Source organism: Ylistrum balloti, unplaced genomic scaffold (assembly GCF_031769215.1).
Source record: "Ylistrum balloti isolate Yb309-2 unplaced genomic scaffold, AGI_CSIRO_Ybal_v1 Utg369836, whole genome shotgun sequence".
Lineage (NCBI taxonomy): Eukaryota > Metazoa > Mollusca > Bivalvia > Pectinida > Pectinidae > Ylistrum > Ylistrum balloti.
The window spans coordinates 1-72,089 of NW_026781996.1; the positions used below are offsets into that span (position 1 = coordinate 1).

General features: G+C 36.0%; 2 protein-coding genes across 2 annotated transcripts; one reads left to right on the forward strand and one right to left on the reverse strand.

Annotated features, from left to right (window-relative positions):
• Window positions 1-6,059: 6,059 nt before the first annotated feature.
• On the reverse strand, window positions 6,060-25,035 carry LOC132545261 (1-deoxyxylulose-5-phosphate synthase YajO-like). Its single transcript, XM_060208935.1, has 8 exons — window positions 24,869-25,035; window positions 18,731-18,793; window positions 15,188-15,373; window positions 13,124-13,282; window positions 11,069-11,247; window positions 9,632-9,683; window positions 8,270-8,431; window positions 6,060-7,680 (listed from the first exon to the last, which is right to left on the reverse strand). The coding sequence occupies exons 1-8, from the start codon at window positions 24,986-24,988 to the stop codon at window positions 7,585-7,587; spliced, it is 1,017 nt and encodes a 338-aa protein (XP_060064918.1). The 5' UTR covers window positions 24,989-25,035; the 3' UTR covers window positions 6,060-7,584.
• A 237-nt stretch (window positions 25,036-25,272) lies between these two features.
• LOC132545269 (tRNA endonuclease ANKZF1-like) lies at window positions 25,273-47,300 on the forward strand. The gene is made up of 16 exons (XM_060208943.1): window positions 25,273-25,581; window positions 25,887-26,081; window positions 26,960-27,054; window positions 27,941-28,037; window positions 29,639-29,901; window positions 30,284-30,399; window positions 31,276-31,423; window positions 31,684-31,906; window positions 34,219-34,464; window positions 37,380-37,577; window positions 37,998-38,598; window positions 40,178-40,289; window positions 41,297-41,395; window positions 43,148-43,228; window positions 44,029-44,099; window positions 46,494-47,300. Exons 2-16 carry the CDS (start codon window positions 25,892-25,894, stop codon window positions 46,609-46,611), a joined length of 2,658 nt encoding a protein of 885 aa, XP_060064926.1. The 5' UTR covers window positions 25,273-25,581; window positions 25,887-25,891; the 3' UTR covers window positions 46,612-47,300.
• The last annotated feature ends 24,789 nt before the right edge of the window (window positions 47,301-72,089 follow it).

Below are 72,089 nucleotides of genomic sequence, written 5' to 3' on the forward strand. Positions count from 1 at the left end.
TATATTATTTTTAGAGAATTTCCTTATCTAAATTTTTGTCATGACATGTTATCAGAGAATATGTCAAATAAAAAAGCTCGCTGTTGGGTGAACTTTTCAAAATTTAACAAATTTTTAATTCTTTTTTCAATTTTGAACTTTCTTGAAATTTTCTTCTTCAGATCGATGCAGAACATCCTTCCGATGAATTTAATGTTTTGTTTTTCGGTAGATTGTCGCCAAAGAAGTGAAAAGCCCGCAAAATTGTTAGCAACAATTTCTAGTTCTTATTATTATTCTTCTTCCAATTTTGTGGGTTCGTAATCTTTTAAATTGAAATATATAGATATAAAGTCTATTCATCTATATGTAGATACCTATATGAACTTGTCGATGCCGATTTTTTATGTAGGTCAAAAATCCAATATGGCCGCCATGACGTCATAAGTAAAAAACTTAAAAACGAGAATATCTCCAAAACTGTTGATTATACAGAGTTTGTGCAATTATATTATTTGTAGAGAATTTCCTTATGTAAAATTTTGTCAGACATGTTATCAGAAAATATGTCAAATAAAAAAGCTCGCTGTTGGGTAAAGTTTTCAAAATTTAACAAATTTTATTTTTTTTTTTCAATTTTGAACTTTTTAAAAATTTTCTTCTTCAGATCGATGCAGAATGTCCTTCAGATGAAGTTAGTGTTTTCAGTTCTTCTAAAACCTTAGCCATTTCCGCTGTACGCCATTTTGAAAATTTCCTTTGATCTTTTAAAAATGCCGATAAATAGGAAAAACTCGTTCTAGATCAATATTGATGCGCTATGTTTTATCAAATTGTTACTGAGAAGATTTCCCCAGATATCTTCTACCATTTAGTGACATATTCAATTTCATTGGAAAAACAAAATGGCCGCCATGACGTCATATCCGATTTTACCTAAAATGCCGTAACTCAAGAACTATTTGAGCTAGTGACCTCAGTTTTAAGCATGTTATGTAAATTAATAAGAAAACACTTTTCACAAGAAAAAACTGAGATCAAAGGTCAACTTCCGGTCTTCGGTAGGGGTCAAAGTTCAAAAGTGTTATTTTAAGTTACAAACTTTGACAAACTTCTTCTCAATTTCTGCAAAGCCTTGAGTCTTGATATTTCATGTGTAAGATATCTGATCAATTATCTATCAAATTTGTAAATATAAATGACCTTGACCCACATTCAAGGTCACAGGGGTCAATTATGTAAAAATCGTTAAATGGTAATTCCTCCATTGTTAAGCTGCCCAAAGTCTTCAACTTTGGACATAATTATTCTGTGGACATTTCCTGTCGAATGATATAAGAGAAACGTACCACAAATTCAACTTCCGGTTTGCGGTAGGGGGTCAAAGTTTAAAAGTTCTATTAAGGGTACCAATCTTTGAAAAACTTCTTCTCTAGTTCTGGAAGGCCTAGAGGCTTGATATTTCATAAACAAGAAGGATATGTAACTGGCAACAAAGTTTGATAATATAAATGACCTTGACCCACTTTCAAGGTCACAGATGTCAATTAACTAAAAATCGTTAAATGAAAGTTTCTCAATTTCTAGAAGGCACACAATGATGAAAATTGATTATAAACATTCTGTGGAGGCTTCCTAGTGATTTTCATAAGGAAAACTTACCTCAAAATGTCAACTTCCGGTTTCCCAAAGGGGTCAAAGTTCAAATATACAAAATAGGGTACCAGTGTTCAACAATCTTCTTGTCAAGTTTCACAAGGTCTAGAGAACTAATATTAGGGATATATTGATCATCAGATGTTACATTATAAGGCTTGCAAATATGAATAACCTTGATCAACATTCAAGGTCACAGGGGTCAAATATATTTGAACCTTTAAAAAGTGTATTTCTTCGTTATTATGTAGTTATATCACCTAAACGTTTCAAGATTCAAAGTTCATCTTTGGATATTTTGTAGAGACTAACAAACAAGGAATCTTTCTCATATATCGTTATCAGGATAAATGTCAACTTCTGGTCAACTTGTCGCCAAAGGAGTGAAAGGCCCGCCAAATTGTTCACAACAATTTCTAGTTACTGATTCTATTTGTACTGATTTGAGAAGAATTTTGTCCTGCTGTGTACAATGGTCCCAAATTACATGAACATATTCCAAGACTGGTCAGATAATTCCTACATAGATTTTAACTAATTTTCTATTGACTATAGTTTTCACATATAGGCTTTGTATATAAGTTTTGTATGTTTTTTCCATGTTGCATCTTTTGCAGAGTAAGACCTAAGTGCTGGTGTGATGCTGTATCTAACATTTGTTTGTTTTGGAAAGACATTGGTGGAAGATAGGTGTCTTGTTTTCGTGGAAAAATAACTGATTTTGTTTTGTTGGAATTTTTGTTTAAATTAATATTCTAGACAGTTTCCCATTCATCTATGTTAATTAGACCTGTGTTCAGATATTGTTATCGTCTACTACAACATATAGGGAAGTAGCATCTGCAAAGAGTTTAACATTAGTAATAATATCATTGATAGAGAGAAGAAATAGTAGTGGACCAAGTACTGATCCCTGAGGAACCTCGGCATTTACATTCTTAAACTGTGAAAAATAACCTTCTGTAACCATAGTAATATATTCCTTTTATACCATATAATTTAAGCTTATGTAAAAAAATCTTCATGCCATACTCTATTAAAAGCCTAACTGATATCACAAAATAATCTAAACTCATTCCCTTTATCCATATGCCTAACAATTTCATTGTAGATAAATAAAAACTGAATGACATTAGAGTCACTGGGAGCAAAAGCCAGATCGATGTATATAATGATATTACTTTCAAAAAGATATTAAAAGATGATTTTTTTTCCCAAACGCTTACAAAAGCATAAAGTTATAGAAATTGATCAATAATTCTATACATCATTGGATGAACCACTTCTCGTATAGATAGCATTAATATTTTCTTGTCTCCAACTTATACTTAAGGTATCTTTCCTTTTTAATGTTTTTAAAATAGCAGCATGAGAGGTAGTTGATGTGAAGCGTGATTTTTTTAAATAAAATACCACCAGGGCCAGGAGGTTTACCGGTGCTGAGAATTTTGATTTGGTCTGAAACAACTTGTTCAGTGACTTGAATATTTGTTAATGAATATGGGATATAAGGTTGAGATGTCTGAGGTAAATCAAGGTTGGGTGATGAAGTTAATATATTTTTTAATTGGTTATGTAGAAGTTCTGTGTTGTCAGCTGGGTGATGGATTAGTTGATTGTTGGATTGAACAGGAGAAATGGAAGAGGAATTATTAGTAGTGGATTTAGCTATCACCATCATTTATCTGGAGTAACATTACTAATTTAGCTTTTCTGTTTGTTCTTTTACGTTGTCTTATTTTCAGTCTAATTATATTATCCATCCATGGTTTACCATATGGATACACTACTTCTACTTCAGTAGGAATGAAGTTATTGATCAGTGATTACATTAAAGATTGTAATATTAAATCTACTTTTCCTTCATTCTTTGATGGATTTCCTTTGAATTTTGTCTGAAACATCATTAGGGACAGGCAGTTAATCCTTAAGCTCAGAAAATTGATTATATCCCTAGTGACGTAAGGGCGGTGCCCCAAAAGGGAAAGTTAATATTTTGCTTCAAAATACTGCTCCTTCTGAATGCCTGGGTAGATTCCAACCAAGGTCTGAAACATCATTTGGGTCGAGAATCGTTTCTTAAAACCCCCAAAACTCATTTGATCCCTAGGGACCTCGGGACGGGAAGTATAAAGTAAAAAAAAAAAAAAAAAAAACAGAAACAAATCAAATGCGTGATTTTTTAAAAAATATTTTAATAACATTAAGACATATCAATTTTAGCAGGTGCTGGCATCCCTTTCATGTCATACATATACCTGGGTGAACGTCCGACACACCTGGACACGTGTGTGTCCATACCCCATTTTCACGAATCTTCCTTAACCTGAGGAAATCTTAAATACCATAAAGAACAGTACATCTGTTAAAAAAACCCTGAAGTTTAAGGAAATTTCCTGTACCTAGTATGTAATGCTTTTCAATGGGCAATCTTAATCAAAGGAAAAATTCCTTGAGTTAAGGGAAATTCGTGAAACTGGGGCCATGGTCACCACCTGGTCTCAAAATGTGTTATTAACCTGTATATTACAGGCTAATCAGATTGAGAGAGTGACTATTGTATGTTATTGTAAACCCTAATGTTAACTGTGTATTAGAAGTTTGATAAGAAAAAGAAAATGACCAACAGGCGGCTATCTTAAATTTTTATTAAGAAAGTTTGTTATTGCTACTTCTTGAGAAATACTGCAAATACATTTCTCAGTTTTTATAAATGCATTCCCTTTGGTCTCAACTTGTGTCCGTTTGATTTGGGACTGATCAGAAACTAAAAATAGTTTCCAGGCGACCATATTGGATTTGGCATATAAAGATTGTCATCGCCATTTCTGCAGAGACCGGGGATGAGAAAAGAAGGGAAATGATACAACGTTCAAAGAGCAAATAAAGATCAAACAATGGAGGGCGTCATGATCCCTTAGGGAAATTTGAAAATTGACATTTATCATTCTCCGTGCTGTATTACAGTAAATCTTTTTCAGTCAGATGACCTTAACACCCATTGGCCACTTGGTAAAAAAGACTACATTAATTTTTATTTTTTTGAACAAGGTCACTAGGAAAAAAGCATGGCATAGTAGATAATTCCAGAATAACACAATTGCTGTGTCAGTTAAAAAGAAGGAAACTATCGGAGAAAGGCAGACAACTCGGATGAAGATATGTATGAACTTGAAAGGAAAAGAAGGGTAGAGACTGAAAGCAGGGATGAAAATGAGGATGAAGCTGAAGGGAAACTAAAAGAGGTGGAGTATCTAGAGAAATGCCATACCTTTGTTGAAGTAAAACCAAGCACGATATATGGCATTGTTCTCTTAGATCGAAAAGTCATTAAACAAATTTTAGCTGAAGCTACCACAAATAGCTTTGCTCAAAGTTAACATGAACAGGAACTCCCTGTCACAATTCCCAATTCCAACATAAGGTGCTGCATCAGAGCATGTTCCCATTTGTCTGTATCACCATGAAAATGACTACTTACTGCACATCCGGGGACAGCTTTCTCTATTTTTCCTTTCATGTCTGGTCCCAGACTAGCTAGGTTAGGCCACTACAATAATCATTTGGCTTTTCTTGAATTTCACCCTTTTTACTAAAAGAAATATTCATTCTTTCATACATCTTGAGAAGTCAGGATTACAGAAAGATTTAGAGGAATTTCTTAAGTTTTGCAGAAAGTAGAAACAAGGGTAAATATTATTTTATCTGCATCTAATGATCCTGTTTCTCTCCGCACCAAGAAATGTGTTTTCATATGTAAATTTGTGATCTAGTTAAACTATTTTTTGTTCTGTCAGATTTGTACACTTGACCAGAAGTTGGCCATTTTGGATTCCAGGAAATCTCGGGACAGATCTTTATAAAATTTTATTGGTGAATGTTATACTGTAATGTGTTGGGAAATGATTGGGTCCACCTAAAGACATGAAAGGGCCTGAATCTTGACCTGAATAGAATATAGGGTAAACTGATCATGAATCAGACATGATCTAGTGTCAGACATTTTCTATGAAATCTTATATGCATTTTAGTCTGAAACTTGTAATATTAACATGTAAATAAATCTTCTGAACCTAGAATAATAATTCTTTAGCAACAACCAGCCTTTCTAATCTTTATAGTGTGTGACTTTAGAAGCCCCTTTAGAGGAAAATTTGAGGAGTTTTTCCTTAATCTGTCTTAAGATACATAATATTTTAGATTTTAATTTGGGTAAAGTCAAATCATCTTGATAACAAGGTCATTGCTTATGTTCATATCAAAATACAGCAACATGGCCATACAGGATAAAGCTTTGCAGTTAAAGAATTTTTTTTTTATAATATGTTTCAATCATATGATGCATGGTATTGTTACATCTACCACAAAAAAAGTCTTAATAATTGTCTCATGAATTTTGTCCAAGAATAGAAAAGAAAACAAACTTAACAAATTCTGATAATTTTAATTGCATTATAATCAATAACAAATTATCCAAACCAAATTACCAAGACAAAATAGGAAATTATTACACATGTGTTGACTCAGATTTAATGTTAATAAAAGATATTTTTGAATTTTCCTATCAGTCCTTTTAAATCACCCTCACAATGTGAAATAAAATTATAAAATTTCAGATTAATTAACAATTCTTCTTTATCAAATTACAGTAACAATATAGCATTTATTATTAGGCAGTCATAACAGGGCTGATGAATTTTATCTCCGTAAGTAAAGAAAAACACCATAATTTGCCTGCATATGTACATGTAAACATATTCATTATTGGTTCATTCTTAATCATTCGTTAAAGCTTTGAAAGTTTTGCCATCAGCCATACAACCATTATAAAATACACAAAACAAAGAGGCCCATAGGGTCATGTTCCTCATCTTGATTTGCTTGACTGAAATTGCATATTATTCTAACCACGATGGAGTTATTTCTGGTCGACAATATACAAAATATACCACAAAGTGTTATTTTCCTTCTTGGAACCTAATTCAAAATCCCTTTGAAAATGGAGGTTATGAAATTAATGATTTTGAAAAAGCACCATGGGACTTTCAGCCGACCTTGAAAAATTGTACTAAGCACAAAAGTTAAATGTAATGCAAGTCCAGCTTCCAGCATCCATACTTTTCAGAGCTGATGAGACCATAGAACTTGGATATTTTGTACATATAAATGTACTGTATGATCCAGCTATGAATGAAGTATGATAAAAGTTTGGATTTAAACTTTTTGAGAAAGGGATCTAAACCCAAAACTTTAAAGTAAAATGTTAATCACACACTGTTGCCAGCGGATTTACACCATAATCTCGCTTCTGTAACTCTTCTTCACAGGCATGATAAAAATGATTGTTTAAAGTTATATGACTTACTAAAAACCTGGAGCATACCAGTATTTCTTAACAAAAGTATTTAATTTAATGTTTACGTGTTAATGTTTTTCTACAAATATTTCCCAGACATCTGTGTAACTTGTAGAGATGACATAACATGTATTGGTCTTAAACATAATTTTTTCCACATTGGTTTAATTTTCAAAGCTCACTTTTCCAAATTTAAATTGCAATCCACACACAGTTAATCTGCTTCTTTCATAGAAAGTGGCACAACTTGGAATGGTTTGAGACTAGAATCTTTATACATAATTGGTATGACAGTGAAATAACTTGATGGATAGCAGTAGAAATCGATTCTAATTTGACATCCGTCACAGATCAGTGGCTGTATTTCTGTACTTTAATGCATGATTCTATTCATTTCAAAATCAATTGATCGATTCAAATCACTTTTTTTCATTTATTCCGCTATAACTACACTTACATTTCATTTTTTTATTTGACTGACCAGAACAAATATCTTCATGGCATTTAAATGCAAAGATCTCTCCAAAATCTATTTCCACATTAAGAATTCCTAAGAATTCATATAGCACGATAATATTTAAGCATGAGAGTTTCTATTCACAGCGGTCAGGGTGAGCCCATTGGTCCAACACTCGGCCGATCTTCTGTTTGATAGGATCCGTTGCATCTGACATCTCCTTGACAACAGACTGGAATAAACAATTTCAACCAAATTAAGACATAGCCAGACAAAGAAATATTTACAACATTATAACCATAGATTATCCACCTGCACAATGTGAACATACTGCCAAGGAATCAATTCCTCCAAATGATTTTTCAGTACCATGTTATCCTGTCCATGTTGGTGTAATTTTTCAAGACTTATTCACAGATAATTGTTCTGGTGGTCACATTATACTCCTGCGGCACACAAATTCAACATCTTAAATTTGTACGAAATCATCTTCTGACCATCCTTACAAAGCTTAATCAATATCATTCTAACAGTATTTGAATTCAAAATAGATTCTAAAGATGACAGTAATGTTGACTAACTTGAATTTCATTTTCACTAAAATATCATGGAATTTACCCTGTTTTAATCATTTGCATGAAATTTCATCAATATCTGCCAAGAAATGGATGCCAAATGGAGCCCCTTAGCTCACATGAGCCTTAATTCATCTCTGATGAGTTAATTAGGTGCTATGAATTATACTTTAATTATAAATCTATAACTTTGGATATAGTATACCTTAATTATTATATATTGGCAAGTTTAAATGATAAACTTACATCTGGCAATGTTATGACTTGGCTATTTTCCACCATCTGTTCCGGAGTCCTAGCCCCGACAATGACCACTGGGCAGTTGTCCTGTTGTAACACCCAGGCCAGTGAGGCCTGTGCCATACTAACACCAGCGTTCTTACAAATTGCTTGTAATTTTGGCAATGCCTGCAAGAAGAACCAACAATACATGTAATTAATATACTAGATAATTTGGTGATTAAACAACATGTAGAATAGTCACAAATACCAACAAGAGGCCCAATGGGCCTGAACGGCTCACCTAATTTACAGCTTACAAAGAAATACTTTGTCTGTTCATAGTCAATTTCAAAAACACAAAATTCTATTCCTAGGACTTATTCCTTGTTGACAGAAGAAGTTCTTCACACATTTGACCCCAGTAACCTCGACAGTAGGTCAGGGTCGATTATGTGGAAGAATTTCGTAGCATTTTATATAAGGCCTAGATCTTTTGATTAATGATGTTTCAAGATTTTAACACATTTCACTTCCATGATTCTTGAAAGTGGGTCATTTCTTTTAAGAAATTTGGTAGCCATTCTTCCTTGCATGCTACAGACCCAAAATCAGCACCCTGGGCTTTTGGTTAGTGAGAAAAAATTGACCTCTGTGATATAGAATATTGTTCAAAGTAATTTCTTTTCTCAAATTTTGTTGGGCCTTAGTCAAGGATCCTGTCAGCCAAACATCATTACTTTGGCACCCATTTTATTGCTGCTGTAACATTTGGTTACTCAGCAGAAAAGTTTTCAGGTTTAAACAAATATGACATTGGAGACCTTGAATATGCAAACAGTGTTGGTCCTAATTGGCCAAGTGAGTTAAAAGCAACAAGCCTCATACTTTTAAATCCCAAAATGTTTTTCTGTCAATGCATCAAGTCTTTAAAAAAGTTAAATGTCAAAACATTGTCAAATATAGCAATATTTCAAAATTTACATGTTTTAGCTACTTTGCAATTTGAACTTGTGAAATTTCTAAAGAAGAAAAATTGTATTCAGACTAAGAGAGAAGAAAAATATAGAAAGCCAGTAATTCATAAAAACATGAAGAACAAGAAGTTAAAATGGACATCTATTACACATACTCTAATACCTGTAGCAATAAAAAGAAAGCAGTAACATATTTCTGCTTCTAATTCATTTTCTTATATGTAAAATTTCAGAATCTGATTTATTTTTTAACCATTTGACCAGCAACTAGAAATGTTCCAGTTTCTTCATTTGAGAAATTTAACAAAATGTTGGTATTAAAACCACAGATGCTTTCATCTTTTACAGGAAATTAATTTTGACAAGAATGATAAATTTGCACCATGAATTAGATAAATATGATTTAGATTACCTCGAACACTTCCTTCTCAGCTCCTGGTTGTCCATGTCTGGCAGATTTACAGCTGTAAAAAATATATAATGATCCATGTAAAGTCACCGATTATTACAGTCAACTAAAATACATTTATGTTTTTTTAAGTTGAATACAAGATGTTTGGAGAAGTGTCATTGCATCTAGTCAACCATAAACAGCCTACATAACTGACCATACACCTATAGCCTACATAACTGACCATACACTAAAAGCCTAGGTAATAGGACATACACTATATTCTTGCTAATTGTTTTCAAATGAATAAAGAAACTTCTTGAGAAATTATAAGTTTTGGATTATATGAGGTATTCAATGTGTGATACAAAATGTTTCAAAAGTGCAAAAAGTTCCTGTTTTTGATTCTATGTAAGATTTGTGATACTTCAGATCATTTGTTCATAATGCATCACATTCAATGCCACTCTTAATTGATATTATGTTACAAGAACAAGCCCTTACATAAAACAATGAAAGCTACAAAACAAAAAAACCTCATATACGTTTTACCAACAGTCAAGCTTTCTGTGATGTGGGTTTTTTTTAAAATCAAAATGAGACTTTCCAGAAACCTGGTAAAAAGATTTCATTGGTCAACAGCACACACATCCAAATCAAGATGGCTGCTCTCTGTTGTAACCACTTTGATGAAATCTTACAACAATTTCCCGTTTCTCTTGGAATCACTTCATGACCTTCTCAAACTTGATTTAACATTTACTAGTTAATGTTTATACATAATCTCTGATCTGAAACTATGCCACAGAAAATATGCAGTTAAGTTAGTAGACTTATGGCACAAATAGCGACTGAAACTGGAAGTAAAAGTTCTTTGATGGTGACAGTTTCATTGTACTGCAATTGACCAGACTCTTCAGTTAGGAAGTATTCAAGCACCTGGGTGAACAAGACTATTATATGACAATTTTAAATGGGCAGAGTTATCTTTCCTTTCCATTTATATGCAGGACTGTTTACATCCCAAATTATAACATGATGCTTTTTCAATAATCATCGTCCAATTTGATTTCTCAAATTGCATGGTAAACCAACTTAAATACAGTGCTGATTTTACACATATTTAAGCTCATAACAGATTTCTAAACCAGGTATTTTACCTATGAAGAAAGACGTAATCTGCATCAACATATGTGATACAGACTTTTTAAAAATTTGTTTTGAAATGTAATTTGAAAAGAATGTTATATGCTTACCATTAAAATAAAAATCTTTAATGGCTAAAGACCATTATTCAGCATTTCCACATTGAACATTAGAGATAACAATCCGCAGTTCGGTATGATTTTATTCATTTAAAATCTTAGGAAAACATGAGCTGGTTTTTGTTTACCAGGGTTAGAGTATTTCGTCTTTAATCATTGACTTTTGATATGTTACAGTAGATACAAATTATACCTTTCTGGGGAAAACAGCTTTCCCCTCTTTCTTCCCTCAGGAACATCTTCTGTAGAAGTAAATCTGCCACTAAGAAGGCCCTGTTGGAGGGGGGAGTAGGCGAGGATTCCAATGTTTCTCTTCTTACACTCTGGTATCACATCAAACTCGGATGACCTCCACAGCAAATTGTACCCCATCTATATATATATATATCACACTTCAGTACTCACAATTATACATCAAAACTGACAGATCTCCACAGCAAGTTCTACCCCATCTATATATAAACACCATACTTCAGTACTCACAATTTATACATCAAAACTGACATCTCCACAGCAAATTGTACCCCATCTATATATAAACACAAAACTTCAGTACTAATAGTTTATACATCAAAACTGACATCTCCACAGCAAATTGTACCCCATCTATATATAAACACAAAACTTCAGTACTAATAGTTTATACATCAAAACTGACGGATCTCCACAGCAAATTGTACCCCATCTATATATAAACACAGAACTTCAGTACTAATAGTTTATACATCAAAACTGATGGATCTCCACAGCAAATTGTACCCCATCTATATAAAAATATCCCACTTCAGTACTCACAATTTATACATCAAAACTGACGGATCTCCACAGCAAGTTCTACCCCATCTATATAAAAATATCCCACTTCAGTACTCACAATTTATACATCAAAACTGACGGATCTCCATAGCAAGTTCTACCCCATCTATATAAAAATATCCCACTTCAGTACTCACAATTTATACATCAAAACTGACGGATCTCCACAGCAAGTTCTACCCCATCTATATAAAAATATCCCACTTCAGTACTCACAATTTATACATCAAAACTGACGGATCTCCACAGCAAGTTCTACCCCATCTATATAAAAATATCCCACTTCAGTACTCACAATTTATACATCAAAACTGACGGATCTCCATAGCAAGTTCTACCCCATCTATATAAAAATATCCCACTTCAGTACTCACAATTTATACATCAAAACTGACATCTCCATAGCAAGTTCTACCCCATCTATATAAAAATATCCCACTTCAGTACTCACAATTTATACATCAAAACTGACATCTCCATAGCAAGTTCTACCCCATCTATATAAAAATATCCCACTTCAGTACTCACAATTTATACATCAAAACTGACATCTCCATAGCAAGTTCTACCCCATCTATATAAAAATATCCCACTTCAGTACTCACAATTTATACATCAAAACTGACATCTCCATAGCAAGTTCTACCCCATCTATATAAAAATATCCCACTTCAGTACTCACAATTTATACATCAAAACTGACATCTCCATAGCAAGATCTACCCCATCTATATAAAAATATCCCACTTCAGTACTCACAATTTATACATCAAAACTGACATCTCCACAGCAAGTTCTACCCCATCTATATAAAAATATCCCACTTCAGTACTCACAATTTATACATCAAAACTGACATCTCCACAGCAAGTTCTACCCCATCTATATATAAACACAGAACTTCAGTACTAATAGTTTATACATCAAAACTGACATCTCCACAGCAAGTTCTACCCCATCTATATATAAACACAGAACTTCAGTACTAATAGTTTATACATCAAAACTGACATCTCCATAGCAAGTTCTACCCCATCTATATAAAAATATCCCACTTCAGTACTCACAATTTATACATCAAAACTGACGGATCTCCACAGCAAGTTCTACCCCATCTATATAAAAATAACTTCAGTACTCACAATTTATACATCAAAACTGACGGATCTCCACAGCAAGTTCTACCCCATCTATATAAAAATAACCCACTTCAGTACTCACAATTTATACATCAAAACTGACATCTCCACAGCAAGTTCTACATCTATATATAAACACAGAACTTCAGTACTAATAGTTTATACATCAAAACTGACATCTCCATAGCAAGTTCTACCCCATCTATATATAAACACCACACTTCAGTACTCATAGTTTTTTTTTATATCAAACAAAAATTATGGCTTATCCTAATTTAGTAGAAAAAAAGTACCTGGTTGGAAACAATTTTGGCTCCAGCATCTGAGAAAGCTTTGATATTTTTAGGTCCAAAGTTTGAAACACCATAGTGACGGATTCTTCCAAGGGCTATCTGTCTATCAAGCTCTTTGATGGACTCATCAAAGTCACACAGGAAACTGGGGAAATGCACCTGTTCAAAAAAGCCAAATTTAATTATTGCAAAGACCCTGAACCATCTCCTTCACAAATATAAACAATCAGGAAAACGCAAACAATTATAAACACAAAGTAATTAACAATAAATACAAAATAGACTACACAAAACGAAAAAATAAACCCAACATGTGATAGACAGGTTATAAATAAACATGACATCTTTTATGACAGGAAATAAACCAACTAAATGTATAATGACAGGAAATAAATAAACATTATGTGGATCATGACAGGAAGTAAATAAACATTATGTGGATCATGACAGGAAGTAAATAAACATTATGTGGATCATGACAGGAAATAAATAAACATGACCTGTATTATAACAGGAAATAAACAAACATTATGAGTATTTTGACAGGAAATAAGTGAACATAACATATGAAGCTGAAGTCTGGTGTAAATATTGCTGACTGATCTGGATAACCCACATAGAGTAGACACTTCCAATTGTGACATTCTATCATTATGAAGAATCTTACATATTCTGTACAAGGTTTCCCTAGAATTAACATAGAATAGTATAATGTTATAATTAATTTCATGGTATTCAGTATGTTTTCTCTCTTGAAAGAATCAACTGTTGTATTCTTTTAGATAATGTTGCATACTTAATCACATTTTGTCAATAGTATTTCTCATTTAAATGAATGTGTAAAAAAAATGTAAATTCTAAAGATATTGATTCATTTTACGAACCTTCTCACCGTTTGAACAAGCAATTAAAAAACTCTGTTGATATGGATATAAAGAATAAATATGATTATCATCCTAATCTGATATCTTTATCTATTCTAACTGATACTAACAACTGAAAAAGGCACTCAACTGACATAAATGAATATGAACTTTTATCAAAAAGTACTGATGTCATAACAAGTACATCTTCTGTCATGTGTAGGTTATACTTAGTTACATAATGTCATAACCAGACATGTTCATCAACTGTCGTATGTGTAGGTTATAATTAGTTACACAATGTCATAACCAGACATGTTCATTCTCTGTCATATGTGTAGGTTATAATTAGTTACACAATGTCATAACCAGACATGTTCATTCTCTGTCATATGTGTAGGCTATAATTAGTTACACAATGTCATAACCAGACATGTTCATTCTCTGTCATATGTGTAGGTTATAATTAGTTACACAATGTCATAACCAGACATGTTCATTCTCTGTCATATGTGTAGGTTATAATTAGTTACACAATGTCATAACCAGACATGTTCATCAACTGTCGTATGTGTAGGTTATAATTAGTTACACAATGTCATAACCAGACATGTTCATCAACTGTCGTATGTGTAGGTTATAATTAGTTACACAATGTCATAACCAGACATGTTCATTCTCTGTCATATGTGTAGGTTATAACTAGTTACACAATGTCATAACCAGACATGTTCATTCTCTGTCATATGTGTAGGTTATAAATAGTTACACAATAACTGATAACAAATAGAGGGTGCCACAAAAAAAATATTGACGTAATCAGAGAATAAACCATTACTCTTTTTGAAATTTTAAATGAAGAATTATTGAATGATTAAAATAAGATACTAAGATATTTCTGATAATCTTAAGTGTTAAAATCTTTTACATAATTGATTATCAAACCCATAAATGAAAATTACATATTAATAGATTCCATTTATTTCACGGTATGCTTCATCAGCTAATATTTGTTTCTATCTATCTGATTTTCTTGTTTGATGTTTAAGCATTGTATTGCCCTGTATATCAAGTCAATACTATTCAAGATATAGCATACATCACAAATTATTTATGGACCAATGAGGAACCACAGAAATAGGGTGACTGAATAGCCTACCTTCTGATGTTGGTGGGTTAGAAATGTTTTTTGAGTATTTACCTGAAGAAGATCAACATAATTCATCTCCAGTTTGCGCAGACTCTTGGACACAGCTTCATCAATCTGTTGGGGACTATAAGCAGGTGTTGAAGGTCCCTCTCTGAAGCCAAACTTTGTAGCAACTACTGCCTGGTCCCTTTTCCCAGCCAAAGCCTTTCCCAAAACCTCCTCTGATCCAGCATAGCCCTGCCAAACAATTTAGATTTCTATATCATTATCATTTCTAATATCATTACCTGTGTAACAAAGTCTAGAATCAGAAATTACAATTGAAATACCTCAGATGTCTTATTTATTTCAAATTTTGACCCTTAATGAGCGAAATTTCTTTGTTAAAGGGAGGTTTACTGTGCTGTCATGTGAAACAAAATTGTGTGATTTTAGTAAATATATTAAAGGTTACCAACAAATAACATTTATGTGAAAAATCATTACATAATGATTAAAGAAACTGATCAGTATATTGCATGTACAGGTAGCACTATTTTTACCAGTAAACACCAGAGGAAGTTAAAATATCTAGAGTTATTTCCATTTTGAAAACCAAAGATTATTTAGTCGTTCCTTTGTGACGTCAATTGTCACTTTTGTGCCAATAGACACATTTTCATTTGTAGTGTTTATGAAAGCTGTGTACAATAAATTGACTATGCCTGCAACAGAAAGGTAAAGGTAACTGTAATAGTTTGAGCTAAAATATGTACAGTAATGTGTGCAAGTACTTTTGGGTGGATGAAAACAGGAAAAATGTTTCTGCTTGTATTCAATCAATTTTGATCCTTAAGAGCCAAGAACTTTATCTAAGAATATACAGCTAAGGTAAGCTATGTGTATGGTGTACAGAGATTGTCCCAGTGTCTGTATAAGGTGTAGAGAGACTGTCCCAGTTTCTGTGTAAGGTGTACAGAAACTGCCCCAGTGTATGTGTAAGGTATACAAAGACTGTCCCAATGTCTGTGTAAGGTGTACTGAGACTGTGCCAGTGTATGTGTAAGGTATACAGAGACTGCCCCAGTGTGTGTGTAAGGTGTGCAGAGACTGTCCCAGTGTGTGTGTGTGTAAGGTGTACAGAGACTGCCCCAGTGTGTGTGTAAGGTGTGCAGAGACTGCCCCAGTGTGTGTAAGGTGTACATAGATTGTCCCAGTGTGTGTGTAAGGTGTACAGAGACTGCCTCAGTGTGTGTATAAGGTGTACAGAGACTGCCCCAGTGTGTGTGCAAGGTGTACAGAGACTGCCCCAGTGTGTGTGTAAGGTGTACAGAGATTGTCCCAGTGTCTGTGTAAGGTGTAGAGAGACTGTCCCAGTTTCTGTGTAAGGTGTACAGAAACTGCCCCAGTGTATGTGTAAGGTATACAAAGACTGTCCCAGTGTCTGTGTAAGGTGTACTGAGACTGTGCCAGTGTATGTGTAAGGTATACAGAGACTGCCCCAGTGTGTGTGTAAGGTGTGCAGAGACTGTCCCAGTGTGTGTGTGTGTAAGGTGTACAGAGACTGCCCCAGTGTGTATAAGGTGTACATAGATTGTCCCAGTGTGTGTGTAAGGTGTACAGAGACTGCCCCAGTGTGTGTTTAAGGTGTACAGAGACTGCCCCAGTGTGTGTGCAAGGTGTACAGAGACTGCCCCAGTGTGTGTGTAAGGTATACAGAGATTGTCCCAGTGTCTGTGTAAGGTGTACAGAGATTGTCCCAGTGTCTGTGTAAGGTGTACAGAGATTGTCCTAGTGTCTGTAAGGTGTACAGAGACTGCCCCAGTGTGTGTGTAAGGTGTACAGAGATTGTCCCAGTGTATGTGTAAGGTGTACAGAGACTGCCCCAGTGTCTGTAAGGTGTACAGAGATTGTCCCAGTGTCTAGGTAAGGTGTACAGAGACTGTCCCAGTGTGTGTGTAAGGTGTACAGAGATTGTCCCAGTGTCTAGGTAAGGGGTACAGAGATTGTCCCGGTGTGTGTGTAAGGTGTACGGAGACTGCCCCAGTGTGTGTGTAAGGTGTACAGAGATTGTCCCAGTGTCTAGGTAAGGTGTACAGAGACTGCCTCAGTGTGTGTGTAAGATGTACAGAGACTGCCCCAGTGTGTGTGTAAGGTGTACAGAGATTGTCCCAGTGTCTGTGTAAGGTGTACAGAGACTGCCCCAGTGTCTGTGTAAGGTGTACAGAGATTGTCCCAGTGTCTAGGTAAGGGGTACAGAGACTGCCTCAGTGTGTGTGTAAGGTGTACAGAGATTGTCCCAGTGTCTAGGTAAGGTGTACAGAGACTACCTCAGTGTGTATGTAAGGTGTACAGAGATTGTCCCAGTGTCTAGGTAAGGGGTACAGAGATTGTCCCAGTGTGTGTGTAAGGTGTACAGAGATTGTCCCAGTGTCTAGGTAAGGTGTACAGAGACTGCCTCAGTGTGTGTGTGTAAGGTGTACAAAGATTGTCCCAGTGTCTAGGTAAGGTGTACAGAGACTGCCTCAGTGTGTGTGTAAGGTGTACAGAGATTGTCCCAGTGTCTAGGTAAGGTGTACAGAGATTGTCCCAGTGTCTAGGTAAGGGGTACAGAGATTGTCCCAATGTGTGTGTAAGGTGTACAGAGACTGCCCCAGTGTGTGTGTAAAGTGTACAGAGATTGTCCCAGTGTCTGTGTAAAGTGTACAGAAACTGCCCCAGTGTCTGTGTAAGGTGTACAGAGATTGTCCCAGTGTCTAGGTAAGGTGTACAGAGACTGTCTCAGTGTGTGTGTAAGGTGAACAGAGATTGTCCCAGTGTCTAGGTTAGGGGTACAGAGACTGCCTCAGTGTGTTTGTAAGGTGTACAGAGATTGTCCCAGTGTCTAGGTAAGGTGTACAGAGACTGCCTCAGTGTGTGTGTAAGGTGTACAGAGATTGTCCCAGTGTCTAGGTAAGGTGTATAGAGACTGCCTCAGTGTGTGTGTAAGATGTACAGAGATTGTCCCAGTGTCTAGGTTAGGGGTACAGAGACTGCCTCAGTGTGTTTGTAAGGTGTACAGAGATTGTCCCAGTGTCTATGTAAGGAGAGCTTGGCATGACCCTGTTTAGTGATACTAGTCACCAGAACTGCCAATTATTAATGAATTATGAGATTCAGGCCCCAAATAAAGGACAAAATAGACAGTGGAAAATGAGCTAGGATGTTCCATTTATCTAAAATGTGTTCATTTATTTGTTTAAAAAAAAATACTAACTCTTGGTAAATAATTATCAAATCTACAACATAGACAAGAAATAAACCAAACGAAAAACATTGTGTAAGTGAGATTTTTAGGGGTAGAACAAAATTTCAAAAATTATCGCTCCGATAATGTATTTTCACTTTATAAATTTTGATTACCCAGCCACTTATAGTGTGTTATACAAGAACACTTAAAAAGGAAATTATTGCCAGTTCAAAGACAAGACTGTGTGTTACATACAGCAATATGTAAATCTTATCACTGATAAGCTTCGTGTAATAATAATAACGAGAGAAAATGGCACAAATACAATATGTTGTCTAATTTGTTTGGGGAAAATAATTAAGATCGCCAACAAAAAATCAACGTACCTCTGCTGTATCAAAGAAATTCACTCCAATCTCCAAGCATTTGTCTACAATGGCACAGGATTGCTGTAAGAAAAAGTTTATATTTTAAAAAAAAAATCAACTTAAGATTTGAACAATGAGTATAAAGTATGATAATGGTGATTTCCAGATGTCAGTGGTTGGGGAAATAATTATCATAGAATTGGGGTTTATCATTTGGCATTGGCACATCCAATCAATTCTAACCTATTTCCACAACAAATGGTTAAACTCTTAACCATGACAGTTATGACATGGATGATAAGTAAATGTCATTTTTCATTGCATCAAAATTTGGTTTTTAGCCTTTTTGTTGGCCAGGGAAAATTGTGTAAAGGTTTCAACCAAATTGAATTGTGACCTTGAAAATGAGTCAAGGTCATCCTAAGAACATGTAAGCCAAATACCATACTTTTGTGTCTTTATGTTAGTCAAGAAAAGTCATGTAAAGGTGTAAACAAAATTGACCCCTATGACCTGGAACATGGGTCAAAGTCATATTTTTTTGCAAACCTTTTCAGGTGTCATTTGTGAAATTTATCAGCCAAATACCATGCTTCTGTACCTTTTGGTAAGTCAAAGGAAGTTGTTTAAATGTTTTAACACATTCAACCCCTCAAGGTCATTTCTGTTACAAAAGTTTCCAGGCTTTCTCCTTGGAACCTGTAAGTCAAATACCATGTATTTACTTTTTGGTTAGTCAGATAAAGTTGTGTAAAGGTTTAAACAAATATGATCCTGTGATCTTGAATATGGGTCAATGTCATTTCTTTTCGCAACTTTGTCCAGCTTCTTCCTAATTATCTATCAGCCAAATAACATGCTTCTGCCCCTTATGGTTAGTCAGAAGAAGTCGTCTAAGGTTTTAACAAATTTGACCCCTGTACCTTGCATATGGGTCAAGGTAATTTTTTTCTATAATTTTGTCATGATTCATCCCAGCAACCCACCAACAAAATATCATGACCTTTGGCCTGTTGGTTATTGAGAAGAAGTAGTTTAAATGGACAAGTTGATGCTGGACAGATGATGGTACAAGGTGGGCTAATAATGGATAAGTTGATGCCGGACAGATGATGGTACAAGGTGGGCTAAAAATAGATACCTTGATGCTGGACAGATGATGGTACAAGGTGGGCTAATAATGGATAAGTTGATGCCGGACAGATGATGGTACAAGGTGGGCTAAAAATAGATACCTTGATGCTGGACAGATGATAGTACAAGGTGGGCTAATAATGGATAAGTTGATGCTGGACAGATGATGGTACAAGGTGGGCTAATAATGGAAAAGTATGAAAGGCGGACCAGAAGTAGAACTTGATTTAACATGATAAATTCAAACATGAAATCTAAGATTGTTGTATATTATCTTACTGTGTTTTCTATATGACTATGACATTTTGTAGAATTTTTTTGTGAACTACGTTTTTGACAATGTAATCGACAACATTATTTAGTAAATAGCATCAACAGTTCTCTTGAATATATACATATACATATCTTTGGAAGATTTCAACTAATTCTACATTAATTATCACAACAAAACTTAGAATGCAAATTCTGAAAAAGAATCTAGACACGATTAACATTACAGAAGAAAAAGGGGAATAACTTTTCCAAATACCACTATCCCGGAAAACACCAATTTATGTCATGGGAGAAAAGAGGAGATATCTATAACAATAACAGTTTACAATGGATAGATGGAAAGACAATGCCATACCATAATACATCCTGTCAAAATATTTGACAGGTGAAGAAAACCAACACATGATGGATGTTGCTCTATTGCTTAATCTTAGAAGCCTTCGGGCCTGAGTCAGGTGAGCATATATAAGAACTAGCATTCCTTCAGCACATGACTTCATGTACATGTAGGTCAATGTTGAAGGTCACAACCATATTTGTATTTCATAACCTTATCTACTGTTTAATCTACTGACAACAAAGCTGATAAACCCGAGATAAAAACCGATACCTGGTTACAAACGTTTTGGGATGTCAAAGTGAACAGGATGAGACCCTGACCTGACAACATTGTACCTAAACAATTCACATAAATTCAACTTGATGCATAAATTAGATCCAAATTATAAGTTGGGCAGCTTCAAAAGTGGGCTGTTCTTAACTAAACAATATACATTCAGCTGATACGGCCGACACGTTCAATCTTATCCAGTGACTACATGTCTATGTGTTATGGTATCAGCTAGGCTAGGTTAATGTCATCCCTTTAAGTATCAGATTCACACAGTAAAGAGCACGATCTGCATTTACCACAAAATTTGATGACAATACAAGTGTCAAATTATACTGTATTTGGGTATATTTTTAAGCTGTACAATTTCTTCGAAAATCCTCAAAATCCATCATCTGCAATTTTTGCATATTTCATTTTCTGCCATTTTATTGTCTCAGAAATTTGAAAGGTCTCTTTTGAAGACCTTGAATACTTCAGATTCAAGCTACCTTACATATATACCAGTATAAATTCCAACACCAACTTAAGATCTAAATGACCAGTCAAACTAGTTTAGAGTATTACATACGATCTAGTATTTATTTGTGACAGAAATATTGACAACTGAAATTGTTCAGGTGCATGTAGGTACATCTGCTCTACAGATGTACTTACTCATGTGTTTACGATATGAAAAAAATGCTTATTTTGCAATTTTAATTTTTTGCATTTTGAAAGGATAGCTAAAATGAATTTTTTTTTAAATTCAAATATGTGCAAAAAAATCCTGATGAAGTAAAATGAACATACTTATGGTAAATTTATGGCTACAACATAGCATTGTTTATTACCCTGCAAGTGCTCTATCATTTTTATGTAAATTTCAAAATGTATAACTACAGTTGTTGGGTCGTACAATGTTGGACGATTTGCAATGGTGCATGATATCTGCACGATAGGAAAATTGGATGAAATAAATAAGCTATCACATATTTGTGCATACGTTGTGCAGTTCTTATAAATGAGTGTAGGATAGGATTCATTTATTTTCTAAATATGTAAGAATTTAACTAGCATATTTCCTAATTAATCCATTAATATATAGGTCGGACACTTGTTGATATATCAGATACACACTGAATAGTTAGATACACTCGTGTTTTGATTACAAAGAGCCACACTTGACCAGCCTTAGTGTACGGACACACATCAAATGGGCGTCTTTATGTCACAGCAATGAATTATTTAAAACCTCAGAAAGGAAATTTGATTTTCATTACTTCTGTATTATTATAATTTTTCATTCATTTTGCAAACAAAAAGTATATGCTCAGGTAAATCTTAAGTGTTGTGTTTGTCACACGGGCGACCCAGTCGGTACGGATCTGGACCGGTTACATATAACACCCATTTACAAGTTAACTTGACTTGTCCACAGCAGCACCACTACTCGTCACTTTCTGAGGTGTGAAACTATATACCATAAGAACAATTAATGCAGGTCTAGTGTTATTTCATTAACCATCAAATCAAATACAACTGTGTGATCCTATTGTACCGTTTTGTGCACATACTGTGTTGTGCATGTGTGCGCATGACGTATGCACGATCCGTGCATGAGGTTTTTGGTGTGTCTTGGATTACCACACCTGTAATTTTACAAGGTGATTTAATGTCTCTAAGGAAGCAGCTTCTAGGTCAGCTCAGGTAAATATCAATGCTAATTAGTGACTCTATAATGTAGTAGTACTCAGGCATTTGTGATGTCACAGTGACACCAGCACTCTGACAAAATAGCAGGTATCATACATATTCACCATCTGCGCACCAATTTTTTGGTGAATTGTGTGTTACTGCAACTGTAATGGCGATTTAATGTCTATAATAAGGCTGCTTCTAGGTCTGCTCTGGTAAATATTAATGCCAGCCGGTGACCATATCAAGCCCTAATGCACATTACACGCCTAAGTGGCACTCCGACAAAATAGCGTGTGTCATACATATGTATACAACTATTGATAGCTGTATCCAGGTAAGTTCCAAACACAGGTAAAGTTATTATAAATAAAGTGAATTGCTGAAATACATGCCTCAGGTGGTCTATGGTGTTTAGAATTGGGAGTAACTGAACCCTTTTTATCAAATACTGGTTATAAAAGAGTACATACTTAATTAATTGTTGTTAAAAATGGTTTTGTTGTCTCCATCTCGTAAGAGAAAGGCTATTACTCCTGAAACCCAGCATCTTATCATAAACAAAGTTGACTGGGATTCTACCAAAAAAGGAAATTGAAGCTCAGTCTGAAATCCTGGCACCAACTCTTAGTGTGTGCAATTCTGAAAACAAAACTTGGCCCTACATTCATTGCTGAGAATGAAACAGCATCAGAGTGCTATGTATGAAACTGTTGAAAACAATAAAAATATTCTACTATCTTGGCCTATTTCATTGGCAAAATTTGATGAATTAACAAAACAAAATGGAGACAATGACTTTAAATCTAACAAAGCTGGTTGGTACATTTTTGAACGAGACATATATAACATTGTGTGTCATTTTGTAAGTGGGGAACGTGCTGTTGTTAGTCCAGAATCTGGAGATAAATGATTTAACAACAAGCTTCCAAAACTCATTGAACTTTATCCATCCAAAGATATATATGATGCAAATGAAACCAGACGTCTTCAATGTCTACTGCCAATTAATATAACACTACAACTAAAAGGTGAAAACTGTCGTAGCAGCAAAAAGTCCAAAGAAAGACCGACTGTGCTATTCTGAATAGCCTATTCATGAATCCAACAAACTAAAATCTCTCATAATTAGAAAATTTCTAAATCCACAATGTTTCAAGGGTGTAAAAATTTTACCTGTTGTCTACATGGCAAACACAAAAGCATGGATTACAACTGACATTTTCATTGAGTAAATTAAACTACTCAAATGTTTGTACAAAACTGACATGATTGTGGTTAACTGTGCTGCCCATCCAAATGTCGAGAACTTAAAAGCCATTAAACTAACCTTCTTCCCACCAAATACAACAGGTAAATGCCAACCAATGGATCAAGGCATTATTTACAACACCATGGTGAAATACTGCCAGGCACTTGTATCATATTTTTTTAAGGTAAATCAACAAGTTAATTCAAATAAATATTCATGAAATATTAGTAAAAAAGTATAACATTTATATGTGTAGATAATCGCACCACGTGACTTTGTCAAAGAGTACACATGGCCACGATAGATGGCAGTAATGTGAACATTTAGATTTGTTATTATGAAAGGGACAGAATGGGATTTAGTAAAGCACAACACTAATTGGTAGACATAAGGATTTAATGAACATCAGAAAGCTATTTTTACTTTTGTATTTCGGTGTCACAACAAAAACCAAGATCCATGAATTCATACAACAATGCAATCCTCAAGCTTTACAGAGCTTGGAAAGATGTTTCCCCAACATGCACTGCAAATTGTTTTTTTAAGAAAGCTGACTTTAAAAAAAAATCTGACATTTGAATAGGAGGATGAGATTCCCCTTGATAGACTGAGCTGCTGGACAACAACCTTCCCCGCCAGGACCTGATCACAACGCTGAATGAGACAAGCAGTGAATCAGGACAAAGCACTAATGTGACAATGACAGAATTTATTAATATTAATACTGATGTTGTCAGTTCTGCAGAAATATCTGATTTCAACAGGATTGATTCTATTTGCAATATTTCTATAGGATGAAAAGGAAACTGTTGAAGAGGATGAATACATGGGCAATGACAGCGACATGATAAATGCATGTCACATATATGTGAATGAACAAATAAAATTTTGTCATCAGTCACATTGTTATTTCTTTACTTTCTGACAATGAATTTTAGCTAAAGCCAGAAAGACCAAATTGGCTTTCCACTTTGGTCTATTTAATTTCAAGGCACACTGTGTATGTGAGTGTGTCATATTTTTTTTTTTTTTTGCGAAATGAATCAGAAATGACATTTTCTTGATGACATGTTTGGTTTATTCTTTAAAAATAATTGAATTTTCGTTGCAGCTGAGAATGAAAATAGTAAAGACAGCATTGGTTAAAACAGGCAATATACGGAATATTAAAAAGGGGGAGGGGTCAAAAGCAAAACGTAAGTACATATACCTCGATGGGTTGTGCATCCCAGTTGATGGTGTCTTTGTTGCTGTTAAATTGCCAGCATCCAAGACAAACTCTGGATACTTCAAGATCAGTACCGGGGAGTTTCACACGAGGCACAGCCATGCTTGTTTTCTACCAGGTCAGGACAATTTGGGCCAAGAGGCAAGTCGCCGGCGATCGATAACACTTTACGGTATCATAAAGTAGAATGGTGATGTTGCAAAATAAACAAAACATTAAAATGTATCTAAGCGTAATAATGAAATAATTGTATGACCTTTATGTGAAAATTATACCAATAAGTGAAAAATTAAATGTAAATAATTGATAGATAGTTGTTTAATAATGTCGAATGTCGCAAATGGATTGCAGTCCTGTTTTTAGCCAAGATGGCTGCGCTCAAGTATGGAATAGAATTAAAATCTTAACAACATATTAAATAACCATAAAATGTATTTATCACACTGTTTATAAATATGGGGCCATTGCTTCTCCTATCGATCACATGGTTGTTTTAATTAAGATGTATGTTTCAATTACCATTCATCGAAATTTCACTTAGCATCGAAACTTGCTCTTTCACCTCGATAATACAATAGCCTACAAGGCATTGAGATTGCACAACTGTGACAACATCGCCGGAGAGGGTCTTACAGCACATCGGGGTAGGTCCAACAAAGCTGAACATTTTCGTTAGAGTCGACACGATATATGAGGTAAGTGTAATCGGCAGGAATAATGATATCTCTAATTTAACCACAAAAGTCCTGATATGTAATGGGCAAAGCCTGTGGAATCACAGCAGATGGGTCGATTTATTACTTGTTGTCACTTGGTAATAGTTTTAAAATAGACCACTAGAACAGATGTTATAGTTTTTAGGCACCATCTGAACTGGTATATATGACCTGGTTAGTGGTGACCATATGTGTTAACTTCAGACTATCCAAGTAACATGCAATATTGTGAAAATGATTTACTGATTGGTTTCAAGAAGAGTGTTTTGGATTTTTATTTACAGTAGAAATGGCTTCCACACCTCCTGGTACTCCTAAGAAAATTCAGAAGAGACCGTCAAAGCAGTATTCCACCTGTTTACTCTATAACACTGGACAGGCCCTAGCCAAACTTACAGACCTAAGACTGGCTGCCTGCAATCCTACACGAGAGGGCCCAAGCATTCAGACTACAAATGAAGAGGACAACCATCAACAAGGTACAACAGATGACCAGTATTCAAAATTAAGCCCTATTGATTGAAAGGAATAGTGGCATTTAAATCAGGGTTCAGATTAATATACTTTTATATGTAAACACCTCCTTGCTATCAATTGTTTGTATGAATTGGGTAGGGTAGGGGTGGGGTTCTGTCGTGTGTCTGTTTGTTAAAAAATTGCCTCAACACTACATCTTCTAAGCTGGTGAAACAATGCCAATGAAACTACAAAGAAAATAATGAGAATCATGTGTAGATGTGTAGGGAGTTTTTTCTTGCAATTAAAGTGTTGCCTTGGTAACCAGTTCACTTGACACATGTTTTTTTAATAAACGCTGGATCATCAATCCTGTGATCAGTTTTAATGACACTTGGTTAGGTATTGTAACTTATCAATATAAACATATAGGAAATCATCAAATGATTTATTAAAGGTTTTCATGTAGATGAGTTCTTGTTTAAGGATTACAGGGTCAAGATCAAGTTCATTGTGTTATTTATAGAAAAACATTAACCAATTAGTGCCTTGATACTGTCATCTTAAGCTTTCATTTTTGCAGAGAGATTTGTGTCTTACAGAAGGAATTATATAGTTTTTCATGTTTCATGGTAGGAGGGAGTTTTAAATATAGCATTCATTTGAAATTGGGTCCCAGGTGCAAACATCACTGACACAGAAAGACAAAACAGCCTCTTCATGTAGTTTAGCACAATATTTTGCTAACTGTTGTATCTAATTCCAAATGTATTGAATGATGATATACAAATGTGTGTCTGTACAATCTTTGTGATTGTAAGTGTTAGACACTATTGGTGAACTTAAGAAGCATACGTTTTCTGTAATGTGGTAAATTAAATGATAATTTTGTTACTTACAGAAACTGGGGTTCAACAGAGGGCTGACTATACTTCTATATCTGAGAAAATGTCATGTAATTTCTGTTCAACTGACTTCATTTCTAGAGAGGAGCAGGTAAAACACATGAAGCATAAAATATCTATAAATGATGAAAAAAAGTGCAGGGATTGTATTGCAAAGACAGAGAAACAAAGTGTTTTCCTCTTGCTTGCTTATATCTCAGCTTCATATGGACTTATAATAAACTGAAGAAGGCTTAGTTCCCATAGAGGCAATAGATGTTGCCCTGTAAGCTAAATTTCAAACACCCTGCATCTGTGCTGTGCATTCCTTCAGTTTACATGCCTGTAAACAATTCACTATATCCTAAAAAGAACTCGATAGATCTTTGTCAAATTTCATCTGTAGGATCCCATTGGTTCCTAGTTGACCCTGTTTAAAATCTAATTCCTCTTGTAGGTATGTTTAGGTTTTGCCATAATGTGGTCTGAAGCGTCTTTGGTTGAAGGGGGATCTGTTTTGTATAAACTTTGGGTTTTATCCTCTTGGGTCAGAAGAGAAGAAACCCAGTGTATTGAATACAACAATCATTTAGAAGTCAGCCCATAGCAACTGGTTTAATTTTGAACCTAAAAATATGATTGTTTAAGTTCATTCATCTTATATCAGATTTAAATATATAAGAAATATTTTGGACTGCTTTAAGGATTATCTCCCTTCAACATCAATGCCTTAAAATAATAAAACTTCTCTTTTTTCAATACTTTACTGTTGTAATGACAATATCGGTTTTCTTGAAGGCCTTTTTGACCCAACTTAATTTTCTTCCAATTTTGAATAAGATGATCATGCATGAAGAGGTTCTTTGCTTTAATCAAATTGCTTTGCGTGGAAAAATACTGTATAAACTAACTTACCAGTGTATGTTTTAGTAAAAAGTATTTAAGCCATTGGTTTATGTAAAAAATGATGTGCACTGAAATGAATTATTAACTTTCAGACAAAGCACTACAAATCTGACTGGCATCGCTACAACTTGCGCCTTAAGTTGAGGGACAAAGAATCTGTAACAGAGGCAAAGTTTATAGAAATATCAGGTAATTCAGTTAGCAACTTCGCAAGTTTTAATCCTCAGATACAAACAAAATATTTTGAGGAGTTTGAGTGTTTTCAATGGTCTGAATTTTCCAAATTCTAATAGAAAGGTTTTGTTATGCAGTGACACGGCATCTGTTGTCCAGTGTCAACATTTTCCTTTAAACAACTTCTCAATAACCAATAGACCAAATGTTTTGATATTTGGCTTATATGTCCCTAGGATGACGCTTGACAAAGTTTGGGAAAAGAAATGACCTTGATTTATATTTAAGGTCACAGGGGTCAAATTTGTTAAGACATTTAAATGATTTCTTCTCCTGAACTAAAAGGCCTAGAGGCATGATACTTGGCTGGTATGTTTCTAGGATAAAGCTTGACAAAGTTTGGGAAAAGAAATAGACTTGACCAATTTTCAAGGTCACAGGGGTCAAATTTGATAAAACACTAGTAGTAGTAATGACAGTGACACAGAACTACCGAGTGTAAAAGTCCTAGATGTATGATATTTGGTTGGTATATGTATACCAATTGAGCGCTGCAGGCCCATTGGGCCTCTTGTTTTAGAAAACATTGGCAAACCCAATTGAAGTCAGTTGCTAGACAATACATGGTACACACTTTTTCATGCACAATACACACCTGTTGATAGGCAATATGCCTATTACACAACAGTTTATTATGGCCCTCTGTAGTTTTAGTACCATGAACCTTAATATGTAAACAGGTTGGGTATGTAGTGTTACAAAAACATATACCTTTAAATGGCAATGTATAATTTTTTCAGTGTTTATATAATTTTCTTAAGGATTCTTAATAAATACAAACTGTAGCTAAACTTGAACTAGCCTTGCACATTTTTTAAACTTTGACACTTGTGAAAATGCAAATTTGCATTGTACTAAACACTGGTTCTTGTAAACATGTAACAGATTTTAATGAAAGATTGTTATGTAGTCTTGTATCATTAAGATCTTGGATGAGTTCAACAATGGGACTGATTCAAACGGCAAAACAAACGAAGAATTTGCTTACATACCAAAAATCTTCTTCTCCAGACTTAAATGCTGTAGATTCACCTTTCCATGGACAGAAATGTCCTGAGATGCTTTGTCAAAATTGTAAATTTTGCCAAACCAGAGTGCCTCTAGAGAGGGTTTAAATTTGATACTTTTGGGTAGATTTTATTTTTTCATATAAAAACAAAGTAGTTGCAAAAAAAGCACGACTTTCTAAAGATGCAGGTGACTCTTATTTCCCATAGGCTCCTTATACAGTATCAGAAGCTTTTAGTTTTGAGCATTATTTAATTTTGCAGTGGAATTTTTCAAACTTGGTTTGAGTTATTAACATGGGATGGCAGTTAATATTTGCACATTTTATATTTGTATTACATGAATTTGTAACATAATTAGTTCAAGTTATCTTGAGTTCTATGTTATATTAACAACAACAAACATCTTGTAGAACTGACAGGTAACCAAACAACACCTCCTTCTTTAAAGAACTCAGAAATATTTCAGATACAGCAACAAAATAATAATGAAGTTTTTTTGCATGTTCAAGGAATCGTATTTAAGTAATTTCGTTGTTTGGTTTCTAGCTTGTGTATCCAGCATTTCTGGCTCAGAATCGGAGACTGATGATTCTGCGGATGAGGACGGAGAAAATTCTAAAGTGCGTTTAAAGCCAAGGAGGATAGCAGCCTTCCTCAGACATGAAGGAGACTGTAGTAGTAGTAATGACAGCGAGACAGAACTACCGAGTGTAATCGATGATGCCTCAAGGAAATTTCCCAAATTATTCTTCCGCAATAAAGATGGCGAGCTGATATCAATATATAGATGTCTACTTTACCATAAAAAGGTATATCTCAGGTTAGACATAAACTCATGACAATATTTAAGTTATATTTATTGGTAGCCCTTATGTACTGAAACAAGGACTTGATATGTACCAAAGGGTACAAAAGACACAGAATCTTCCTTCAGGAAATTTGAATAATATGGTATTTCTGAAGTTTTTTAAAATCTTCTGCATTAATATCAAAATAAACACAATGTACATGTAAAGATAGGATAAATTCGTATCAGAACAGGACATTATGCTGGTCAGGTCATTATGCTGGTCAATATCAGTTTGGGGAGTTAAGGAATACCTACCATATAGACTAAACTTGATCAGAAGGATGACAGAATCTAAGTCAAGCTGTAGATGTGATTTATTATTAACATGATTTATTTTACAGAATCAGCCAACATCATTAAATGACTTAGCTACCATGGCAACCAATGCTCCTCACCACATGACCTGGGCTATATTCATGGCTGCTGGAGGCCATTTTGCTGCAGCCATATTTGATAAGTAAGTCAGTTTTTTTTATACCTTACTTACTTGCTTTTTAGACAGAGTTTAGACAACAATAATTATTACTGACATCATGTGACTGGCTATTTAATATAATCGACCACTGTCAGTGTCATATTATGAGAACCTTTCCAAAGATTTGTTTAAAAAAGATTAAAGAGGTAAACTCTCCTGAGAAGTAGAAAATACTACTGTAGATGTAGAAAAATAACTGCTTTTTCTGTTCAGAATATGCATCAGAATATGTTTAACAGGAAATAATTCATTTCCATATATTATTCTAATTTTTTTTACTGAATAACAGATTATCTCTGTTATTTTTGCAGCATACTTTTTTGATATAAATTTGAAAACATAGCTGACAGGTAGCCGTCTTGGATTATGTCAGTGCAAGTTTGTTATTGTTGCTACTTAAAGTGTTTTGGCTATACTTAAGTGAACTTAATTGTTAATTGTTGGGATGGAGATATTTTGATGAACCAAATTTATTTAATCAATTTGTGTCCCCTAATGCTAAGGGGTAGGCCAACTGAGCGGAGTTGTGACCCCTTGGGCCTTAGGGTAGGGCCAAATGAGGAAAATTTCATGCCCAGGGGCCAAGGGGCAGGGCCAAAGGAGGGAAATATGTGAACATATGTATCAGTTCCTTTGAAATCCTTTTTCTTGTTTAGGGATGGCATGTACAGGATTTTGTTCAAATTCAGTTTTACGTATCCTTGGGTGGAAGACATTTAGTTTTGTGTAAATGGTGGGTCTGACCTCCATGGGGATGAGGTGAAGAATTTAAAATGGATATTCTTTAAAACACTTTGAATTAAGTAGTTTCAGCCAAAGCAAACCAGGTAACTGAAACATTCTCTATCTTGTGCACAGGAGTGAAATTCTGGTACATAAAACCTTCCATCGATACGTAGTGAGGGCCAAGCGTGGAACTGCTCAGAGCAGTCGTGATAGTCAGGGAAATGCCCCAAAATCTGCTGGGGCAAGTATAAGACGGTACAACGAAGCAGCTCTCAAAGAGGTTAGTACACAATCTTCAGGGGTCAGTCTTCATTAGTTCATGTTCAGCCCAGTTCATCTCAGAATGAGTCTGTAACAAAGAACTGAGGTCTTAGGTTTTTCAAAATGGCATTGTTGAACTTAAAGAAAATTCTTATTGCTTCACAACTATTTTCATTTGTATTTTTTTCCTAAATCATGTTATCAGAATACAAAATGATGATTGGAAAAGTTCCCAGTGCATGAGACGGAATACATTACTAAACATCTCTTTTACAACAGGAAGTACATGAGCTTATCTCATCCTGGTCCAAAGAACTCAGCAAGTGTGACCTGATCTTCCTAAGAGCTCCTAGTTTTAACAAAAGGATTTTCTTCTCTGGAAAGACACCTCCGTTACAGAAGAAAGATGAACGTATCAGAATGATTCCGTTTGCTACTCGAAGACCAACCCACAATGAAGTCAGAAGAGTGCATGAAGTGTTGTGTTCAGTTGAATGTTATGGTAAGATATACCAGCCATTACTTCCCATTAATTGTTCGTTTACTCAGTTATCGTCATTTTTGAATCAATCTGTTTCCTAATTGAATGTTTGATCTTCCAGTGTGGAAGGGGTAGGGTCCAATATGGGGGATGGAGCCAAATTCTTTAAAATCATTTTTTTCTACTACATGAATATCAGGATTCAGTCCCAATTTGATCTGAAGTATCCTTGGGTAAAGGGAATCTGTTGTTTATTAATTGAGGATCTCCACCCTCTTGGGCAGGGCCCAAAAAGAGGAAACAGAGCATATATTTTAAAACTTGTCTTCTTTAGGAATGCCTGGATTTTTATCAATTTTTTTTATCTGAAGCTGCTTTGAGTAAAGGGTAATCAATATGGATTAAATGGTGGGGTTTGAACCTCAGGAGCGGGAGGTACAATGGCTTGGTGGATGAAATAGACACAAATCTTTAAGTGCTCTCATTTAGTTGAAATCAAGCAATTTCTGGCAAAATTAATCAGATAAATGAGCTGAGTTATACAGGCCTCTTATTTCAAACTAATGTTACAGCATTTAATAATATGGAAGTGATCTCAAATTTACAAAAAATTAATTAGCTGAATCCAATTTGTTTAATTGTAGAACAGCTGAGTGGGCCTCTTCTATAAGTACTCCGGTGATTATTTATCATTTTAATACCCATGGTCTTCTTGTACAAATCTAGCTGGTGGTAAAGTACCACTAAATGCAATATATCTTCATTTTCATGTTGTGTGGGTATTTTAGCTCATATGTCAGCTGTACAACATTAAATTGTTAATATCTAAGGTACTAAGATCAGGAACTAGATGACTAGCTGCAGTTTATTTCAAATGAATGGCCTTGATCAAATTTTGAAGTTACAAGGGTCAAATCAGTCAAAAGTGTAATGGTAGATTCTGTTAACAACATCTTTTATTGATTCTCGTCAGCTCACTTGAGCCCAAATGCTTATGTGAGGTCTTCCAAAGGGGATTGATCAATCCATAGTATGGAGACGATCAGTACAGTACTTATCAATGATTACCATTTGTAAGTGAAACTGAAATTCAAGATGATTGCCATTACCGTCATCTTTTGAATCAATTTTTAACTAATAACCCAAATACTAGTTTTAAGATATCGATGAAACTTTGTAGAAATGATCAATTGATGATTTTGTAAAAATGAGACTGATTTCATGTTCAGACGTAGTATGACATGGCCACCAGAGCAATGATTGTTAAATGTTAAGTCATGAAAAACAAAACTAAGTCCTGTTTGTGGATAAGATAACTTGAAAATGTGCAAATGAAAAGTACAGGGTACTATTAATTTTCTGCCATGTTTTAAGTTACAGTGAAATTTATGATGGTCACATTTACTGCTATTTTATAATCTGTTTTGGCCTGCTATTTGGTCAAGTACTGCTGGGAAGGTATCGATAAAATCCCCTTCTGTGATATCACTGCTGTGATAACCAGAAGTGAAGGCTTTTGGTTTTCATATCAAGTATATATTAAAGTTTCTTTAATAGCACTAATTGATAAAAATGGCTGTTTGAGTTGAATTATCTGCAGTATTTTATCAGTTATTGAGATTTTTCATTAAATTCTTTAAAATAAAATTTCAAATAAGCATAGAGCAACAGTAACCTGATCAGATGAGAGTTAAGGCCTATAATAGACCTCTTGTTTCTCTCAATGCACCATCATGCAAAGAAAGGGTATTGAGTTTGAGTTTGCAATAAAAATAAAAGTTATCAAGATGAACATGTATAGTAAAGTCTTCACATTGTAAGCTGTAGAGCAGGGTAAGCCATGCAGTCCCTTGAGGCCTCTTGTAATGTTATGAATTTGTAAAACTGACTTTTTCTTCCACTGAACTAATATCACCGATTGAATCACTATAATGAATAGGTGAAATATCCAAATGACTTTGTGATATCAATATATTAATGAATTGGTGAGATCACCTTATTATTTTTGTGATACATCTCAGATGGAATAGATAGTAATATAGCATTCCTAATTGGTGATATCACTTATCCATTGCGGCAAAGTCTCCAATTCATGGCATGATATCACCACATGGTTGTGTTTCTGTTTTCGACCTAAAGTAGTTTCAGTACTTTGTTTTTAATAGACTTATTTGGTAGAGCAGGTGCTCTTTCAACGTTTTCTTTTCTGCCTGAGGTTGAACATTTTGAATATAATGATATGGTTAAACTCTCCAATGGAAATTTAAGAAATGTTGATCTATATGTGTACATAAACCTATATAATCCTCTGTGTATTTCATAATATTTTCTAGGTGATGAATCTGAAATCCAAGATTTCATTCCCCTGTCTCCGGCTGTAACCTTCTGCCCAGACACAGGCCATCTGGAGGTTGTTCCTGATGATCCTCCAACATCTCCAAGACACAGAAAAATCAAGGACAAATCAAAGCTTAAAACTTCTCCCTTGGCGAATAATAGCAGTAAAACATCTGAGAGACTGGACTCTTTAGATGACAAATTTAAACCAATTCCCAGGTGCCAACAGCTTGAACTATTAGGTGAGAAGTCATTTAAGACATCTGAGAACAAAGTTAATGAAAAAATTGCCAATACTGAGCATTTTTCATTTTGGAGACATTGCGGATAGCTTGGCTACCGAATACCTATAGAGGTAATTAAAGGGTTTGTTGGGGCACCTCACTTACCATAAAAGGAGCTGAATTTTTAATCAATCCCTACATACAAGGATGATAAGTGAGATCAGATTACGTTTATCAACCAGTTGTACATTACCTCCTACCAGTGAATCAAGGGAGACTATGATTTTCCTCTCCATCTGTCCATCTATCCATCTCTCAGTCTGTCTTTCTGTATACCACGTAATACCAAAGTTTGTCAGTGCTTTAGAGGCTTTATTTATTGAAAGATTCTCAACGAACTTCAAACATTTATATAACATCAAATCATCTGGATGAGTTCGAGTGCCAGGGTTGAAGGGTCAAGGTCATTGTTATCATTTTATAAATGGGATCCCTAATGGGACTTTTATCAATTTTCAAACACTTATAAGTGACCATAATATTTTGAACAAGTTTGAGTTTCAAGTGTTTATGTCAAGGTCACACAGTTACTGTTACTTTTTTCAGGAAAATCATTTCCAGCACTCATATAACTTCATGCCTTAAGAGATTTTCATTAAACTTCACACATTTATAAGTCAAAATATCTCGGACAAGTTTGAATTGAGTCAGGGTCAAGGTCACCATTACTTATTTAGAAATTCATTGCCAGTGCTGTAGCGGCTTCATTCCTTGATCAGTGCTCTAATAATATATTTTGAGTTGTTGCAAAACATAATAACAAAACCTAAGATATTCAGTAATCCGTAAGCTATCAGGTCTGTAGAATATGGAAAGCAACTAAAGTAATACCGCCTGTACAGCTTATCGTAATTCTTTAATTCATGTAAGATGAAACTACTAGAAAACTATGCTATTTTTTAATTTCTGTATTTTCAGCTACCTGGTATTTGATTTGCATTAGTTCATAGTCTGTCTGCAAACAATTATTGTTATCAATATTTCTTGAGAAGTATTCCTTAAGAAGTACTTAATGGATCTTTTTAACATTTTACAAGTAGGTTTCCTTTTGGTCCCTTGTTGTAGCTTTAGATTTTAAGACTGATCAAAAACACAAAATGGCTGACAGGTGTTTGTTATCGCTATTTCTTGAGAAGTACAGGTTGGATCAGGGATGCCAACATGAATCCGAGGGTGTGCTCAAAAAGTACACATCTTCAATGATTAGGACTCAGAAAATATAACATTCCAGTATAATCTGTTATTTGTTAATTACATCTGATGTCAAATTTCTGCTGTTACATTAATATGCATTAAGGTTGAAAAGTATTTGTGTGTGTGGTACAATTGTTAACATACAGTTAGTGCTCACAATGTAATAACTGAAACATTAGTCAGGTTAGGAAATAATCTAGATTGAAGCTGTCTGATCAGCCAATCAAAAGACAGGGAACAACAGAAATTGAAAGAAATTGTGTCTCCTTCAGGTACTTTTAATTGCTTTAGGATTTAATACTTTATAGGTTGTCTATCTGTTTAATGTGTGTGCAGTGTCTACATACCCTGGACACTGGATTTCGGTGCATGCATAACATTTTGGTAACAGCACTGCAAGGATTTGCTCTGAGATGTGTGAACATCTGATTCCTGTGGTGATGAGGCATATTACATAACATTTGTTTCCACACTGAATACACTTGCTTTGTGCAATCATCTGGAAGACAGTGTTTTTATGGTTAGGGCTGTGGAAGAAATGAGCAGTTCAAGTCAGTGGGATAAATCATATTTGTCTATCATCATCTAAGAAAACAGAGACCAGGATCTGCCTCTAAATGGTTCAGATTGCAATAAAGTCTATCTGGTGTGCTTCTGATCAACTGTCAGAAGTCTTGGCAACCAACGGATTGAGACCTTTCTCATTGCATGATCTCAGTAAGAATGTAATGCACTCTTTAATGTGAAATTCCAGTTTTACTGGTTACATATCTCTCTGTAACTCGTCTGTCAGCGATAACAATATCATGGACTTTATTGACCATTTTTGAGATTGGAACAGTGACAGACCTTCCAGGACAGGCATCGTTCCAAAAGCTCTGTCTGCTAAACCTAAATTCTGCCACCCACCTTTTCCCTTTAGCATGTGAAGGAGCATCATTCCCTAGTGTTGCTACCATATCAGTATGGTACTAGACCTTTTTTATGCTAATACTGAATCGCTGCTCTTTCAGTGTTTTGTCCATTTTGCAAAAGTCTTTTGCCATTCTTTAGAGCGCTACCTCTTTGACATAAACTCACCAAATGACACCAGTCTTCGGGCACACAGCCTTAAATGATAAGGGAATAGTAGAGCTGAAGAAGGACATCCCTGCTTAACTTCTTCAATACAAGGCTCACAACTTATCGATCAGCTCTCGTATGTACACTCTAGCATACCATGATAAAGTGAGACAAGGAACGAGGACATTAACAGTACCTGGACTTGAAGCTGTGTATCATCACTCACCATATTATAACTTAATAAACCCATTATGATCTGTTATAAACATTTAATGTTGTCTTGCAGTCAGTATCCAGTAACACTGTCAGTGGCAATGTCTTAATCTGGAACTTTAAATTGATTCAGCAAATTGTACGTTTTGTACAGATTACACTGATTTGATAGATAATGTATTCAAATTGCAGAAAGTCATCTTCCATATAAAGTGTTTGGTTGTTTTTCATGTGGTAGATGATATCTTGCATTTAAAGTTCAAAATATTTATCATATCAGCATGCTTTCTGTAAATTCATTTCTTCATTAAAAAATTAGAATTAAATTGGAAGTAAATTAATGACATTTCACTGTCTTTGGATATATTGTTACTTAGCTAAGTGTTGAAATCTTTGTTAAACAGATGCAATTCATCAGGAGAACCAGTCTTCAGGAGCATCCACTTGCAGTGACACAGATATAGTGGAAACACTGGAGAGTTTGTCTACTGAACATCTGAAGGAATTCAGAGCTACTTGCAAACCTCGACCTCAAAAGCAACGTGCTCGCAAACGACGTCCATCTTTAAAATGTCAAATTGCTCCAGAATCCGATGCCTTGGGTGAGGTTTCATGCGGTTATAATTAGTGTTTTCTTTTTTTTTTATTGGTATAATCCAAAAGTAGTCACACTGACACTGCAAATATTACATGACATGCAAATTGTTTGTTCATGTACCTTGTTTCCTAGTGTTTAGTTACCATGTTGTGTGTTATATAGTCTACGGTCCCAAAATGAACCTGGAGTAATGCACCAAGGACCACAGACCAGCTATAGTGATGTAGTCGATCATTAAGATAATTATACCTGGGTATTGAACCTGCTGGTCGGGTGGGAGGGGTGGGGGGTGTCACTAGATACTAGACAATTGAATAGCATTACTCTGGAAGGTTCAAAACAGCAATAGATACAGGCAAGCTTATTGCAAAAAAAACAGGTAATTATTTAATGGTTTTTTTTGTCTTTTCTATTTTTGATGTAGAAGAAGAAAAATATCACTTGAAGAATTCTCTCTACACTGCCTGTAAAGTTGGGGACTTTGAAACGCTTCAAAATCTACTGGCTGTTTTCTCTTCCGACATGGCCCCGGTGGAAACTGTTCCTGGAGATATTATAGATTCAAGTGGAAAATCTACATCAGTCACCACCTCTGCCCTGGACAGCACTGTAAACTGTTCCCAAACTGAAAATCAATTACCAGTCAAAAGTGATAGTGATCATGAACAAAGTTTCTTTAGAAAATCTAATGATTTGATAGCTTATCCTGGTGCTTCCAAATTAGGAATGGAGGATGAAAGTGAAAAAGAAAACAAAATTTGTGATAGGACCTTGGAGAATTCAAATAAAAACCAGAAGGAAAAACAGGAGATGACTTTAGATATCTCAAATAAAATATGTCAAACACAGCAAGAACTTGGATCAAATTCTAATACTGAAGAAATCTTGTCTCCAATGGTTTCTGTAGCACTTTTAAATGAACCAATAGGAGATCAGCTTTCAACTCTACTCCATGTTGCTGCTAAGGAAGGACATAAAAAGGTGATAAAGGCTTTGTTGGAATCAGGGGCAGATCCTGCAGTCAAGTGAGTATTAAAGTTCAGTATAATGTTGCTTTCTGTCCTATAAACATCCAGGGCCATTTAAGGATGTGCCAGGTTTAGATGGTGGAGGAAATTCAAGTTTCCAGAGGAAAAGCCACCGTCCTGTGGCCGGTACCTGGAGACTGCTCCACAAAGGCCTCTAACCTGCAACCCAGAGTTGGAGGGCAAGTAATAAAGACAGCCAGACGCCTTAACCATTAGGCCACAGTGGCCCTGAGTTTTAAAATGGTGTTTCTGATACACAATGAAATGTTTTAGGTAGACTGAAGTGATGTGGTCATTCCACTGTACATTGGCAAACAGTTTTTAGTCCACCATCTCAGATGATTGGCTGTTTAAATCACTCTTTCTTTCTCCCTTGTCCATCTGTCTATCCGTAAAAGATTCTTAATGTTGCAATTTCTTGAGAATATGAGAATACCTAATGGATCACTCTCAAATTTCATATCATGTTATCCCATAGTGCTTAGTTTTTCCTTTTAATTTTTGAATTAAAGGGCCTTGTGAGCTTATGCCATGGCGCAGTATCCATCGTCCGTCCCTCTGTCCGTCAACTTTTTCCCTGAAAATCACAACTAGTAATAAATGACTTACATGATTTTGACCCAATTTGGTCAGAAGCATCTTTGGGAAAAGACAAACACATTTGTGATGTAAGAATTGACCATTTGGTGTGGCAAACCTCTCTCTAGGGACTTTGAATTCCTTGGTCATATTTTCGAAACAGTTGAGATCCTAGCTAACCTGATAACTTGGTACCAAACTAGAAAGATATAAGAATTTACACATTGGTTTTGCCCCACCAAAGAAGTTAAGTGACTGAGCTGTAATTTGAAAATATCTGAAATACCCAACCTATAGGTTGAAATACCATTGCTAGGCTTTAAGTTCCAATTGAGCAATACAGACCCTATGGGCCTCTTGTATAATTTGTATAAGTAATCCTCATATTGATACATACCTGTAATTAAACAAAGGTGATTGATTATGGAATCATTTTATTTTCAAATGATGCGAAACCTTACTAAAAAATGGAAACTGTAAAAGATGATCTACATCAAAATATCTGTAATAGTGGTGGAGTTAATACCTGTTATTGTCAAATTACTGTTATCAGATATATGATTCAGGGCTCTCACACCCCATTTTGGGACTGGGGCCCGGGGCCCTTAGAATTGGGAAAAATAATGGTGTTTTCCTTAGAATTGGGAAAACTTGGGATATAAATTTGGAAAAAAAGATACTATTTTGTATTGGGAATGGGGCGGAATATCGGCCCCGAATCTGGCAGACCGAGAGCCCTGTGATTGTGTCTTTTTTATACTGTGGGGTGCAGGGGTAATGTCACTTTTTGTGTTATCTTCATTCGATTGGAAGCACTTTAAATTTGTAAGAATAACTAGTATGATAATTTGATTGTATACACATATTGACCATAACTGGCCACCAGGAACTGATAGGCGGAGCCAGAAATGGTCAAATGATGTAATAGACGTATTCTACCTTTTAACAATTTTAAGAATGCATACATGTATTTTACATAATATGTTCCTTTTGTCAGAGATAAGTTTGGAAAGACTCCCTACTGCAGTACATCCAATAAAGAGGTTAGGAATGAGTTCAGGCGATTTATGGCCAGGTTTCCTGTTAAATATGACTATAAGGCTGCCCAGGTGAGTGTTGATGTAAACAAACAAACAAACAAATAAAAATTAAACAACCAGGTGGAAAATATTTCTGTATCAGTCCCACCCAAAATGAGATTAGTGAAGCTTTCCCTGAACTGGCTTCAAGAAAAATTCTGCATTGTAGTAATGTACATCTTTCATTGTAAAATTTTCCAGTTAAAGTAAAGCATTGCCAAACTTTTTTTTGGTGGGAGGGGGGAGGGGAGGGGAGGGGAGGGGAGGGGGATGGGATGGGATGGAATGCATTTGAGGAGGGGTAATATTTTCCTATTATCCTTACCTGAACTAGTTTAGAGGAGTGAAATTTCAGCCGTCAGTATAGTCAAAATAATGTATTCAGGGATGATATTCAGAGACGGACGTAATTATATAATTGAATATTGCCGACTCACAATCCTTCTTTTTGGATTTCTCACTAATTTGGCTTTAATTGAACAATTTGACTTTGTTCAAGTTTTTGTATAATGATATATAGTACATATATTTAGTTAAGTAGTACATGTATCTGTCATTTTAAATCAAGGACATCCTGAAAAAACTGGATCGTAAGAGAAGTGTTTTCCTTCTACATCACTGTTTTCATATTAGACACGATCAGTTGAAGTAACATTTATAAACAGGTATTGAGACATATTTGAGCAGTGACATCTGAGTGATGATGCATTTTTTATCAATCAGATTGTAGTATTTGCAGTGAAAATATCAGTTTTTCCCAGAGTTCATTGCATTACAACTTTTAACAGTATTAATCTTGGCCAGTCTGCATTTAATTGTTAGATTGTTATATATTTACCTTCTTTGTTTAATTTTGATTTAATGTTATAATTTATTTGAAGACTTTTCCTAGATGTCAAAATACTATACACTATCTGTCAGAGTACACAAATGGACAGCTAGAACCCCTGTTCAAAGTGGCATCATTGAAGTATAAAACATTACTGTTATTGATCAAGTAATGCAGAATATCTTCTTTTTCATTGATCCCAAAATAGGTTCCAAGTCCTCTGACAGGGGAGATGGAAACAGAGCGAAGACAGAAGGAAGCAGAGAGAAAGAAAATTCAGAAAAAGGCAAAACAGCAAAAGATGAAGGTAAGTATGGGGATGACCAGAAAAAGCTTAAAAACACTGTCACAGTTTTACTTAATGGTTAAATGGTTCCAATCCAATCAGTCTCCTTTTTAAGCTCACTTGGTCTTAAGAACAGATGAGGTGCCGTGGCACATAGTCAATGATCTGTCAGTTTTTTATTGAAGACCACTAGTCATACCTAAACATCTTCTCTAGGACCCTAAGGGCTAACCTGCAGAACATTATCTACATCTTCATCAAATTGTTACCAAGCTGCTTTGTTGGAACTTGCAGGCCACTTTACTCTCTCGTTCCTTCCCCACTGTCCTGTCAGATGTGTCAGATTTCCGGCCAGTTCCCTCTGCAAGTCTACTTCCTCCTCCATCTCACCAGATTGCTCTGCGTGTTGCACCAGATTGAACAGCCCATCTTGGTGTGGTGAATCTTCTGTCCTTTCTCATCCTTTCTAGACTTTTCATAACTGCATTTTCTCAAATTTTGAAAGTTTGTTATCGTTACTCTTGAGCACTACTGCATAGATCTTTCTCAAATTTCATGTGTAGGTTCTCCTTGGTCCCTTGTTTTGCCCATTTGATTTCTGTACTAATCAGAAGAAACAGAATGTCTTCCATAAACTTTTCCTCGAAAACACTTCTCCTGCTAAACGCCTTAGCAGATTTCAACCAAACTTGGTCTGAAACATCACTTGGGGTAGGGAATCATTGCTCAAATTCAGAAAGTTGATTCAATCCCAAGGGGCCTTGGAGCAGGCCCCAAATGGTTAATTAGGCAATTATTTTACTTTAATTCGCTCCTCTTCCGTAATGCTTGAGTGTCTTTCTATCAACTTTCGTCTGAAACATAATTTTGGGTGGTGAATCATTCCTTAAATTCAGAAACTTGATTTGACTCCTAGAGACTTTCAGGCGGGGCTGCAAATGGGAAAGTTAGTTTTTTTCTTCAAAATGCTACATACCCTTCCTTAATGCTTGAATGGATTTCGACCAGATTTTGTCTGAAAGCTTATTGCAGCCTGATCAAACATTCAACAGGGTAACCACAGTAGCCATGTTGTAACATGATTGCGCAACTGTTTCCATGAACAGAACCTACCATTTGAATTCATCAAATTTGTTAGACCACCATCAGCGAAATCTGTGGTTTGTCAATCAATTTATCGATTGTCAGATGGCTGTTAAGATCCCTGGCCCTCTTGTGTACATATTGTACGGCCCAGCCCCTTTGAGCAGAAGGGGAGGCGTCAAAAAAGGGGAAATAGAGTAAATTATTTAAAATTCTACTCCTGCTGTAGGAATGATGGATTCTGTTTCAAATTCTGTAAAATCCTTCGTCTGTAAGAGTGATTGGATTTTGTCCAGATGTGGTCTGAAGCATCTGTGGGTGAAAGGGAATCAATTTTAGATGCATAGTAGGCCTTCTTGGGCTGAACAGGCTGGGCACAATAGGGAAATTTAAAGACATTCTTTTAAATCTCTCTTTTTTGGAAATGCCTTGATTCTGTCCCCATTTGGTCTGAGTCAAAATGAGAAGCCAGATGAACCACCCCCTCCCCATGGGCCAGAGGTGTTGCGCAAAAGAGTATTTATGTTTGGTCTGAGGCAACCTTGGGTGAATGGGACTCAATTTGTATAAACAGTGGATCTGACTTTCATAATGACCACAGGGCTGACTGAATAATTAAATTAACCAGGTGAATGATACAGGCCCCATGTACTCTTGTGATTTATGGATATTTTTATTTCATTTCAACAGGAAATACATTTAGAAGAAGAAGCGAAGAAAAAAGAAGAAAGGGAAAAAACTCGATTCTTGTCGCTGTCTGATAGAGAAAAGGTATGAGCTCACTTTGAGTGAAGTGTCCGATGTTTTAATGGAGGATGCCTTAACACTAGTCATAAACAACTGATTGCATTTTGACTAAATTCTGGCAAAAGCATCCGAATGAACTCACATTATTATAAATGGTGGGTCTGACTCTCCACAGAGCAAAATATGTGAAACAGAGCAAATCATTTAAAATCCTTCTTCTGGAAAAATGTCTGGATTCTGTTTCAATTTTCATGTGAAACATCCTTGGTTGAAAGGGACTCGTTTTATATTAACTGAAGGTGTCAGCTCCCTGATGCCTTGTAAGGGAAATACAAAAAAATTCACTCATTGTTCTTCTCTGGGAATGCCAGGATTTTGTCCCAATATACTATGAAGTATGCGTGAGTATAGGGGAATTTGGGGGAATTTGTTTTGTATGAATAATGAACACACACACCTTCCACCATTCTCTTACCCCTTGGTTGAATGGGAATCAATTTTGTGTGAATTTTGGGGTTCAACATCTAGGTCATGTAAGGTCCCCAAATAAAACATTTTTTTAAAATCCTGCACCTTTAGCAAGAATGCCTTGATTCTATCGTACCGTAATTTGGTCTGAAACATCCTTGGATGAAGGGGAATTGATTTTGTATAAAAAGTGGGTCTGAATTTCTAAAGATCAAATACCCAACAATTTTGGACATAAAGATCCCTCTGGGATCTCATGTTTTAATGTCAAATCATTCCTTGCCTTGACAAATGCTGATTAAGTTTTCTCAACTTTTAAATAAATGTTTGTGTATAACATTTCTTCTTCCCTTTAGCGAGCCCTTGCTGCAGAGAAACGTTTACTGAAACAGACAGTAGAAGAAGGAGGGTCAACGCCCATTTTGAGGTACGGTTTTTGGAAAATTATGAAATACAATCTACACCTGTTATGTTGAAGCTTCAAGTTATTCCTCACAAACAAATCCTTCCCATCGATGGATAAAAACAAAGTCTAATAAGATTGTTTGATAGCAGTGTCCGAGCTTATTGATTTGTCTGCAACTCGAAGAACATTCTTTTTCTGAAGTAATAGATCAATATAGTTGTTATTTTATGCACAGAATTTCAAATTTTCTGTTATTTTGATAATGTGTATACACTTCAGTAGTAACCTGTATATCAGTTTAGGAGAAAAAGTGTTAAAATTGATTTAGGTGTGATCAGCGGATATCATGTGGAAGGCTATAAAGAAACTTCATGTTTGACGTCTTGATGTGCTCTTATCATTAATTAATTAAATACAACTGACGTTGTCTTCAGATAAGGTTGAATGTTTGAACAAAAGATTGAGAGACAGGAGGAAACATCGATTAAATTATAAAGTTGAATTGTTAAAAAATTTACATATGGGTAATATATTTTAGAAAAGACACTTCAATGTTATGAAAATTATCTTAAAATGTTGTTTTACTCTGCCATATGTAGTAAACAGTCTGTGATAGAGGATTTAATGGACATAGGACACATTTTTTCTCAATTCTATATCTTATGCTAATATGACATAATTTACTCGACTTGTCCCTTTCTGCGCCTATGTACCAGACCTACCAGTTATTTAAAGCTAACTGATAACTGAGTGTTCTGAAAATGCATATTCTGTGGGTGATAACGAGGCTGACTGACTTGTGACGTCACAGATGACCTCCTTAGAAGTTTTTATAACACAACCAGTATTAGATTAGAGTATGACGTTTTGATGACTATACGGTTAACTTCATTGTACAACACAACAAGTAGTGGATTAGAGTGTGACATTTTGATGACTTCATGCTTTCCTTCATCAGACAAATGACTAGTGTGGAGCGTACTAGCACTAACATACGTAGTATATGAGATAGGAAGGAATCGACCACCTTTATGGCTGTACTATAATCCTATGTACACTAAGTTCGAAAATAGTGTGACGACATGGTAAACAGTTTATAGACTGAAAAATACACCGGATAGTAACAATGTATTGTAGTCAATTCGACTATGCTTTATTTAACACTTGGTCATAGATATGGAAGAGTCTGTGTTCCCTTCGTCCCTGTTAAGTACTGGCCCACTGCGGCACACCCAGATGGCTTCCTTAACCCACCACCTAAAAAGGTTGTTTTCCCTGTCAACTATTTTGGAATTTCCACAGTCAATGATATGATTTTCCAGTGTGAAATGATCTGAGAGTGCAGATTTATTAATCAGGGACTGAGAATGTTTACAGTCTGATCTAGTGAATCTTTTGGCTTCTTGGGATACTTCCTGTCAATGGCTGGCTACTGTAAAGTTAGGACATATTTTTTATTTTTCAAACATCAAATTGATTCTTTATTCATCACTAAATGATGGCAGTATTTTACATTACTTGTTTATTCATACTGGTTTGTGTGATAAACATGTACATCAGAACCTAAACAACTAGAGTTTTAAATAACATATTGATTAAAGATCAGTACATTCTTAAAGGAATGTTTAAACACAGACTAAGATATATTGAGTGCATGCTTTAAATGTGATCTTTCCATCCGAGGGCATAAAAATGCACTTGTAAACAATGATATTTGTAAACATCAACCCTTGTAAGCAGTAATATTTGTAAACAACCTTTGTAACTAAGTGTTATTTTAATTTTTGACCATGTTCTTTTACCTGCATTTGAAAACTTTTAACAATGGCCATAACTATCGCATCATAAAAGGTATGGTTGTCATGTTTGGCATGTGTGTTCCTTGTGACTTTTAACCATGTGACCTTTACAGTGACCTTTGATGTACATTTGAAAAACTTAAACATTGGCCTAAACTATTGCACTGTAAGTGGTAGGCTTTAATATTTGACAGAGTTATGCCCCTTGAATGTAGAAAATTTCTGTTAGTTCATTATTTCTGTAATGGGTTCACATACTGAACAAATTGCAGTTTCGATCATTATCTCAGTATACAAGCACATTGTGTACATAAATGTGAATTCAGATCTCAATGAAGACAATAATGTTTCACAAAATGTGCATGTAACTAGCACATGCTTTACACATTAATATTTACTGTCCCACTTAAGAATTTTGTTGCAACAAGGAACATAGTTTTTACAATTTATTTGGAATTATTGTTGTTGAAAAGTGTTTACAGGTGTTGTCAAAAAGTGTTATTCTTGACAAAAGTAATTTACAGATGTTGTTTTAAGTTGTTTAAAGTGTTTCTTGTTTACAAGTCTTATTGTTTTAATATTTTGTCATTTACAATTGTTGTTATTTTGTTTACAGTCGATGTTTCCAGTGTGGCAGAGATATAACTGGAAAAGTTCCATTTGAATATTCCGACTACAAGTTTTGTACGACTAAATGTTTGAAGGAACATCGTCTATCAAATGCCAAAAAATAGAAATCATCCTTAACTTGGCAGTTTCCACGAGAACATAACAAAACAAAATTGTGAATAATGAGAAACATTTCCTGAGAAACATGTCCAGATGAATTTCAATTGTGACTGAACAATTCTAGATCACCATTGATCAGAAAGATGAATAAATTTAATGGCTGGTCAGCTTATTCTGTGGTAAAGGGATAAGATTGATTTGCTGTAATTTTGAACCTGTCTTACCACCTAGGTTTTCCTCAAACACTCCATGTTTCTTCATACAGTAAACATTGAATTCCAGTGAATTCTGTTTTCATCGGTGGACACCAGGCTGGTGAATTCTGTTTTCATCGGTGGACATCAGGCCAGTAAATTCCATTTTGATCAGGTGCAATCATGATAATGATAATAATCTTTGATGGTTATGATGTGCTGCTGTTTTGATGACTGGTGCATGGAATATGTGTTGTAAAATGTTAAATAATTGTAGTAGTAATTGTATGTATTATGTATTATTTATATATGTGTCAGGGGCATTATTTAAATAATATGATAAAGTAATTGGTTTACGTGAAATGTCATCATGATAAATGATTATAATCTTTGATAGTAATTATGTATCCTGTCATGATGATAAGTATGTTGTGAACTTATTTATGTTTAGTATGTGGTTGTGTGATTGTCTGAATGGAAATGTGTGTCCTGTGCTTAATATATCTGATATTGATGTAATAAAATCACTGGCGAAAGATAAAATGTCTTCTTGTTATTCCTTCAGTCTCCAGAGGTAGGGGAGATAATCACCCAAATCTGAAATGAGAATGACATAAATAGACGCCAGTAGTTTGGGTGGCTTTGGGTGTGTTTTGAGTGATTTGGATTAAGTTTTTGGTAGTTTTGTGTATTTCTCACACCCAGATGAGAATAAAAAATCGAAATTATTGTTCTTTCATCTATTCGCCCAGATAAGAAAATAATTAACAAATATTTACTATCATTTTTTCACCTGAAAAGATGACATAAATGTACACTAATTAGCGACCTTAATTTTCATCTTTGCAAAGTGAAAAGACAAAAATTAAGGTCACTTGTTGGTGTGCATTTATGTCGTCTTTTCAGGGCGAAAAAATCAACCACCGTAGATAAAGACAAGTCCGTCCTTATCTTTTCCAACTCTGGTGGAGATGGTAAATATGTCTTTGTGATCGGATTTGATAATCTCTAACAAATTCATCATCGCCTGAAAACAAAAACAAGTTGACAGGATAGGTGACATCTTTACAAATATACCGTGTGATAATGATTTTTAATAGCAATATCTATTGGTTAGTAGAATGGTATGTTCAATCTCCATGTAATTATTATCCTCAGAAACTAAATACCTATGTATGACATGATAGATGTATGTTAACATGACAAAACCATTTACTTCTACATGTACATTTTTAATGCACATTTTTGGTATTTTGTTACGTAAGCAAATTCATGGTTATGTAAGTTCTTACTTAACTAAATATAAAGTAAAATATTTTGATTAAAGTCATACCACAAATAATGAAAAACCCACAGGCGTTCATGCTATCAAGCCTTCAGACTATCAGGCAATTGGAATAATAGATGGACTGCTAGGAAGCCAAACTTATATCAATAGTCCTTTGAATGACCTTACCACCAAATCCAACGAAGGTAAATTGTGAGCATTCTCTGTTTCATTTTTAGTATGTTTCATTTCAGTTTTAGGCGCACTATACATGAAATATACCTAAATATAATTCACTACCATACACTTATATCACCATTCACCTTTCATTGAAATGGACTTTCAATTCCACAGAACGTGTGCCGTAAGTTTGAAATAGAGTATTAAAGTGTATGGAGAGAATATTCAAGAATGGTAAAAACACTTGTTAGAATTTTGTAATTAATTCCACTTCTCATGTAAACAAAATCATTGTAAGACTAATGATGTAATATTGCTAGAAACATTAATAAGATGCTTGGACATAGGTTTGATTGAATATTCAGAAGAATGAGCAGGGAAACTCTGTTTGTACGATACAGATTCTATAAAATTCAGGAATCCAATATAAAGGAGAGAGGTCCGCATCCTTGTTACCAATAGGCAAACAGAACTGTTGTTATACTAACACAAAAGTGCTGAATGACATAGGACATAGACTTTCTCAGTACATAATTAGATCAATATGTATGTAAAAAGACAAAGGAAGTATAAACAGGTTCAGAGGGTCATAGCATACATACATATGTACATATGAAAGGAATTGTTCCAGTTCTAGAGAATGGCACTCATTGGACACTCAGATACATATGAATCAGGAACCTTAACATTAGATACAAGACATCTTACCAAGTCTTTGTTGCACTGGGGACATGATGTGCTTTAGATCTGTCTTCTAAGCAAAGGGATGTAGAATTAAGAGTGATAGAAAATTAGAATTCACAGAGAAAAGGGATGAAGCTAAATGGACAGAATAAATACAGAATTGGAAAAAAATGTCCATGTCATGTAAATACCTCACAGTAATTCTTCTACTACACAAACATTCAAACTTAACCAGCTTACACAAAAGGAAATAACGTTGTTAATATTCAAGATAAGAGTATACATTGATGAGAACTCGACATACAGTGGCCCCCACGTGTAGCCTCAGATTAGCCTTACTGCTTCCTGTATTTCTCTGTATAATCTCAATGTCCCTGGATCACTTTTAGCCTTCACATGATAACTACTGTCTGTTATTGTTGTGATCAGTTCTTACTTTATAATGATTGTTTGGGTCAATAACACTGGATCACTTTTAACATTATAATTACTGTCTGTTATTGTTGCTATCAGTACTTACTTTATAATGATTGTTTGGGTCAGTAGAAATAGTCCTGTACTCAGTGAGTGAAATACATTATGTCTTTTGTCGGTAGAAGTCTGAACCACATGATAATGCCAAATGTAACTAAATATATAAGGCAGTTTATAGCACTAGCTTGTAAAGACAACTTATTACATACAAATCCTATCATGTAACATTAACCCACTGTGTCAACTGTCGCCTTTAAAACTGTGACCTCTAAAAGGATGAATTATCAGAAGATTCAGATACTCTTACCAAGTTCTACATTTACATCAACAAGTTTTGTAGGTAGTGTTAAAATATCTGAACGATTTCCTCTACTGGGATGTGTCCCAGATACAGAATATCGACCTGTTAATGAAATCTAAATCACGATTTTGAGTATAATGAAATATTGAAACTAGTTTTTTAATCGAAATACCATTTTTAGATCAGCTAACCCGAAGAAACCAAATTTGGACAGAGGCATTCTTCGGGGTATAGGTACAAATTCTGTAGAAATGATGTGTCCTTGCCCTCAGGGCCTGAGGGGTGGGGCCGAAAGGGGGGATTTGGCTAGTTCTTTAGGGCCTTAGGGGTGGGGCCCAAAAGGGGAAATTTGGCTAGTTCTATGAAATTCTACTTCTCCTATAGGAATAATTGATTTTTTTTTATTTTGCCTAAATTTGATCAGAAGCATCTTTGGGTGAATGGAAATCAATTTTGTATAAACTGTGGATCTCCGTCCTCTGGAGTGGGAGGGGCGTTGCCCGAAATGGGAAACTGAGCAAATTAATTGAAATCCTATTACTTCTGTAGGAATGATAGCATTGGGGTGGGCCCACTAGAGGAAATAGAGAAATTCTTTAAAATCCTACTTCTCCTGTAAAAAAAGAAAATATACAAGACATGAAGTTGATATATAAGAATAAATCATCCAAACCAATTTTATAAAATGTTTTCCTCTCCAAAAAATGGATATAACCAAACTATATGAACATTTAAAAAAGTTTTCCAAGAACGATAACTCTGATGAAAGAGTCCGAGATTATACGTGAAAACATTGATGATAATACCTATATATGATGAATTGGATGTTCAAATTACTGTTGATGAAATAAGTAATGTTGTAAAGAAGATAAAAAGAGGCAAGATTCTTAAATGATTGTTTTTCGAGTGGTAAGGACATTTTATTGCCTATTTTGTGTACTCTTTTTACAACATTTTGGAATTGGAATTTTCCTGCTGACGAATCAACAGCTGTAATTACCCCCGTATATATAAAAAGAGTTTTGTCTGGTTCGAATAATTTCAGAGGAATAAGTATTGTTAGCTGATTAGGAAAATTATTTACATCTATATTGAATAACTGGTAATTGAAATGATCTGAAACATATGATATAACATCTGATGACCAATCTGTATTTAGATCTGGTCTTAGTACTGTCGATACTTTGATGGGCTTTATTCTATAGTATATAAATCTTTAGATAATAATAAAAGATTGCACTGTTGCTTTGTTGATTTTCGCAAAGCTTTTGATAATTTGATTAATATATACATGTGAAATCACGTGTAAAATTAAATAATAACGATTTCTTCGTTAGTAATGTCTCTTTCACAGTGAAATATCATCACCGATGTTCTTTTCTCTATACATTAATGATTTTGAATCATTTTTTTATTCAGATATATATATATATATATATATATATATATATATATATCTAGTTACGACCTGGGAGAATTAAACTTATATCTACTGGAGTATGCCGATGACCCTGTATTATTTTCTGAATCTGTGGAAGGTCTTCAAGACCTGTTTGATAATCTAGATAAAACCTAGATACTACTAAAGTTTTTGTTTCCCGTAAAGGTGGAAGATTACATGGTAATGAGAAATGGTATTATACTAATTTTACTAAAATACAATAACAAATTCAGTTGTATCCAGAAGCAACTGGCTGTCCAAGGACGTAAAGCTTTGTTTACTTTACCTTCCAAGTTCTCCTATTTAAACCTTAATATAAAAGCCATGTTTATTTGATACTTATGTGGGTAGTATTCTCTATTATGCATGCGAAATATGGGGTTCGTATAAAGGACTTGATCTACAAGAGACATAGGCATTGACGCAATGGGGGAAATGGATTTTTTTTTCTGTATGAATGCATGGATTTTTCCCAATTTGGCCAGAATGGGGAAGAGAACTCATTTTTTAAATAAACGATGGTTCTTGGTCCCCTTGGACCAGATGGACAGGGCCCATTAGGGGAAATTGACCAAATTCTTTAAATCGTTGTTCTTCTGTAGGAAATTCTGTCACAATATGACTTAGGGTGAAGGAGGTATTTGTATAGATGTGTTGTCTGACCACGTGGAGGTAGTGGGGAAGAGATCCGATGGGTAAAGATATAACCTTGTGTTTTTTTACTTTAACTTGGATAAAGGAGTCAAAGCCAGGTGTACAATACAGGCCCTATGGGACTCTTGTGTCATATATACGAATGTATACAAGCAGAACTTGTACATGTGTTTACCTTATACTTGGAACAGTATATGGAACTGATATTTCGGTGTGAAAACTTAAAAGACTAGTACTTTTATTTTTGAAATGTAAATGAAGACGACACATTTCATATTTTGATGTATTTCACGTCCCTTGAAAGATTAAAATTCGTTTCCGATAAGCGCGGGAGCTGACACTGCCCGGGAGTAAAGCTCGCGATCCTCGCGTGGGAGCTGACGTGTGCTTCACGCCAGTTGGGGCTTGGTTTAACAGCGAGGCCACACGACGGATCACGAATCTGAGGAGTAACTTGTGGATCAGAGTGACATCTCTTATCTCTTCTAGGCTTGTCTATCGGTACCAAATCTTAGAAGCCAATACCGAGGCTTTAGCTGTCAATTTCTACCACCAGCCTCATGAGAAATGGCACATGTACCTTTTCTGTTTTGTCTTCAGAAACAGTCAGCATGTTCACATAGTACTGCACACCTTAACATACTGCTGTGTACCAATTTGCAGTCAATTTTGAGGTAATTCCAGGTTCACCATTTCTGCACTGATTTCAATATACCCTTCTTATCAACAAAACATCTACCTGTACATCAGAAAAAATACTTCATTTCAAATATAATTGTACATTTAACTTTTAAATTCTTAAAATGTTCATAGTGTGACTTTTCAGAAAGAAAACTCTTTTATATGGAAGTCAAATATTGAAATTTGTATTACAAAATATTATAAGAATGATTTTTTTTCTCGCAATAACATATTAATTTCTTCTTATTAAGCTATTTTCATGGTTGTGGAGAATATCTTTGAGATGGTAAGTTTCTTTCTAGTCATTTTACTAACTAGTTCTAGACATCATCATTTCCACTGAAAGACAATATCGTAAATTGCAACATAGAAAAATAAAATAAGACATTGTGTGATGTGGTCGGATGGCGCCCTGGTAAAACGCTGGCCGTTCACCTAGCCGTCCAGGGTTCGATTCCCGAAAGAAACATGAAAATGTATGGGGTCACTTGTCCGATCACGTGGGGTTTTCCCAGGTACTCCGGTTTCCTCCCACAGAAAGACCCTCGCGCGCTTCTATCCGGGCCAGCAAGGGTGATTAATATATATATTGTCTCGCAATTGTTGTAAAATAAATGAAATTTATTTAAAAAAGAAAAAAAATACACACACACACACACACACACACACACGGACACACACACACACACACACACACACACACACACACACATTAGTAATTTTGTAATTTTTGCAGTGGAGGTCACGTGACAGAAAAAAAGGATAACATCAACAACTCCTGAACAACAAAACCTTTGATTTCAAGACATACAGAACTCCAACATGTGTATTATACAACAGAACCCCGCCCTAACCTCCCCGTAACGAATGAAGTTAGTTAGAGGCGTTAAATGTAAGAAAGAATGTATTTTGTAAGATTTGGGAAAACATCTTTATTATCAAAATGTACAAATAAAACAAACCCAAATATTGGTAAATTGAAATAAATACAGTCTAACTTTGTTAATTTGAAGTTGTTGGGATATTTGGAAAACTTCGAGTTATCCTAATTCGAACTAAGTGAGATCGAATGTTTGGTGAAAAGTTTGGCCTGGACGGAATACTTGGAATTAAACGGGGTCTTCGAGTAATACGACTTCGATATCTCGAGCTTCGACTGTCTGTACAACATGTAACACGTCGTTTATGATGTTATTTATTTTATGCTACAACCTGTAAAATCTGCGTTTTGCTGGCGAATTTCAAGTAAAGTTCGGTTTCAAATGAAAGATAAAGTACTTTTTAGTTCAAATCCTTGTCTATGATTATCGGCTGATGTCGATAAAATCTAAAACCTTAAGAATGAGTAAAGATTCCGTCAAGGTTTACTCATAAACACCACATAGATTAATTGAAACCCAGTACATAGCTTTTCGCTCGCTTATACACTGTAATCTTATGGTTTGAGATATAAGAAATATTAATAACGTACACTCAAGGAGTCGTAACAACATTAATTGAATAAGCAACCGAGATAATTATGAACTTCTGAATAACTGAATAATTTCAATCAAAATAAACATATAACGAGATTACAAACCATACACCATTGATCACTGAACATCTGTAGTAGACAAATGTAATTTCATTAAAACTTAAAACAAACGACTCCAAAATGTATATTAAACGGCTATAACAAAAGTTATAATAAATTATTATCATAACATTCAAACAAGCTTTCAGGAAAATTCTCCGAAAAAGACTTTTTAATCCTGTTTTGAGCGAAAATAATATCCATTATAATGAAGAGAAGGACGAAACAAAGTTATTCTGTGATTTTTTTTTATGTTTATTTTTCAAACAAACAAGACAGCACTAACACACTTCCTGTATCATTCGACGAATCTGACAAATCCTTGGAAACTCTCTGGGAATTGTTTGTTAATAATTGAAATTGTATATAAGATGTTTCATGTACACGTCTTCGTGAGGTGTCTGAGTTGACATAGGAAGTATCGTAAAGAAAATAAAGGAATTTCTAATAGCTGTAGTAGTCATTTCAAAATGCCAGCGTGTAAACAATCGAGCAGCTATGTACTGAATTCCACAACATTTTTTTCTGGTCTCTTTGAGACATTTTAGCATAAGTTTTGATCGACATCAGCCGCTAATTATAGGCACTGGGAATTCAAATTTAAAAAAAAAAGATGAAATTGTTATTCATTTAAAACAGAGTTTCTTCCAAAATCCGACAACGAAGCGGTGACTACCCTGAAAATTTCAATGTTTATTTATATATTTGCATTAATCTGATGAAATTCGACGTTGTGTGCTTAGATATTGTGAGATAATCGTCACGTTTTGAGAACGTTAACAGAAATATAACATGTATCTTTGTTATGGATTTACGCTTCATCATCCCGATTCCACCTGTCGTGTTGTACAGGTAAGTTATCTGATTAAGATGATAACACCCGGTGCAACTCCCACAGGTATACAGGTATCTGGTACTCACACGGGTACACAGAATTTAATGTTACCTCCCACAACAGGTGGGCCAAAAATAAATATGGACAAGTTCACAGCTTTCTAGCTCAAGGACCTCCCATCACAGGACCCTGTCACATTTTATTCCCAAATGCCTAAATATATCAGCTAAAAGTGATACAGATTCTTACAGCAATATATAACACTAGTTTGTTTGTTTGTTTGTTTTGTATTTTTTGTATTTTTTTACTACATTACATGTAAGGAAAACACTTGGGATATACAAAATAAAAATAAGACACCCATAGACATTGCTTGAAATCTTAACAGAGGCTGCTTCACACTGAAGGCAAGTCAATTCGGGTCTAGATCCTCATACCTCACCACCAAAGAATGAAAGATTCTACTTATAAAAGAAACTTTTGAATGTGTTTGTTTTCAAGTACCGTGATACAGATATATAAATATACATAGTATTTTAAATGTATAATAGAAGTCCTTGGTTTCATAAACCAGAGAATTTTTATGTATCGTCACATCCACCCACTGTCATCTGTAAAATCGTTCTACGTTGTATGCAAACCTCTTTATATCTGAAGGTCTCCGTTTTTACTGACACTTGAGCCTTTGCTGATATAAATGTAAACCGTTATTCTCTTTGCCGATGTTTATGTTCTATTGCATGGAAGATATCTCTGTTTATTTATTTATTTATTTATGCGGGTGAGTTGAAACCGCAAAGACATCTTTATTCAATAAACCATCCTTTCCAACAACAAAATGATGTTTCTATATGACGATATAAGACCACAATTACCCCTGACTGACGCCCATTGTTAATTCCATAAAGCTGTTGGATTTATATATGTTATGCGTACAATCTTTAGTCATAGAAGCTGCAATTATTTCTAAAAGTACCACTAGTCAGAAACATATACTATATATATTTAAAACCTGCAATTTCGTAGTATTAAATGTACATATCCTAGTACACCTTGCTAGATATAGGCTTTGTATGTGTCCAATTAACGCTTGTGACTAAAAATAGAAATTAATTCCAAAAATAATTCTTTGAGAAACGTCACTGTACAAAACCAATGAAACGATCTTATTTTGAAAATTCATTATGTGATAATTGCCTACATAAGGACAATATCGTATGAGTTAAATATCCCTTCGGGGGCCTCATAGAATGAAGTTGACACAGGTATTGTCTTGAACAGGTGTCGAGTTCCCATCTTCCACCGAAGATATAAATACCGATACAGCCCTGTCTTATACCACACTAGCAGATCAGACTGAGCAATGCTCCTTCTCTATGTTCAATTACAACTCCGAAAATTTGTATTCCAAAGTCTGTAAAATTCGATCAGGTCAGCCAGTTTTTCTTCAATCAAGACTTATATTTAATTAGTTTCGTCGTTTTTCTTCACGAATTCCTGTCACATACCGGGAAGCAGGTAAAGAAGTAGACAAGCGAGGAAGAACTGGAATCACGTGGACAGGAAGCCCCAACAGGTAACAGGTTTAAATATTGTCTCTTGTATACTAGAATTCAATTAGCGTGATCAAATGTAAGGAATTTTCCTCTTAAATCCCTAAGGTCCTGCAAAAGGGTCAAAAAGTGAATTATCAAATAGCTCTCGACTGCAAGTTTAAGGTGTCCTCACATAATTTTGAATCGGGAAATGTTGTAAACGTGCATGTTTTTTTTTTCTATTTGAAATGCAATAATTTCTGTTTGATAAACTCCGGTAGGATTTGTCCAATGTCAGTACACTTCATAAAACAAATCCATTTTTTTTATGTGAAAAAAAGAATCGTGTACCAGACACAGCATCATATTTTGGAAAGTAAAACAAAAACTACCATTTATTGTTGAAAAAACCACCTGTACAAGTTTTGCGATGCCAGAATGATTAAATACCTTATTTGATAATGCTTCGGTTTCTGTAAAGTTACTCTAAATAGGATAACTACAACTACAGGTAGCCAGCATAAAGTTAGGGACACTCTTCCATGCAGAACACTTCTACACGTATAGATATTTTCAGCTATTTCACAATATTCGTTACACATTTCGTCGTTTTATTACTCCACAAAGTATAACGTTAACAAACTGTGAGAGAGAGAGAGAGTTTTTGCACATATCAAATATCGTTAAACATTGTTTAGTCAATTAGAAACCAGTTGTCAGATTTACAACCTAAAAACACTAAGTTCGACCGGCAGTGTTATAATTTGATTTATTACTTCCGGTATATCTAAAAATTTTAAAAGCGAAGGAGCACATCCAAAATAGTGAACAATACATTTTCTGTTCTGTATACGTGTAGCCTTGTTGTCAGTTTCATAGATTTGTAACCGAGTTTCCAGTTGTACATACGTGTAGCCGTGTTTTCAGTTGTAAAAAGCCCTGTTTTCAGTTGTAAATATGTGAAGCCGTGTTTTCAGTTGTATGTATGTGCAGATGTGTTTTCCGTGAAAATGTTACGAAAGTTTACACAGTCACACTAAAATTCTTTGTTAAAGCATTATACCAATAAATTATTTTCTGGAGATAAATAACTGAAACGAGTGTTTACTTAAACTAAAGTAACTTAATAATCACAATTATTCATGTCAGTGCCCATAGTGACCAAACAAAGACCGATGTCTGTACATCTTTACAAAATTTGATGATTTGACCACACGGGGACATTGTGCAAACTTTATTACACGTGACTTAAATTCCAAGCCAGGTGCATCTTCTAGTCATCAGGTTTTATTGACTTAAGTGGGATCAGAGCGCGTATTGCAAAACGTCTAAACGATCATGATCAGCAGTTGCAGTTATCTACCTTTAACAAGTAAACGGTTCATCAATATTAAATAATATTAATTACTTATGATGAGTTTCATCAAAACAAGTATGGTTATAATTTACTATCACTTAAAATGGACATTAACATTGTTTTTTTCTGTATATTTCAAGGTGCCTTTTTATTGTTTAATAAATAATGTAAGTATGCACAAATCGCCTACTACATAAAACCAGACATCGTTACACGAGCACTGACCTTTGGACACAGAAAGAGGCGTGACAATATAGAACCTGTGGCCACGGAGTACTTAGGTTGCATGATAGGAGAGATATCGTGTTTTTTTTTTTGTTTTTGTGTGAACACATTTCCATTCTATTGATTAAAAAGAATGTACTAATATTTTTTAAAATACTATCAAACAATAGATACCGTTCTCGCCGTACAAGTAAATATAGAGTAACATACCGATAACCAGAACGTTTTTCTTAATCTCCAATGAACACCAGATTATGCATGACGATATTTAGATATCGTAATTGATAAACATCTATTACGGGTTAGCCTGTTATGATGATAATAATAATAATAATAAATCATTATCGCCTGGAATTGCTGCAAATGAGAATTTTACACCATTTTTCGTTTGTAGATGTATTTTTCCTAGTTTTATACAATGGTGGAGCATATTAAAAAGGATTGTTAGTTTTATGTAGTTTTTTAATCCAGTTAATAAGTTTTATATGTGGTTTTTTGTTTGATACATATTTCTACCAAGTGTTATCCTGTGAATTAGTGTGTATGTCACTTGTACCATATACCATAGAGAATTATTCATTAGCAGTGTAAGTCAGAAATTGGTTGTGATGTCATAATGTGGACTGTGACGTCACGTCATAAATTGAAAATGACGCAAAAAAGAGTGAATCCGTATGAAATTAGCATCAACATTTCTACTGTAAACATGCCCAAATGGTTTTGTGACGAAATGCATCTTAAGGCGAGCTTCTGTAATGAAAAATCATTTAAGATCCGAAATATATCGTTAAGGTATACCTACTTATAAAATCCGTATCACAACTACTTTCAACATTTGACGGAATCATTTTGAGATAAAATAGGCTATATCAATATTGATATTGTGATTAAATATTGATTTTTTAAATAGCTGGTTGCCTAAGTTCTGCTCACATAACTATTTTGTTATGTCATATAAAACAACTATTATTGTGTTGTACAATTTGTCCACTTTTCATGTTAACCCCAACGTCACTATCTCCATGTTAGAGATATTGGTATAGAATTTGATACTACGTTTCAAAGATATCTTGTTTCAAACTCTAGCCCTTTTACGTCTTAAAAATCGTGTCCTAGCTTGGTATCGTTTAGGTACATGGACCGCATGTTTTACTTTAATGTTCTTACGTTTTCTTTTCAATGACGTGTGGAGATGGAGTTTGTGAAAAGGCACTGACGAAGATGAATTTAAAGTGTGGAAAAGGTGGGAAGAGGTTTGCCTCCAGTTCACAACAGGTGTACGGTGTAGTTTTTATCGATAGTGACTGTCGAGACAAGTTATTTGTTTAAAACTAGCGTTATGATAAACCGTATCTAAGAACGATACGTTAACTCTGAAATAGGTCTCAAATTATTGATTAATTGTTAAAATAAACAGATGAAACTCTTGACTTCCCCATTATCGTAAAGTGCTTCACTTCAACATCCGCTCTCGGGGTATGGAAGGGGAGGTCCTCCATATTATTTATTGTTCATTTCTCTCGCATTATATTCTGGTAAATTTACCTTTTAATTGTTTGTAAAGAACGTGCGTTTGTTTTTCCTTCTTAAGCACAATATTACCTCTTACAGTCATATAATTCAGAGGTTAAAATTTTATTGAATGGTGATTCATAACCCCCCAAAAAGTCTAATAACATCATACACAGACAGGAATTATCTACAATTCTTCTGGACTGTAACATATTCTTGGGGACTCCTAGATAAGCATAATGCATTATGGATGTGCATGTTCTCTAGATACACCTAGTACACCATTCAAGACAAATTGTCCCAGGAAGACAAGTAGACGCAGTCTCGGCAACAACGACTAAGTATACAACTGGTGTGAAGGCTATAACATAAGGTCACCCGACTTTAACTCATGCTGTCCAGTAACGAGAGCCCAACGTAACAAGGCGTCGTTTATAAGCAAGTTTTGTTCGTTCGGCTCGCGTTATTACGATGGCAACTGTAACAGCTTTCGGCCTTCAAACACGGTCAAGCAGATGCTCCAAATAACATCGACGAAATCTGGATTCATCCCGAGCGAGGCTTCATTTTCTGGACACTCAAAAATCTTGTCCCTGCAGGGTTGCGTTTCTCAATGCTGACATGGCATTTTTACCTGTTTATTCGATAATGCACCTTAGATATATGCTACTTGTAAATGCCTTTTGTTGTTATCGACACTATGCATATCATGTTGGTTGTCACAATTCAGTTGCGGGAACAGAAATCAAGTCCTATTATACTCACCCGGACGAGGCCTCTTTTGGATGCTAGTAGTTTGTAGTTTATAGACATTGATATGTAAATGTTGAAGTATTTATTTTTCTGTTGTTTAAGATATTCACGTATTTACTTGCTATACGTTGGTGATAGAAGTACATGTTACGATGCTATCAAATGACCTAAGGAGATAGAGGTCAATCAGCTGCTTGTCTGAGAAATCTGCTGTTCAGTCACGAGATCCGTGCGTAACAAGGCGTAATTGGCAAGTTTTGTTCGTTCGGCTCGCGTTATCATAACGGCAATTACAGCAAAGTGAGTGACATTTGTAGTGGTGCTTGATAAAATCAACATCAGTTATTGTAGTGGTTCCCATAAACCATTGTCCTTGCATCTGACTAGTAAGCCAGGAGTCCCGGTTCGAATCCTAGCGGAGGCATTTGAAATAAACAATGACCTCTGTTACATAACTAAACGATATTCTTAAGCAATTTTTGGCTCACAGCAATAACATACTCCAGACATTAGAGTACCGTAAATGTTTTATATAAACTTAGCAAGAATGTTAACAACTGTACCACTTTTTATGCCCCCGGATCGAAAAACTGGGTACATATTGTTTTTGTGCTGTCTGTATGTCTGTGTCTCTGCCTGTATATTGCCAACTATAACCTTGCCCATAACATTGCACCTTAAGAGGTAGGACTTTCATATTTGGCATGCGTGTTCCTTGTAACAAGGCATTTCCGGTGGTACCAAAATGTTTGACCACGTGACCTTGACCGTGACCTTTGACCTACATTTGAAAGTAAAAAAAAATCGTTACCACAATGAAGACACACAGTGTGCATGCAATTAGCACATGCCTTACAGAAATTCAGAAGATTGTTGCAACCGGAGGCATAGTGTTTCATAAACATATCTTGTTAAAGCTAGAAACCATATAAATATGTGTTTGATTTTTATATGAGAATACATATATATATGTAGTTCCAAATAGACAGCTCCATCTCCGAATTAGACTTAAGTAAAAAATCACATGTTTAATCATTATTACGGTCTTTTAGTGTTTTAGGAAATGTCCACATAGTAATAAAAATGTTCTTAATTAATATTTCGCTGATTTGTGAATTCTTTTATTTTTTAGATAACGTTGATATACCCTCATTTATCAGTCTATCAAAAAAAAATTGTCGTAAAATCTTTTACTCGAAGTTAAGATACAATTTCACTGTCCCCTATTAAACAAATATATATCAGCTTTTCCCGACAGTGTGATGTGCAGCAGGGTGTTGTAAAACTCTCCAGTAGACTACACTGTTAATCTGAAACGATATGACGTGTTCCACGCTGTCTGGTCCTAGACCACGCGTCCCGTTCACAGTATTTCATACACTAGATCTACCTGTATGCAAACTTTCCCAATGTAATATGTTATATAAACATACCAATTAGTCTGTGTTAAGTGTTGATATGTATTTGGTTCAAGAAACAAAATCTCGGTATTTATACAATTTCCTAATGATAAAATAATCGAATGACAATTACAGTGTACCTCGGTTAGTGACATAAGGATTTGATAACACAGAATCTGAAGACAATCCCTGCAGCACTGTTGTCGTACTAGAAAGTGTACTGGAGCTCTCTTCCTCACATTTCACTGGTACACCTGCTATTTCAGAAATACCGAGTATATACCGAAGAAAACCATATCTGATGTCAAGCAACTCCTCTTGAAGTGTATTCGTCATAACTAGTGTAAGAAGTTATGAAATCAAAAGTGTCACTTTTGGCCTAACTATAGCCTTTTATTGTCTTGTTATCATCGTTTCTTATCTAAGGATGGAGAAGTATTTAGAACACAAACTGTTATAAGTGTAGGTTAGTTTATTCGGTATATGTTAGTGCGTGGTTTTCACGTAACAACGGATTTTATCTGATTGATAACGAGAAATCATACAATAGACACCAAATATTTATCGGTTATCTCCCTTTTTTCTACAATAAACTGCACACGGCCAATTCGTGGTCAAGTAATCACGATTCTCAATGGGGATGAGGTGTGTAATAGATTATGGTAACAAGTAAATTATCACCTACCCTTATCCCTAATGTAAAGTGTTAGGTATAAAGTTATATAACATCGTAACGTGATCAGGTAAATAAAAAAAAATAAAGGCCCAATGGGTCGAGCTATTCGTAAAAAGTGCAATCCGTAATTTTTTCAATCGAGCATTTTAAAAAAGCTTATTTTGAGTGGGAAACAGAAGATGCAAATACAACTGTTACAATAGTACGTAAGTACTGCAGATATAGTACGAAAATGCTATCGTAGTATGTCGCAAAAACTACTGGAGCGCTACACGATTGTTAAGGAAATAATAAGCTTGGACTGGAACACAGAACATCCACATATACGGATCTATCACTTATTAAGTGGTTGTATTTACACCACAGTTCACTTAGTTTTGTATATAACAAATGTATATAACGATTTACACGTGAAACCGAAAACAGACAACTTTTTTAAAAGCAAATAGTCATTTTCTTCTTCAAATGGTACAATACATCAAGCTATAAAAAGTTCACAGTAAGTACAGAGGACCAGAAACCAAAGTCAGTGATTATGGTGTCATAACTGTCATGTGAACCTTCCCATAATGATCATATTCTGGAACACAGCGCCAACTACGGATTTCCGTTTGGCATCAAAGACTTGTTTCCGAACGAAGATCGAGAGACTGAAAATGAAAACATATTCAACTTTAATGATAAGAACAAGGATGAAACTCGATATTTTTGAGGATGAAATAAAAATAAGGTGGTTTCCGTGAACATGATCTCCATTTCAACCTTAAGGTGAAACTTAGATATTCAAAAAGTAGATTATACAGTATTTACGTAAAGTGTTCAATCTATTCTTAATTTAAAACGCATCATTGTGAAAACCACCAAATTCGACAACTTTTGACACATAGATCATGTTAGACAGGTCAGAAATAGGACCACAATATTTTGCTATAATCCTAATGTTAGTTGTTAGATGATGATTTGGCGGTTCAAATTTCCTGGTTTTACCAAACTGAGGCAGAAGTAAAGCAGATAGAACTTTAATAGAAGCCACGAAATAAACAGGTATCAATACATCATTCTTATTCTGTAGGTACCTACACTGTATTTATGTATCCTCCTTATTATGTAGGTACCAACAATGTATTTATCTACCCTCCTTATTATGTAGGTACCTACAATGTATTTATGTATCCTCCTTATTATGTAGGTACCAACAATGTATTTATGTATCCTCCTTATTATGTAGGTACATGCAATGTATTTATGTATCCTCCTTATTCTGTAGGTACCTACAATGTATTTATGTATCCTCCTTATTATGTAGGTACCTACAATGTATTTATGTATCCTCCTTATTATGTAGGTACCTGCAATGTATTTATGTATCCTCCTTATTATGTAGGTACCTGCAATGTATTTATGTATCCTCCTTATTATGTAGGTACCTGCAATGTATTTATGTATCCTCCTTATTCTGTAGGTACCTACAATGTATTTATGCAATGTATTTATGTATTTATGTATCCTCCTTATTATGTAGGTACCTGCAATGTATTTATGTATCCTCCTTATTATGTAGGTACCAACAATGTATTTATGTATCCTCCTTATTATGTAGGTACCTGCAATGTATTTATGTATCCTCCTTATTATGTAGGTACCTGCAATGTATTTATGTATCCTCCTTATTATGTAGGTACCTGCAATGTATTTATGTATCCTCCTTATTATGTAGGTACCTGCAATGTATTTATGTATCCTCCTTATTATGTAGGTACCTGCAATGTATTTATGTATCCTCCTTATTATGTAGGTACCAACAATGTATTTATGTATCCTCCTTATTCTGTAGGTACCTGCAATGTATTTATGTATCCTCCTTATTCTGTAGGTACCTGCAATGTATTTATGTATCCTCCTTATTATGTAGGTACCTGCAATGTATTTATGTATCCTCCTTATTATGTACCAACAATGTATTTAGGTACCTGCAATGTATTTATGTATCCTCCTTATTATGTGCAAGGTATCCTCCTTATTATGTAGGTACCAACAATGTATTTATCTACCCTCCTTATTCTGTAGGTACCTGCAATGTATTTATGTATCCTCCTTATTATGTAGGTACCAACAATGTATTTATCTACCCTCCTTATTATGTAGGTACCAACAATGTGTAGGTACCAGGTACAATGTATTTATGTATCCTCCTTATTATGTAGGTACCTGCAATGTATTTATGTATCCTCCTTATTATGTAGGTACCAACAATGTATTTATGTATCCTCCTTATTATGTAGGTACCAACAATGTATTTATGTATCCTCCTTATTATGTAGGTACCTGCAATGTATTTATGTATCCTCCTTATTATGTAGGTACCTGCAATGTATTTATGTATCCTCCTTATTATGTAGGTACCTGCAATGTATTTATGTATCCTCCTTATTATGTAGGTACCTGCAATGTATTTATGTATCCTCCTTATTATGTAGGTACCAACAATGTATTTATGTATCCTCCTTATTATGTAGGTACCTGCAATGTATTTATGTATCCTCCTTATTATGTAGGTACCAACAATGTATTTATGTATCCTCCTTATTCTGTAGGTACCAACAATGTATTTATGTATCCTCCTTATTATGTAGGTACCTGCAATGTATTTATGTATCCTCCTTATTATGTAGGTACCAATGCAATGTATGCAATGTATTTATGTATCCTCCTTATTATGTAGGTACCCTCCTCCTTATTATGTAGGTACCTGCAATGTATTTATGTATCCTCCTTATTATGTAGGTACCTGCAATGTATTTATGTATCCTCCTTATTATGTAGGTACCAACAATGTATTTATGTATCCTCCTTATTATGTAGGTACCTGCAATGTATTTATGTATCCTCCTTATTATGTAGGTACCTGCAATGTATTTATGTATCCTCCTTATTATGTAGGTACCTGCAATGTATTTATGTATCCTCCTTATTATGTAGGTACCTGCAATGTATTTATGTATCCTCCTTATTATGTAGGTACCTGCAATGTATTTATGTATCCTCCTTATTATGTAGGTACCTGCAATGTATTAATCAATCCTCCAAATTATGTAGCTACCAACAATGTATATATGTATACTCCTTATTATGTAGGTACCAACAATGTATTTATGTATCTACCCTCCTTATTATGTAGGTTGCAATGTATTTATGTATCCTCCTTATTATGTAGGTACCTGCAATGTATTTATGTATCCTCCTTATTATGTAGGTACCTGCAATGTATTTATGTATCCTCCTTATTATGTAGGTACCTGCAATGTATTTATGTATCCTCCTTATTATGTAGGTACCTGCAATGTATTTATGTATCCTCCTTATTATGTAGGTACCAACAATGTATTTATCTACCCTCCTTATTCTGCAGGTACCTACAATGTATTTATTTATCATTCTTATTTTGTAGGCACCTACACATAACATTCTGAAAAGTATTAAAGTTATCAAAATACACGTGTGGACGATGACCAGCGCGTGTTGGTATGAGTGTAATGAAAAATTATGTCTGATTGACCTTCTTTCACAACAGGTGGTTCGTCTCCCAATGCTTCATTCCTTACGTTTTGTGATGTAGTGTTGTCCGCCTGCATCACACGTAAGATTATCGACCCCCGCCAGCAGTACTGAGGGAAGCATTGGACGTAAGATTGTCGAACCCTCGCCAGCAGTACTGAGGGAAGCATTGGACGTAAGATTATCGACCCCCGCCAGCAGTACTGAGGGAAAACATTACTGAGGGAAAGATTGACGTATTGTCTAGCCCCGCCAGCAGTACTGAGGGAAACATTAGACGTAAGATTATCGACCCCCGCCAGCAGTACTGAGGGAAGCATTGGACGTAAGATTATCGACCCCCGCCAGCAGTACTGAGGGAAGCATTGGACGTAAGATTGTCGACCCCCGCCAGCAGTACTGAGGGAAACATTAGACGTAAGATTATCGACCCCCGCCAGCAGTACTGAGGGAAACATTGGACGTAAGATTGTCGACCCCCGCCAGCCAGACCCCCGCCAGCAGTACTGAGGGAAACATTGGACGTAAGATTGTCGACCCCCGCCAGCAGTACTGAGGGAAACATAAGACGTAAGATTGTCGACCCCCGCCAGCAGTACTGAGGGAAACATTAGACGTAAGATTGTCGAGCCCCGCCAGCAGTACTGAGGGAAACATTAGACGTAAGATTATCGACCCCCGCCAGCAGTACTGAGGGAAGCATTGGACGTAAGATTGTCGACCCCTCGCCAGCAGTACTGAGGGAAACATTAGACGTAAGATTGTCGACCCCCGCCAGCAGTACTGAGGGAAACATTGGACGTAAGATTGTCGACCCCCGCCAGCAGTACTGAGGGAAGCATTGGACGTAAGATTGTCGACCCCCGCCAGCAGTACTGAGGGAAGCATTGGACGTAAGATTATCGACCCCCGCCAGCAGTACTGAGGGAAACATTGGACGTAATCGTCGAGCCCCCCCCGCCAGCAGTACTGAGGGAAACATTGGCCACGTAGATTGAAACATTCGTAAGATTGTCGACCCCCGCCAGCAGTACTGAGGGAAGCATTGGACGTAAGATTGTCGACCCCCGCCAGCAGTACTGAGGGAAGCATTGGACGTAAGATTATCGACCCCCGCCAGCAGTACTGAGGGAAGCATTGGACGTAAGATTGTCGACCCCTCGCCAGCAGTACTGAGGGAAGAATTGGACGTAAGATTGTCGACCCCTCGCCAGCAGTACTGAGGGAAGCATTGGACGTAAGATTGTCGACCCCTCGCCAGCAGTACTGAGGGAAACATTGGACGTAAGATTGTCAACCCCTCGTCAGCAGTACTGAGGGAAACATTGGACGTAAGATTGTCATCCCCTCGTCAGCAGTACTGAGGGAAGCATTGGACGTAAGATCGTCGACCCCCGCCAGCAGTACTGAGGGAAGCATTGGATGTAAGATTGTCGAGCCCCGCCAGCAGTACTGAGGGAAACATTGGACGTAAGATTGTCAACCCCTCGTCAGCAGTACTGAGGGAAACATTGGACGTAAGATTGTCGAGCCCCGCCAGCAGTACTGAGGGAAACATTGGACGTAAGATTGTCGACCCCTCGCCAGCAGTACTGAGGGAAGCATTGGACGTAAGATTGTCGACCCCTCGCCAGCAGTACTGAAAGAAACATTGGACGTAAGATTGTCGAGCTCCGCCAGCATTACTGAGGGAAACATTGGACGTAAGATTGTCGACCCCTCTCCAGCAGTACTGAGGGAAGCATTGGACGTAAGATTGTCGACCCCCGCCAGCAGTACTGAGGGAAGCATCGGACGTAAGATTATCGACCCCCGCCAGCAGTACTGAGGGACAGCAGTACTGAGGGAAACATTGGACGACGTAAGATTGTCGACCCCCGCCAGCAGTACTGAGGGAAACAATAGACCTATGATTGTCAACCCCCGCCAGCAGTACTGAGGGAAACATTGGACGTAAGATTATCGACCCCCGCCAGCAGTACTGAGGGAAACATTAGACGTAAGATTGTCGACCCCCGCCAGCAGTACTGAGGGCCGTAAGATTGTCGACCCCCGCCAGCAGTACTGAGGGAAACATTGGACGTAAGATTGTCGACCCCCGCCAGCAGTACTGAGGGAAACATTGGACATTCGACCCCCGCCAGCAGTACTGAGGGAAACATTAAGATTGAGGGAAGCATTCGACCCCCGCCAGCAGTACTGAGGGAAACATCGACCCCCGCCAGCAGTACTGAGAGAAACATTGGACGTAAGATTGTCGACCCCTCGCCAGCAGTACTGAGGGAAACATTGGACGTAAGATTGTCCAGCCCCGCCAGCATTACTGAGGGAAGCATCGGACGTAAGATTATCGACCCCCGCCAGCAGTACTGAGGGAAGCATTGGACGTAAGATTGTCGAGCCCCGCCAGCAGTACTGAGGGAAACATTGGACGTAAGATTGTCGACCCCCGCCAGCAGTACTGAGGGAAACATTAGACGTAAGATTGTCGACCCCCGCCAGCAGTACTGAGGGAAACATTAGACGTAAGATTGTCTACCCCCCGCCAGCAGTACTGAGGGAAACATTAGACGTAAGATTATCGACCCCCGCCAGCAGTACTGAGGGAAGCATTGGACGTAAGATTGTCGACCCCCGCCAGCAGTACTGAGGGAAACATTGGGACGTAAGATTATCGACCCCCGCCAGCAGTACTGAGGGAAACATTAGACGTAAGATTGTCGACCCCTCGCCAGCAGTACTGAGGGAAGCATTGGACGTAAGATTATCGACCCCCGCCAGCAGTACTGAGGGAAACATTGGACGTAAGATTATCGACCCCCGCCAGCAGTACTGAGGGAAGCATTGGACGTAAGATTGTCGACCCCCGCCAGCAGTACTGAGGGAAACATTAGACGTAAGATTGTCTAGCCCCGCCAGCAGTACTAAGGGAAACATTAGACGTAAGATCGTCGAGCCCCGCCAGCAGTACTGAGGGAAACATTAGACGTAAGATTATCGACCCCCGCCAGCAGTACTGAGGGAAACATTAGACGTAAGATTGTCGACCCCCGCCAGCAGTACTGAGGGAAACATTGGACGTAAGATTGTCGACCCCTCGCCAGCAGTACTGAGGGAAACATTGGACGTAAGATTGTCGACCCCCGCCAGCAGTACTGAGGGAAACATTAGACGTAAGATTGTCGACCCCCGCCAGCAGTACTGAGGGAAACAGTACTGAGGGGACGTAAGATTGTCGACCCCCGCCAGCAGTACTGAGGGAAGCATTGGACGTAAGATTTTCGACCCCCGCCAGCAGTACTGAGGGAAACATTAGACGTAAGATTATCGACCCCCGCCAGCAGTACTGAGGGAAACATCGGACGTAAGATTGTCGACCCCCCGCCAGCAGTACTGAGGGAAGCATTGGACGTAAGATTATCGACCCCCGCCAGCAGTACTGAGGGAAACATTAGACGTAAGATTATCGACCCCCGCCAGCAGTACTGAGGGAAACATTAGACGTAGGATTGTCGACCCCTCGCCAGCAGTACTGAGGGAAACATTAGACGTAAGATTATCGACCCCCGCCAGCAGTACTGAGGGAAACATCGGACGTAAGATTGTCGAGCCCCGCCAGCAGTACTGAGGGAAGCATTGGACGTAAGATTATCGACCCCCGCCAGCAGTACTGAGGGAAGCATTGGACATAAGATTGTCGACCCCTCGCCAGCAGTACTGAGGGAAACATTAGACGTAAGATTATCGACCCCCGCCAGCAGTACTAAGGGAAACATTAGACGTAAGATCGTCGAGCCCCGCCAGCAGTACTGAGGGAAACATTAGACGTAAGATTGTCGACCCCTCGCCAGCAGTACTGAGGGAAACATTAGACGTAAGATTGTCGACCCCTCGCCAGCAGTACTGAGGGAAACATTAGACGTAAGATTGTCGACCCCTCGCCAGCAGTACTGAGGGAAACATTGGACGTAAGATTATCGACCCCCGCCAGCAGTACTGAGGGAAACATTAGACGTAAGATTGTCGACCCCCGCCAGCAGTACTGAGGGAAACATTAGACGTAAGATTGTCGACCCCCGCCAGCAGTACTGAGGGAAACATTAGACGTAAGATTATCGACCCCCGCCAGCAGTACTGAGGGAAACATCGGACGTAAGATTATCGACCCCCGCCAGCAGTACTGAGGGAAGCATTGGACGTAAGATTATCGACCCCCGCCAGCAGTACTGAGGGAAACATTAGACGTAAGATTATCGACCCCCGCCAGCAGTACTGAGGGAAACATTAGACGTAAGATTGTCGACCCCCGCCAGCAGTACTGAGGGAAGCATTGGACGTAAGATTATCGACCCCCGCCAGCAGTACTGAGGGAAACATTAGACGTAAGATTATCGACCCCCGCCAGCAGTACTGAGGGAAACATTAGACGTAAGATTGTCGACCCCTCGCCAGCAGTACTGAGGGAAACATTAGACGTATATATTATCTAGAGATAGAGACTTTTCCTACCATTACACGAGTTTGACATAAATGTTTTACTCACAATGGAATACACGTGGGGAGCCTTACATATGATTGTATACAGTACTAAATCCTGTAGTTTCTGTGCCGTTCTTTATGTTTGAGATTTTAGCCCTACATCGAAAACAGGTGTTTCACTTGTCACTAAGAAGTAACAGCCGGGATATGGTACTATGTTAAAGAAGTGTCATTTTGAGTCAAGGGATTCGTATTAGTTCGTGTCCACTTAACTGGACTACATCCGGGAGACCTGCCACCAGAGTCCGACACGAAACCGGTTGTCTGACACGATGACGTACGTTTGGATGTCTGTCCACATATAATTCCCTATCAACGTTATAGACATACGGAAACCAGAATGTAGACTGTAGTACCGCGGCATGAATAACGTACCTGCTGTTATCATGTTAACTGTCCTTACTGTTTAACGATGGACACGTGTATGATTTTTTGTAAAAAACTTAAGTTTTGAGCTAATATGCATGTCTTCATTTCAATTTTTGTTTATGCTCACGGGTCGAAAGATCGGGGGCATATTGTTTTTGTGCTGTCTGTTTGTTTGTCTGTCTGTTTGTCTGTCTGTCTGTTTGTCTGTTTTCAACTTTAACCTTGCCAATAACTATTGAACTATGTCCTTGAATAAAAAATAAGTTGCTAAAATTTTGAAGCCCAAAGGACGCTGGACTATTTGTCCCATGCTCTAAATCCAGTGTAAATTCTATTAGCATAATAAGTAAGTTAAAGCGACAAACAGGGTTCATGTTATTTTTTAAAAGAAACATTGACATTTCAAACTTTACAATTAAAAGGTCTAGAATCAATAACGTAACGGTAACACAGTGGTAAGATGCCTGGGTTCGTATGCATAAAAATTCTAAGTAATTTTTTTTTAATGTTTACTTAAATACACTTTCAACCTACTTTACTAAGCAAGTTGCTTATTTGAAGACATTTTATGCAACCCACTCACTTTTGGATTTTGTGCTTGGCATCTTGCTTATCTTTGTGAGTGGGTTGCATAAAATTTCTTATCTTTCAAGAATATTCTTATCTTTAAACAACCTCTGAGCCAGTTTGAAGTTTCTAAGCAAGTTACTTTACAACAAAATGGATACCGCTCAACAGTTTGCAAGGGCGTTGAGACGAGAAAGACATTTTAGAGACAGGTTTGACCCACTTCAAAACTTCGATGCATCGGAACTTTATCAGAGATTTAGATTTGATAGGGAGGGAATTCTTTTTATTACTGATACTGTTAAAGTCGATATCGCGCCTTCGACGGGAAGAAACCACAGCTTACCTCCACATTTGCAGGTTATGATTGCATTAAGACATTATGCTACTGGGGAAATGCAACTTTGTAGCGGTGATAGTTTTAACGTTTATATTTTCACATGTTATGTCAAAGTGTATTTGGTACATTTGCGCAAAGCCCACTAACTACTGCTAGCTTTAATGTCATCTGCAGAACGATGTGCAGAATGAATGGATTTTCGAGACTTATCGAAATTCAACCATCACGTATACACGTAATCTACCTGCCATCGTTGTCTGCCTCGGACAGCTCCGATTTTCCTTTCATATGGAGATTATGCAATTTTATTTCAACTTCCTCAGTCGATCGACATATGGTGGAAGACGCACTGATGGCATTAGTTATCTTTT

Coding starts and splice junctions, on each gene's coding strand:
- LOC132545261 (XM_060208935.1), bottom strand. CDS start 24,988: ATGGCTGTGCCTCGTGTGAAACTCCCCGGTACTGATCTTGAAGTATCC. Junction 13,283..15,187: donor ATTATGTTGATCTTCTTCAG/GTAAATACTCAA, acceptor TTTTTTGAACAG/GTGCATTTCCCCAGTTTCCT. Junction 11,248..13,123: donor CCAAAATTGTTTCCAACCAG/GTACTTTTTTTC, acceptor ATATATATATAG/ATGGGGTACAATTTGCTGTG.
- LOC132545269 (XM_060208943.1), top strand. CDS start 25,892: ATGGCTTCCACACCTCCTGGTACTCCTAAGAAAATTCAGAAGAGACCG. Junction 37,578..37,997: donor TCCAGAATCCGATGCCTTGG/GTGAGGTTTCAT, acceptor TTTTTGATGTAG/AAGAAGAAAAATATCACTTG. Junction 41,396..43,147: donor CAAAACAGCAAAAGATGAAG/GTAAGTATGGGG, acceptor TCATTTCAACAG/GAAATACATTTAGAAGAAGA.